Source organism: Lolium perenne, chromosome 7 (genome assembly GCF_019359855.2).
Source record: "Lolium perenne isolate Kyuss_39 chromosome 7, Kyuss_2.0, whole genome shotgun sequence".
NCBI classification, from domain to species: domain Eukaryota; kingdom Viridiplantae; phylum Streptophyta; class Magnoliopsida; order Poales; family Poaceae; genus Lolium; species Lolium perenne.
The window spans coordinates 287258012-287330100 of NC_067250.2; the positions used below are offsets into that span (position 1 = coordinate 287258012).

Sequence of the window (72089 nt, forward strand, 5' to 3'; positions counted from 1 at the left end):
AGGATTAAAATACTGTAGGCACGGGGACGGATAACAGGCGTTGCATGGATGAGAGAAACTCATGTAACAATCAAGCAGGGCATTTGCAGATAATAATAAAACGGTGTCTAAGTACAAAGCAATCAATAGGCATGTGTTCCAATTATAGTCGTACGTGCTCACAATGAGAAACTTGCACAACATCTTTTGTCCTACCAGCCGGTGGCAGCCGGGCCTCAAGGGAATCTACTGGATATTAAGGTACTCCTTTTAATAGAGTACCGGAGCAAAGCATTAACACTCCGTGAACACATGTGATCCTCACATCACTACCATCCCCTCCGGTTGTCCCGATTTCTGTCACTTCGGGGCCATTGGTTCCGGACAGCGACATGTGTATACAACTTGCAGGTAAGACCATAAACAATGAATATCATGATGAAATAATAACATGTTCAGATCTGAGATCATGGCACTCAGGCCCTAGTGACAAGCATTAACCATAACAAGTTGCAACAATATCATCAAAGTACCAATTACGGACACTAGGCACTATGCCCTAACAATCTTATACTATTACATGACCAATCTCATCCAATCCCTACCATCCCCTTCAGCCTACAACGGGGGAATTACTCACGCATGGATGGGGGAAACATGGCTGGTTGATGGAGAGGCGTCGGTGATGATGATGGCGATGATCTCCTCCAATTCCCCGTCCCGGCGAGGTGCCAGAATGGAGTTTCTGGTCCCGAGACGGAGTTTCGCGACGGTGGCGGCGTACTGGATGGTTTCTGGCGACTTCGACTCTCCCCTGTGCGTTTTTAGGTCGAAGGCAATAAGTAGTCCGAAGGAGGGCGTCGGGGGCCAGCAGAGGCCGCCACACACTAGGGCCGCGCGCCCCCCTCCTGGGCCGCGCCGGCCTAGCGTGTGGGGCCCTCGGGCCCCCACCTGGCTTGCCCTTCTGGCTCCGCCAATATTCTGGGAAAATAGGACCTTCCGCATAAATTCCGAGGATTTTCCTGAAAGTTGGATTTCTGCACAAAAACGAGACACCAGAGCAGTTCTGCTGAAAACAGCGTTAGTCCGTGTTAGTTGTATCCAAAATACACAAATTAGAGGCAAACCAATAGCAAAAGTGTTCGGGAAAGTAGATATGTTTTGGACGTATCAACTCCCCCCAAGCTTAGCTTATTGCTTGTCCTCAAGCAATTCAGTTAACAACTGAGTGCGATAAAAGAACTTTCGCGAACACATTTGTTCATATGATGTAAATATTCTCATGATATGGCAAGTACTTAAGCAATTCATAATAAGATACATGCAAATAAAATCATCTAATAGCTATATCAATCATGGAAAAGGTACCAACAAATTAATAATAAGCATCATGAATCATGTCTATCAGCAGGATTGCAATGTTCATAAAAGGATATGATAAAGTGGTATCTCGCTTGCCCGTATTTGTACAGCAAAACATAAATGCTTGGGCACCTTTGAGGTTCATGAGAAGACTGGAAGTAAAGATTATCAAAGATAAAAGCATCAAAGTTATACCACAATTAATCACATTTTGGGACAAGCATATTATACTAAGAATGACAGTTGTGCTCTCAAGAAAGTGCTCAAAGAAAGGATGGAGACTCAATGTAAAAGTAAAAGATTGACCCTTCGCAGAGGGAAGCAGGGATTAACATGTGCTAGAGCTTTTCATTTTTCTAAAGACAGAAGTAAAATGGTTTTGAGAGGTGTTTGTTGTTGTCAACGAATGGTAATGGGTACTCTAACTACCTCATCAACCAGACTTTCAAGAGCGGCTCCCATGAAATTTTATTTTTGGGTGGCACTCCTTCCAACCTTGCTTTCACAAACCATGGCTAACCGAATCCTCGGGTGCCTGCCAACAATCTCATACCATGAAGGAGTGCCTTTTTATTTTAGCTTTATTTAGATGACACTCCTCCCCACCATTGCTTTCTCAAGCCATGGCTAACCGAATCCTCGGGTGCTGACCAACAATCACATACCATGGAGGAGTGTCTATTTGTAAATTTATGAAAGTTAATTAATTGGGGCTGGGAACCCCGTTGCCAGCTCTTTTTGCAAAATTATTAGATAAGCGGATGTGCCACTAGTCCATTGATGAAAATCCGTCCGGAGTAAATGACAAGATTGAAAGATAAACACCACATACTTCCTCATGAGCTATAAAACATTAACACAAATTGAGAAGCATTTTGAAGGTTTTAAAGGTAGCACATGAGAATTTACTTGGAATGGTTTGAAATGCCATGCATAGGTATTTATGGTGGACACTCTGGAATAACTTGGTTTTCATATGTTTGGAAGCACGAGCAGCGTTCCCGCTCAGTAAAAGTGAAGGTTAGCAATAGACTAGGAAGCGACAATCAAGAGAGCAGTAACTGTCATAATCATGCTTGCGGCAAAAATAAATTAACGGAGGCATAAAAGTGATACAAGAACTCTGAGGTAAAGCAAATCATCGAGGCTTAATCGACATTTTGTTCAGTCATATGCATGCGTGAGCATGTCCCAAGTTGATTCAAGAGAATTATTCAGAGGAGGATACCACAATATCATACCTATTTATGAATAAAACAATGCAAGCAAACATCCATGACATGCTACTCATATTAATAAATTGGAGCTAAACATGAGAGATCATGAACTACTAGACTTTCTTAAATGACATATACCTCACATGAACCAACTAAGCATGCTCACATGGATGAGTATATGTACAAAAATGAAAACAAATAGAGTTCATACCAGCCTCTCACCACAATCAGATTGTCGTAGATCGTCATTATTGCTTTTTCACTTGTGTAGCTTGAATAATATGGAATGAAAACCCAGCTCCAACCACCGAAGACCATTGAACTCCATAATGAACTTTACAAAACCAAAGAAGAACAGCAAATATTTTTGGTGTTTTCGAATTGGGAACAAGAACAAAAGGAAAGAAGCAAACAAAGCAAAATCTTTTTGGATTTTCTTATGGCAAACCAACGATAGCAAATAAAGCAAGATAAAAGCAAGAAACTAAAATAAACAAGTGGTGAAGATAAACAACAGAAATATTTTTGGTCTTTTGGTGTTTTAGGAAAGAAACAAAGTACAAATAAGAAAATGAAAACTAAAAGAAACACAGAAAAGCAAGATGGCAGTAATCTGCCAAAACTTGACAGTAGTACAGAAATCGATTTTTACAAAAATCTTCCGTTGCTCAGTTCGAAAAGTGTTCAACTAATGAAATTTAGATAACAACCTGGGGAACATGCACAAGAATTGGCAGCTCAAAATAACGTTCTGGCTGTGCGCACGAATTTTTTTAGTAACAGTCCAGAATCTGTTTTCAGGCAGCACTTCCCCAAATATCATCTTCCTCTCATTAGAAAACCACTCAAAGAAACTAAACAAGTATATACAAGTATCCAGCAACCATAATATGCAAAGAATGAGTGATGCCGGTATACCTCCCCCCAAGTGTCGAGGGTGCTCCTCGGCAATGCCCTCCGATAGGGGCTTAGGGTTGATGGAATCCTGCAAGCTGACACGAGACATCGGTACACAGACAAGCGGGGAGAGCGATTTACCCAGGTTCGGGGCCCTCGATGAGGTAAAACCCTTACGTCCTGCCTGTTTGTTCTTGATTATGATGAAAACAGGTTACAATGGGGTGCCGAATAGTTCGGCTGTGATCTCGTCGAGATGCTAGTTGCTAGGTAACCTAGTTCTAAGCTTCTGCTGGCTAGTATTGCTAAGATTGATTGTGTCCCCTCGATAGCCCCTCTCCTGGCCTTTATATAGGCGGCCAGGTCTCGAGAGGCCTAATCGAGTACGACTAGGTTTACAGTAGATCTGTTTCTAAACTTTCCTTGTTCGGCTCCTTTCGTGCCTTGTTCTTGAAGAAGCCTTCCGCTGCACCGTCCTAGTGGCCCATCTTGCCATCGGGTACCTTCATGGGCCTCCAGTTGGGCCGTGTAGGGTAGAGCAACATTGGTTAAGCGAAGGGTTATGCCCACGTCAGTAGCCCCCGAGTGTCTAGCCGAACATAGTTCGGGTAGAAACTAAAGCATGTCTCCTTCCGAGGTCCTTCTCCTTGATCATTCTTGTATTTCTTCTGTCTTCTTATTTTTTATCGGGTGCGCGTCAGCGCTCCCGATGGGAGTAGCCCCCGAGAGTAGGTACGGATGCTTGTAATCCGTGCGTAGACTCAAGTTGTACCACTCGAACATTTTCTTCTGCCGAAGCTTTTTCATGCAAGTTTTTGTAGTCCATCCGATACATTTTCTTTAAGCAAGGGAGAACGAATAACGTGCCCAACTTCTGTTGGTTAACTGCCGATGGCAAAACAACGTTACCCTACACAGAATCAAGTCCCCGGGCATGATCCTGGAGTGCGAAAAAAGTTTTATCGGGTGCGCGTTCAGCGCTCCCGATGGGAGTAGCCCCCGAGTCTGGGCACGGGTGCTTACGTCCGGGTACAGACTCGAGTCATGTTTTTCCTTCGAACCTTCATTCTATCGGGTGCGCGTCAGCGCTCCCGATGGGAGTAGCCCCCGAGCCTAGGCGCGGATGCTCGCAACCCGTGCGTAGGCTCAAGTTGATCACCCGATACTTTCTTATCTCTTTGTGCCCATGACGTCATTGATGACGTTTTTCTGTTCCCTTGATTCTGACTGATATACACGATCTGCCAGCCCTGTTTTCGAGCAATTCCTGCTCCTCTTTACATGGTTACCGAGGCACCTCCTCGATTTCCGCAAACATTAACTGGAGAACAGGCCCATTAAGAATACGAAGCCTTTCTTAAATTCCCCAAGAGATAAACATCCCTATCATTCTCCTCCATTCATCTCTTTGTCGTTCTTGTTCACAACCGCTCGCGCCGCCACCACTGTCTTCCGATTTCTCCCAGATTTCGCGATGGTGAAGAAGAAGATCTCCAGCGCCGCCGCCAGCTCGACGAGCGGAGGCGTCGCCGCCAAACCTTCTTCGATCCTTTCGAAGGAAGGCGCCCCGAGCGCTCCTCCCCCAGCTCCGGCGCCGCCGGCGCCACCGAGCTCAGCAGCGAGGCCCGGTGATTGGATAGCCTCGACCGTCACCAAGTGTGATGAAAAAAGATCCCGAAGTCTGGGATTGATCTCCCCCGATGAGGGGAATGTGATCTTTCCAGGTGCGATTTCTAGACCTAACCCTCCTGCCGGTTTTACCGTGATGTTCTTGTCGTTCTTGTACCGAGGCCTTTCACTTCCTGTTCACGAATTCCTCCTCCATCTCCTGCGAACCTATGAAATCCAACTATGGCAACTCACTCCCAACTCAATCCTTCACGTTGCTGTGTTCATCACCCTCTGCGAAGCATATCTGGGCGTTGAGCCTCATTTTGGGTTATGGAAAAAGATCTTCTATGTGAAGAGATACAGCAGTAGCAATGGATCTTTTGTCACCGGAGGAGTAGGATTTGTAGCTCGTTCGGATGCCAATTACTTCAATTTCCCAATGAGAGAGTCCGTGCAAGGGTGGAGATTGAAGTGGTTCTATATCAAGGATTCCTCGTCACCCGAATCTCAGCTTCCCCGCTTTGTCGATGTCCTTGAGGCCAAGCCTAAGAATTCCTGGAAGAATGTTCTCTCTCCCAACGAAAAAGTAGCAGCCGACGAATTATTCGCCAGATTCCTTCGGATCAAGGAGGCTGACGGGCAAACCATGGTTGGCACCGAGGTAGCGGTAGTGTTTCTGAAACGTCGGGTCCAACCAGTCATGGCTAGGGTTCGCCCAATGTGGTTGTTCTCAGGTCTAAAGGATGAGACCAGAATCAATGCTGCCGAACTGTCAGAAAAAGAGCTGCTCGATGAAGTCCGTCGCCTCACTTTCTTTAGTCAAGAAGACTCGATCCCACTGATATCCCCGTATGCTCCTTTCGATGCCGATCATCCACCACCAAAGGTAATTTCCCTCCTTGAATTCCTGTTATACTGCTGTCGACATTTATCACTATTATCCTCATTTGTCTTTTCTTCGACAGACCCTTGTAGCCTTCGAGGACTTACACGATTTACCAAATGACACTTCCGAAGGAAGAGGCTCTTCAGAACCCGTTGACCTTCGTACTTTCGAGCATACAGACCCATCACGCGATCACGATGATCCGATAAATTCCGAAACTGCTCACACCAATCTCCCCCCGTCAGCCGATGACACTTGTGACACAGAGGGATCAGTGCGTGATGGTGGCGCTGATCATGATACCTTTATTAATGCAGCTGCGGAAGAGACCAGGGCTCCACCTACGAAGAGGTCAATCGGCGGTTTTGCCGATGAAGATGATCTCCTTGACATGTAAGCGTCTTTCTTCTTTTTACTATTTTCAGCTCCTTGGACTTGTCGCATTTTTCTCATAACTTAGTCGATCAAACTTTTCTTTGCAGTGATGATGATTTTATTGAGCCTCCACCCAAGAGGGTCAGACCTGATGCTGTCTCGCCAACCGCCGCAGCTTCCGAAGCTTCGGCTCCCAAGACGGCACCTACGGCGCAAGCGTCGACTGCCTCCTCCCTTTCCAAAGGAAAAGATGCTCCTGCTGCTGCCGCAGCTCCTCCTTCTGTAAGTCTTCGTTGAGTCTAGCAAGAACCTTTTTGAAATGTGTCTTTGCTTAATGATTTTCATAAAACATTCCCTTTCTTCAATTATCTACGAGGTGTAATGTCCTCTTTAGAGGCTTTCGCCTCTCAATTCACCTCCCTGGAGGCAGACAAAATTCGGCTGCAAGAGGAGGCTAAGTCTTCCTCTTCAAAGCTAGATGGCGCCATCAAAAAGGCCGCCATAGCCCGCCAGGAGGTCGACTCCCTGAAAGAAGAGCTGAACAAGCTGAAGGAAAGGCTGAAGGAGGAGGAAGCTCGAGCGGCAGAAAAGGATGAACTCCTTCGTCAGTCTGCCTTAGCCCTACTTGGTAAGTTCCTACATCTCTTCTAGATTACCATTTTCTATGGATCTTGTTTCTTTGTCAACGATTTCCTTTAATCTCTTTGCAGAGGCCGCCAGCATCCCTGCTACTGCCTTGGACAAAGTTCCAGGCAACTCCCCGGCAAATGGTGTGTCAATGGTTCTTGCCACCCACCAGCTTTCCCGGGAGCTGTTAGACAAGGGAAAGGGTGCTCTGGCGCGGATGCATTCGATGATATTCCCCAAGGCCAAACAGGAGAAGACTCTGGGACAGCTGATTGACGCCTTCGCGGTCGACACCAAGGAGGTCATCGAGGTATTCAAGCGCACCTCACGTACCTATGGTGCCCTTCTTGCCTTCCAACTTATGATGGGTTACGACTTTAAGGCTGACATCGAAGAAATGACTAAGGAGCTGCCGAAAGAGAAAGATGGGCGTCTTGTTAACTTAAGCGCTTTTACAGCGTCCGCCCGTACTTGTGCTCGCCAGCTCCTTGATTTAGTTTCGTCGGGAAAGGCATCGGCTGGCCCCAGCCTGTCGACTCAGACTCAGGCTCCTTGATTATTGTAACAATTTTATCCTTGGGCTAGTATGAAACATTATTCTGTTGCGAGAACTCAAGTTTGTAATGAACACTTGTGCTGGCAATGTTGCCAACATACTTTTGTCATAATATCTTCATTTGTACTTCTTCTGATAGAAATTTCTTGTACCTCTCCCGATGGGAGTTATGTTGGATGCTTAATTTGTCCATGACCGTCATCCTTTTGACACTGTTGCCTGCAGGTTTTCCCGGTGTCCTCGTTTGTTGATGACTCTTCGGGCGTTCTTCCCGAAGGTGATCGGGTCCAACGAATGAAGGATCGGATCACACAGATGGAGAAGGACCTGCGCAGCACTTACGCCTTGGCGGCAATTGTCAACAAGAAGGGCGAGATTGCAGCCGACGTAGAGCGGTATGCACTTACTGAGCTGCATAAGGCTGCCGAGAGCTTGAACTGTGAATCCTTTGATCTCTACGCCCTTTGATTGATAGAATCTTAACTGATCCTTTGCTTACTTCTGTGCCAGTCATAGCTCTGAACCGTGCAGAGGAGAACAGACGGATTCACGAACGTGTGAATGCATTGACCCAGCTATCCTCATCCGAAGAAATTTTCTGGCGGGAGCACTCGAAGGCTTCGGCTGTCGCGCGTTTTCAGGATCGGGTTCAGCAGGTTCATACCTTTTTTGACAAGTGCTATAAGGCTATGAGGGTGGTTTGGAAGACAATGTTTCCCTTGAACGCAGTTCCTCCAACTCTCCTTGCTTTGATGTCTGAATTTGGTAACGCCAAGAAGGTCTGAGAGTTGGTACGCGCGCAAGTTTTTGCAGGAGCCAGGTTTACGCTTGCCCTTGTACTTGCCCGTTATCCTTCGGCAGGTTTGCTGTCGATTGCCAACGCTACTGGGGACCTGGAGGCGCTGTACCCGAAGGTATTGTTGCCTGCCAACATAATTGTCGACAGACTCGAGGAAGACTCAAGGGTACCTGAAGAAAGAGGGACTCCACAAGGGTGATTTCAGGGATTTAATGTCCGTTTTGTAAATAGAGAATTTGGCTATTTTATCCAGGTGTCTGGATTATGTGATGATGCCTTCTCGTTTGGTAGATACATGCATATGTACTTTTACCATGTTATTGCCGTTGGCAAGTTTTGAGCGAATCTTAGTTGCTCGTTTTAGATGTATGTATATTGGTTGGCTGGCAAATCATGTGAGTGATCAGCTCGTGTTGCAGGTCTTGCTAAACCTGTTGTATGCGCAACTTTGCTTTCAACCGTTTAAATTTCGACAGGCACTCCCGAATATTTCGGGTGTAGTGATTCTGCCGATGATCCCGTTGTTCTTTGATATTTCCATAAGTAAAATATCGAACGTGGGTTGTTGTTTATGTGTATTTCCACACTCTTGCTATTTTCGGCACTCGTAAAGGCATCTATAGCAGAGGGGAAGGTCAACGTCGTTTTAGCACTCGTAGAGGCTTTTTGGAGCACGATCTTCTGCCACGTACTATTTTTACATAGTGATGAGGCTTTGGAAGTTTTGTAATTGCTGCAATGCTTAGCAAAGAATCAAAGCTTGAGTTTTTATTAATAAAGGTAAGCACGATGCTAGAGGGCGAAAATTGGAAGGCCCTGTTTATAACGAAGGAAAAAAAGAAAATAAAGGCTGGTAAACTGCTTAGTCAAGGAAGGGGTTCTTCTCTTCTTCTGGCTTCTTCTCTGCGTTAGTGATTGCTGCAGCGTTGCTGGTTTCATCAAGTGTTTGAGCGGTGGTCGCCATTGTCTTGCTTTCTCCTAAGCCTTCTGTGCCATCAACTGCCGAGCCTTTTGCTGCCGAGGCTTCTGCTGCCGAAGCTTTAAGGGCGAGAGCTGCTGGCTTCTTCTTGGTTTCCCTGCCATCTTTTTCTTCCTTGATCTCTTGTAAGGACAGCTTGGACGGAGGGCCGACGATTTCTCGCTATGGCCCGAACTTTGCAGCTATCCTTTGAAAGTCGCGATCACAATTATCCGAGCGTGAAAAACTTCCATAGACTGTGATGTTTGTCCCATTGTTCCCAGGCATTTTCAGCTTGAGGTATGCGTAATGTGGCACAGCCATGAACTTGGCATATGCTGGTCTCCCGAGTATAGCGTGATACTATGATTCCCAGTTCACCACATCAAACTCGATTTTTTCCTTCCTGAAATTATCGGCTCTACCGAAGATAACATTCAGGTAGACTTTGCCAAGAGAGTGGCCCGGTGCAGTTGGAAGGATCCCGTGGAAGCAAGTGTCTCTGCTTCTTCCAAAGATGCTCATAGTGATCCCCATACTGCTGATTGTGTCGACAAATATCAGGTTTAGCCCGCTTCCGCCATCCATGAAGACTTTGCTCATCTTGAACCCCCCAATTTGTGCTTCGACTACCAAGGCGGCGTGTCCTGGTTTTGGTATGGTCATCGGGTGATCTGCTCGACTAAACGTAATGTTCTGAGAAGACCAGTCGACGTATTCAGGGATGTTTGCCATGATGCTTTCTGCCAAGTTGATCTCTCGGGTGAGCTTCTTCATCTCCCTTTTCAAAACACCTGTCCTGTGGATCATGCTCATCTGCCCACGTGGTGGTGGGAACGCCTCGTTGGGTTGATGGGGTTGAGCTTGCTGGACTTGATGCTGCGGTGGAGGTGGGGGTGGTGGTGGTAGCTGTTGCTGGCCTGACTGCTGGATGAGTTTGTGCATGTCAAGGAACTGTCGGCAGTCCCTGAGCAGGTGACTTGACTTTGTTTTGCCGTCCTTGGAATCGATATACGAATGTAGGTAACAGGGGGCGTTGACCTGTTCAGCGTAGGGTAGTTCGGGAGTCCTCTGCTGTCGTGGTTTATAATTACCACGGTTTCCAGAGTTATTCCGGTTACCATCGTGCCTGTCGTCTCGCTCGTCCTGCCGATCGGAATACCCTGCGGCTACCAGATTGTTGTCATCATAGTTGCGGTTTTTTCTTCTTTTGTGACGATCCCTTCGGCCACCCGAATCGTGCTTCGGCTGGTCATCGTCTTCGTCATCACTACGCTACCGTGGCCTTCGTACGTTATCCTCACCATCAGCCCAGCTGTTGGCGATTTCCATTAGCTTGGTTATGGTTTTTGGCTTTTTGCGCCCGAGTTCTTCTATGTAACTCTCCCGCTGAACGCCGTCGCTGAAAGCGTCGATTGCTCTGTCTACAGATACATCTTCGGCAGCGTTCAGGAGCTTTGTGAATCTCCCGATGTATGAACGCATCGATTCCTTCTGCTTCTGCCGACAATTTCGTAGCTCTTCAATCCCGACGGGCCTCTTATATGTTGCTTGGAAGTTGGCAACGAAGGCGTCTACTAGGTCGTCCCATGATTTGAGAGAACCTTTCGGCAGCCCCCGTAGCCAGGCCCGTGCTGAATCCTTCAAGTAAAGCTGTAAGCATTGCATTGCCGCTATCTGGTTTTCTTTGTGCAGGATCACTGTCTGCAGGTAGTCATCTATCCAAGATCTTGGCTCTTGCTGTCCATCGTACTTGGCAGCGTCGGTAGGGGTAGGCTTAAATTTTTTGGGCGGCATTGCCTCGCGTATCTTGTAACTTAGACAATCGGCTCCCCTAAGTTCGCCGTCGTACTCCTGGTCTTCATCCGAAGAATCGCTGTCGTCATCTTTCCTAGTGGCGCGCCGTCGTCTTGCTTTGTCGATCCTGCTCTGGGTGATCTCGTCCCGAGCGTCTCTCGCATGATGTTTTGACCCACTACCTTGGACCATAGTCCTTTCCTTTTGCGGGACTAGGTTGTTCCCCAATATAGCGAGACTTTCGAGGGCACCTCGGTGAGCCTGAGTCATAGATCCTTCAGGGCGCTGGTTGATGAGGTAAGCGGCGAGGTTGGCCGTTGCTCCTGCAACGGTTTTCGGTCGTGGCATGCCCGCAGTATCCGTAGTCATAAAGGATTTAGTTAGATTCGATGTTATCTCTCTGGCATCATCTTCCGAAAGCCTAGATATCCTTGACCGGTGCTTGCCTGCTCCCTGAGTGTTTCGGGAGGCACTCCCTTGTGAGCCCCTTCATCGTTCGCTGGATCGATCCGCTGCCGATAAGCGTCTCTCGAGGGAAGCTTGCTCTTTTGACAGGTGCTCCCGGTTCTTTTCTAGTATGGAGCGGTAAGCATTGAGGGTTCCAACCGAAGTCCCCGCAGGGAGCGGCGTGTTGTTGAGTACTGCTGCCCTTGCTGCTGCCCACTCCTCATCCGCGATGGTGTAATCGCTGTCACGGTTGCTGGCGCTGTTCTCAAAACTCGCCCTTCTACTGGAGCGAGGGGTATGATCCGCGTCACCTCTATGCCTTGAGTTTCCTGTGTTATTGGCGACATAAACCTGATGGTGTGCCGGTCTTCGGGTGATTCCCTGGATGGTGCTGTCGATACTGTCCTCTCCCGATGAATACTGGGCGTTGCAGATGAACGGCGTGTCGCTCGATCCCAGCCCGTGCCTGGTGTCGCAGTTCAGGCAGTAGTATGAGGTTAATTCTGAAGATATGGGATCGTCAGACCCTACCGACATGGATGGCACCGAGCGGGGAGTCGAAGGCGCGGGTGAGCACGTCAATCCTGTCAGTCCAGCCGACAGATCGGGTGATGATGGTGCGCTAGAACTCGTCGATCCAGAGGCGGGGGATTCCAGCAATCGTAGGATTCCTTCTGCATTGACGTTGTAGTGGATGCTGCCGAAGGTCATCTCCATGTTCCCTTGTAGATCTGAAAAGTTCGAGCGGGAGGAATCGCTGTGTGGAGTAAACTTGTAGGAGCCGAATCGAATCGGGCTTCCCAGGATGGGCGACGATGGTGCCGATGAAGTTGCTGGTGAAGTTGCTGATGAAGTTGCTGGCGACGTTGCCGGCGAATTTGCCGGTGAAGCTGCCGATGCCATGATCGGGTCCACTGATGCCTTGCCTTGTGCCAACAGGGTTCCCACAGACGGCGCCAATTGTCGAGGGTGCTCCTCGGCAATGCCCTCCGATAGGGGCTTAGGGTTGATGGAATCCTGCAAGCTGACACGAGACATCGGTACACAGACAAGCGGGGAGAGCGATTTACCCAGGTTCGGGGCCCTCGATGAGGTAAAACCCTTACGTCCTGCCTGTCTGTTCTTGATTATGATGAAAACAGGTTACAATGGGGTGCCGAATAGTTCGGCTGTGATCTCATCGAGATGCTAGTTGCTAGGTAACCTAGTTCTAAGCTTCTGCTGGCTAGTATTGCTAAGATTGATTGTGTCCCCTCGATAGCCCCTCTCCTGGCCTTTATATAGGCGGCCAGGTCTCGAAAGGCCTAATCGAGTACAACTAGGTTTACAGTAGATCTGTTTCTAAACTTTCCTTGTTCGGCTCCTTTCGTGCATTGTTCTTGAAGAAGCCTTCCGTTGCACCGTCCTAGTGGCCCATCTTGCCATCGGGTACCTTCATGGGCCTCCAGTTGGGCCGTGTAGGGTAGAGCAACATTGGTTAAGCGAAGGGTTATGCCCACGTCACCAAGCTTAGGCTTTTGGCCTAAGTGGAGATCAACCCCAACGAGTGTCTGGGTTCCATGCCGGTGGATCACACATGGCGTAGTCATAATAAGGTCCTTGTGCAGAAGAATAACGTGGAGGCTCCGTATGACCGTAATGTTGATGCGAAGAACTTGCTGCATCGGATGATGAATCGAGGTGTTCCTCGGCCTCCTCCGTGTTGTCTCTTGCACGATGGCCATCTCCCTCCAAGTATGCATTCAGTTCACCTTCTGTGACTGACCAATTCTTCCTGGAATCATAGTTAAACAGAATAGGTGCAGGCAATCCTACTAGTTTTTCAGTTTTCTTAGTTGTTCTCCAAGTTTTCTTATAAAATGTTATCTTGTAAAACAGGTTACTCAAGTTAGACGAATCAGAAACAAATTCATGTTTAATCATGGAGACTATATCAAGTTTTTCTACGGAAAGCTGAATATCAAGATGGTGAGGTTCTACACCATGCATAGCTAATAAACGAGAGGCGATGAGACCTCCACAAATTCCGCCCTTCTCACGGTTAGTGGCAAGTCTAGAAGCTATCAAAGCACCCAAATTATAGGTCTTATTACCTTGCAATGCAGCAGCTAGAAAAGCTAAATCCTGGATAGATAATTTACTTCCATTCTTTCTAGCTAGAACGCACTTGGTGATGAAATAAGCAAAGTAGCGAATAGCTGGGAGTTGAATGCTACTGATTTTACCACCATCCTCTGAGAAGCTTCTTCCATGACAAATCATCTTGAAGAGGTCCAAGAACTCTTGCGGCGATCCCCTTATCTTCTCGCATGATCCCCATTGCGGCACTCTAATTGCTGCACAAAAATCATTGAATGACAAGTTGACAGTTTTATTATAAATTTTGTACCGAACCATGAGGTTAGATCGCGACCAATTGAATTCAAAATCCTGCACTACAGACATAGTCAATTTTGCATATTGGCATGGTTCACCAACAACAAAATCATCCAACCCTGCATGAGAGATTAGACTTTGAACATCTTGCAAGATTCCTGCACTCCTCATAAAATCCACGCACGGGTAGTAAGCGGGATATACTCCTTCTTCGCGGTGAACTCTCATAACCTGTTGCACCTCCAATTCTTGTTGGTTGAGTTGGTGCCTACTCCTTTCCATTTCCTGAAATTTTTCAACAAACAATATAAAATTTGATTTGGTGACATATAATTGAGGGAAACTTCCATAGGAACTTGCTAGAGTACTAATCATGCATCAAAACTAGTTTCTACCCCTTAGAACAAGCATGCAAGCTCACTAAACATGTTACCTACAGCAGCAAAATATTCAAGATATACTCCACCAAACAAAATTCTACTTGGATAATTGAAGGAGTCACATACCGGAGAGCAAATATGCCAAATTCCAGACAGAAATCTGGGCTGAGCAAAGAGATCGAGAAATCTGGAGCTCTTGAGCAAAAACACGAGTGAGAGGAACCTGGTGCGAGTTTTTTTCGGGAGAGAGAAAAGAGTGGGAGGAAGAGATGATGAAGTGGGGCAAAGGGGGACCCACACACCAGGGTGGCGCGCCCCCCTTGCTGGCCGCGCCGGCCTGTGGGGTGCCACCCTGGGGTGCCCCACTGGTCATCCCCAGGTGCTCCCTGGTGCATTTTCGAAAAATAGGACCAATGGTATAATTTTTGTGAATTTTTGAAAACTTTGAAAAATGCACATTTCTGGGTATTAAGTTTATTATTACTGGCCAGGAATTTTTTTGAAATCTCTAATTGACTAAGGAACTTTACAAAACAAAAGTGTTACAGCAAGTAGAACAAGTGGAGGAAGAAAGAGATGTTGTTTAGTTCTTCTATGCATATAAAATGAATTTGTTAACAAGGTTGATCAAGTCTTGCCACCAAATAAATTTTACATAACATAAGAAGAATTAAACCTCAAATCAATCATGTTACCTTGAATTGTATTGACATTGATCCAATCATAATATTTTGATATCCTTGTTCAGGCTCATATATAGGACAATCAATGGTTCCCACTTTGATAGTTCTCACATTAGAAATTGTATTAACCCCACATGCTTTCTCAATCCTCTTGGGAAAATAAACGGTATGCTCCTTGTCATCAACATTGAAAGTAACTTTTCCTTTATTGCAATCAATAACAGCCCCTGCGGTGTTAAGAAAAGGTCTCCCAAGAATAATAGACATATTATCATCTTCAGGCATTTCCAACACAACAAAATCAGTTAATATCAAGCAGTTATTAGTAACTTGAACAGGAACATCCTCACATATACCAACAGGAATAGCAGTAGATTTATCATCCATTTGCAAAGATATATCAGTCGGTATCAACTTATCTAAATAAAGTCTCTTATAAAGAGAGAAAGGCATAACACTAACACCCGCTCCCAAATCACATAGAGCAGTTCTAACATAATTATTCTTAATAGAACAAGGAATAGTCGGTATACCTGGGTCGCCAAGCTTCTTTGGAACCTTACCATTAAAAGAGTAATTAGCAAGCATAGTGGAAATCTCCTCATTAGGAATTTTCCTTTTGTTAGACACAATATCTTTCATATACTTTGAATAAGGAGGCAATTTAATAGCATCAGTCAAAGGTATTTGCAGGAATAAAGGTTTCATCCAATCACAGAATTTGTTATAGTGTTCTTCTTCCTTTGATTTTAGTTTCTTAGCAGGAAAAGGCATTTGCTTTTGAACCCAAGGTTCTCTTTCATTACCGTGTTTCTTAGCAATAAAATCTTCTTTAGTATACTTTTTATTTTTAGCATGCTTTTCAGGTTCATCTTCAACTTCTTCTTTATCAGAAACATCATTCTTATCATTACCATTATTATTATCATGTTCATTACCACTTTCAGTTTCAGCATCAGAAATTGAAATACTATTAGGATCATTAACAGGCTCAGAGGATTCTACAACAGTTTTATGTTTCTTTTTCTTTTTCTTAGATGGAGCACTAGTTTCAGTTCGTTGAGAATCTTGTTCAACTCTTTTGGGATGCCCTTCAGGATATAGAGGATCCTGGGTAGAGACACCACCTCTAGTTGTTACTTCATAAGCATGTTTCTCTTTAGAATTATTTTTTAATAAGTCATTTTGCACTTTAGTAAGCTGATCAATTTGAGTTTGAACCATTTGAAAATGTTTAACAAGCATCTTAACATCATTGGAGGTTCTCTCCACAATACCATACAATTCACCAATAGCTCGAGAATTTTCCATTAAATGATTCTCTACTCTCATATTGAAATTACTTTGCTTAACAATATAATTATCAAACTCATCTAAGCATTGCGCAGGAGGTTTTGAATACGGAATATATTCCCTAGTAAAGCGCTGAAGGGAGTTTACCTCAATCATGGATGAAGGGGGAATTATCTCACATATATCTTCTATAGGAGGTAGATTCTTCACATCTTCAGATTTAATACCTTTCTCCTTGAGAGACTTCTTGGCTTCCCTCACATCTTCATCATTCAATTTAATTAAACCCCTCTTCTTCAATATTGGCGTTGGAATTGGTTCAGGCGTAGTCCAATCATCATGATTCCGGCCTATTTTAGCCAATAATTCTTCAGCTTCGTCTGGAGTTCTTTTCCTGAAAACACAACCAGCACAACTATCCAAATATGCGCTAGACTCAATGGTTAGTCCACTATAAAATATATCAAGTAGATCATTCTTTTCTAAATCATGTCCAGGTCGAGCTCTGATAAGAGAACAAAATCTTGCCCAAGCCTCAAGCAATTTCTCTTCATCTCCCTGGTCAAATCTATAAATTTTCTGTAAAGCAACATGTTGAGCACTAGCAGGAAAGTATTTTCGAAAGAAAACATCACGCAAATCAGTTGGACTTCTAATAGAACCAGGAGGCAAATTATTATACCAAGTTTTAGCATCATCCTTTAATGAGAAAGGAAAAAATTTAGCGACAAAATAAGTACGCATCTTGACATCATCAGAAAACAAACTACTCATAGAAGAAAGTTCAATCATGTGTTCTACAACACTTTCTTTTTCAGTACCACAAAAGGGTGCTTTCTCTACAATAGCTATATGAGATAGATCAAGAGAAAAATCATAATCTTTATCCTTAATGCATATAGGAGATGTGGCAAATTTAGGATCAGGAGATAACTTATGTCTAACAGTATATTGTGTGAGAAACTTTTTAATTTTGCTTGCATCAGCAGTAGCATTGCATCTAGTAATAAAATCATCATTAAGCTCCACATAATCTTCATCAGGATCATCACTAGAATAATCAAGTTCAGGTGAATTAACAGGTGTAGTAGCATTAGGAGTTTCAGTATTTTCAATTTGTCTAGACCTAGCAATTGCAGCATCTAGAAAGGATCCCAATGAACCACTATCATCAAGCACAGCAGAAACATTATCAATATTATGAGAGTTTTCAGATTCAGCAGAAGTACCAGCAAGTGAAGCTTGTGGTGGTGAAACAAGTCGACTTATCACAGATGGTGAATCAAGAGTAGCAGAGGTACTCAGAGTTGTACCTTTTCTTGTAGTGGATGGTAATATGGCGACTTTAGGATCGCGAGGTTTACCCATGATGGAGAATTTGCAGTGAACAATATCAATCCAAGTGAACTTCCAAATAAAGCTATTGTCCCCGGCAACGGCGCCAGAAAACAGTCTTGATAACCCACAAGTATAGGGGATCGCAGCAGTCTTCGTGGGTAGTAAAACCCAATTTATTGATTCGACACAAGGGGTGACAAAGAATACTTGAAAGCCTTAACAACGGAGTTGTCAATTCAGCTACACCTGGAAACAGACTTGCTCGCAAGAGTTTATCAGTAGTAACAGTTTTATAGCAGTATCAGTAGTGAAATAACATCAGCAGAGTAACAGAGACAGCAGTAGTGATTATAGTAAACAGCAGGATTAAAATACTGTAGGCACGGGGACGGATAACGGGCGTTGCATGGATGAGAGAAACTCATGTAACAATCAAACAGGGCATTTGCAGATAATAATAAAACGGTGTCTAAGTACAAAGCAATAAATAGACATGTGTTCCAATTATAGTCGTACGTGCTCGCAATGAGAAACTTGCACAACATCTTTTGTCCTACCAGCCGGTGGCAGCCGAGCCTCAAGGGAATCTACTGGATATTAAGGTACTCCTTTTAATAGAGTACCGGAGCAAAGCATTAACACTCCGTGAACACATGTGATCCTCACATCACTACCATCCCCTCTGGTTGTCCCGATTTCTGTCACTTCGGGGCCATTGGTTCCGGACAACGACATGTGTATACAACTTGCAGGTAAGACCATAAACAATGAATATCATGATGAAATAATAACATGTTCAGATCTGAGATCATGGCACTCGGGCCCTAGTGACAAGCATTAAGCATAACAAGTTGCAACAATATCATCAAAGTACCAATTACGGACACTAGGCACTATGCCCTAACAATCTTATACTATTACATGACCAATCTCATCCAATCCCTACCATCCCCTTCAGCCTACAGCGGGGGAATTACTCACGCATGGATGGGGGAAACATGGCTGGTTGATGGAGAGGCGTCGGTGATGATGATGGCGATGATCTCCTCCAATTCCCCGTCCCGGCGAGGTGCCAGAACGGAGTTTCTGGTCCCGAGACGGAGTTTCGCGATGGTGGCGGCGTACTGGATGGTTTCTGGCGACTTCGACTCTCCCCTGTGCGTTTTTAGGTCGAAGGCAATAAGTAGTCCGAAGGAGGGCGTCGGGGGCCAGCCGAGGCCGCCACACACTAGGGCCGCGCGCCCCCCTCCTGGGCCGCGCCGGCCTAGCGTGTGGGGCCCTCGGGCCCCCACCTGGCTTGCCCTTCTGGCTCCGCCAATATTCTGGGAAAATAGGACCTTCCGCATAAATTCCGAGGATTTTCCTGAAAGTTGGATTTCTGCACAAAAACGAGACACCAGAGCAGTTCTGCTGAAAACAGCGTTAGTCCGTGTTAGTTGTATCCAAAATACACAAATTAGAGGCAAAACAATAGCAAAAGTGTTCGGGAAAGTAGATACGTTTTGGACGTATCAGTGCACACGCCCTATGGCATCTTCGGAAGTTCCGCCTCGGAAAAATTTCCCTGCAAGCCCGTGAAAGACTCCATCTCCTCTAACAATGTTGGGGAAAGGGTTGGGAAATCTCCCATGGCGGAACTTGTCGAAGATGCCCTTGGTGCACACGCCCTATGGCATCCTCGGAAGTTCCGCCTCGGAAAAATTTCCCTGCAAGCCCGTGAAAGACTCCATCTCCTCTAACAATGTTTGAGAAAGGGTTGGGAAATCTCCCGTGGCGTAACTTCTCGAATATGCCCTTGGTGCACATGCCCTATATATGGCATATTCGGAAGTTCCGCCTCGGAAATTATTTCCTGCAAGCCCGTGAAAGCTACTTAACTAGTAAAACAAGCCAACCATCTCCATTGTTAATATCTTACATACAGTAACATCATTACACAAAAGTGATTTCCATATTGAGATACACAAGTTATGATCCCTATATCTAGCTAGTCTTCTGAGTTTTCTTCGTCTGTTTCCCTTTCTTCTGACTGCGACGCAACCATGGACAATCTTCATTATTTAAGATGATGCTTGGGTCAATTTTTACCTTGAAGGGTGGAATATCATCAAACTTATTATAATCTTCTGACATGTCTGTCTTGTCCTCTACTCCCACGATGTTTCTTTTTCCTGAAAGAACTATGTGCCGCTTTGGCTCATCGTATGATGTGTCCTCTTGCCTTTCTTTTCTTTTTTTTTGGTTTGCTAGACATGTCCTTCACATAAAAAACCTGAGCCACCTCACTGGCTAGGACGAATGGTTCGGTGTCGTACCCTAGATCTTGAGATCCACTGTAGTCATTCCGTACTGCGGGTCTACCTGTACCCCGTCTTTCAGGTTGAACCATTTGCACCGGAACAAAGGGACCTTGAAATTAGGTCCATAGTCAAGTTCCCATATCTCCTCTATGTACCCATAATATGTGACCTTGATCCCATTGTCATCTTCTGCATCAAAGCGGACACCACTGTTTTGGTTGGTGCTCTTTTTGTCTTGGGCGAACGTGTAAAATGTGTTCCCATTAATCTCGTACCCTTGAAAAGTCGATATAGTCGAAGATGGTTGCTTGGCCAACAAGTACAGCTGCTCGTCATTAGTGACATTCATGAGACGTGTTTGCAACCAACCGCCGAAAGTCTTCATGTGTTCTCCAACAATCCAATCTTCACGTTGCTCCGGGTATTTAGAGCGTAAGATATCCTTGTGTTCCTCTTTGTACGGAGCCACCAAGATGGAATTATGTAGAACTGTGTAGTGTGCTTGAGTGAAAGAATGTCCGTCCATACACGTTGCTGATTTCTTTCCTAGCGTACCTTTTCCACGCAGTCTCCCCTCATAGCGCGATTCAGGAACACCGATCGGCTTAAGGTAAGGAATAAATTCAACACAAAACTCAATGACCTCCTTTGTTCCATAGCCCTTGGAGATGCTTCCTTCTGGCCTAGCACGGTTATGAACGTACTTCTTTAAGACTCCCATGAATCTCTCAAAGGGGAACATGTTGTGTAGAAATACAGGACCGAGAATGCCAATCTCTTCGACCAGGTGAACTAGGAGATGTGTCATAATATTGAAGAAGGATGGTGGGAACACCAACTCGAAGCTGACTAGACATTGGACCACATCCTTCTGTAAATTTTGTAGAGTAAGTGGATCGATCACCTTCTGAGAAATTGCATTGAGGAACACACATAGCTTCACAATGGGTACTCGAACATTTTCCGGCAGAAGCCCCCTCAATGCAACTGGAAGTAATTGTGTCATAATCACGTGGCAGTCATGAGACTTTAGGTTTTGAAACTTTTTCTCTGACATGTTGATTATTCCCTTTATATTCGACAAGAAGCCAGACGGGACCTTGATGCTACTTAGGACTTCAAAAAAGATCTCCTTCTCCTCTTTGGTAAGAGCGTAGCTGGCAGGACCTTGATACTTCTCTGGATTCAGGTTGTTTCCTTCGTAGATACTTTGCTGGTCCTGCTGTGCATCCGGTGTATCTTTTGTCTTTCCATACACGCCCAAGAAGTTTAGCAGGTTCACGCAAAGATTTTTCGTCACGTGCATCACGTCGATTGCAGAGTGAACCTCTAAGAATTTCCAGTATGGTAGCTCCCAAAATATCGACTTCTTCTTCCACATGGGTACGTGTCCGTCAACATCATGCGGAACAGATTGTCCGCCAGGACCCTTTCCAAAGATCACTTTTAAATCCTTGACCATATCATATATAACTTCTCCAGTAGGGCGGGTAGGCTTCGTTCGGTTATCTGCCTCACCTCCGAAATGCTTTCCTCCCTTTCTTACGTGATGTTGTTTTGGAAGAAATCGACGATGCCCCAGGTACACATTCTTGTTTCCCAAATAATTACTGTCAGTCTCACCTAAACAGTGTGTGCATGCATTGTATCCCTTGTTTGACTGCCCTGAAATGTTACCAAGAGCAGGCCAATCATTGATGGTTACAAATAACAACGCTCGTAGGTTAAATTCCTTTTGTTCGTGCTCATCCCACACAGGTACACATTCGTCATGCCACAACTCTAAAAGTTCTTCAACCAATGGCCTCAGGTACACATCAATGTCGTTGCCGGGTTGCTTCGGGCCCTGGATGAGCACTGGCATCATAATGAACTTCCGCTTCATGCACAACCAATGAGGAAGGTTATAGATACATAGAGTCACTGGCCAGGTGCAATGACTGGAGCTCTGCTCCCCGAAAGTATTAAAGCCATCTGTACTTAGACCAAATCTTAAGTTCCTTGCGTCATCTGAAAATGACTTGAACTCTCTGTCGATTTTTCTCCACTGCGACCCGTCAGCGGGGTGTCTCAGCATCAAATGTTTCTTACGGTCCTCTTTGTGCCATCGCAACAACTTGGCATGCTCTTTGTTCTGGAACAAACGTTTCAACCGTGGTATTATAGGAGTATACCACATCACCTTCGCAGGAACCCTCTTCCTGGGGGTGGACTCGCCCTCAACATCGCCAGGGTCATCTCGCCTGATCTTATACCTCAATGCACTACATACAGGGCATGCATTCAAATTCTCGTACTCCCCGCGGTAGAGGATGCAGTCATTGATGCATGCATGTATCTTCTGCACCTCTAATCCTAGAGGGCAGACAACCTTCTTTGCTTCGTACGTACTAGAGGGCAATACGTTCTCCCCTAGAAGCATCTTCTTTATTATTTTCAGCAACTTTTCAAATCCCTTGTCAGAAGTACCATTCTCTGCCTTCCACTGCAGCAATTCCAGCGTGGTACCCAGCTTTTTCTGACCATTCTCGCAATTTGGGTACAACAGTTTGTTGTGATCCTCTAACATTTTCTCCAACTTCAACCTCTCCTTTTCATTTCCGCAGTTCATCTTCGCATCAAGAATGGCCCGACCCAAATCGTCATCCGGGTCATCAAAACTCGGCTCATCGAAAATGGGCTCTTCTTCAGCTTCGTCTTCCCCCATTCTACTATCACCGTCTTCAGTGAATAAGGGATAGTTGTCACTATCCTCTTCTTCTTCGTTGTCTTCCAATATAACCCCTCTTTCTCCGTGCTTGGTCCAACAATTATAGCTGGGCATGAAACCGTTCTCCAGCAGGTGGACGTGAAGGGTCTTTGAGGTAGAGTAATCCTTCATATTCTTACAGGAACTACATGGACAATACATGAAACCATTCGACCGCCTGTTTGCCTCAGCCACGTTGAGAAAATAATGCATGCCATGAATGAACTCGGGATGGCACCGGTCACCGTACATCCATTGTCGACTCATCTGCATTTTATATGTATATAAAAAATCATTAAGTACACAACATCGTGGATATATGAGTGACCAACTTAATTAATATTCAAGTTCATCACATAAAACTAAAAAAAAATTATAAAAAAGAAGAGGCTCACCGAGGTGGTACTGTGCCGGCTAGGGGACGACGCTGGCGATCGACGGCGGTGAGGACGGGATGATACTAATTAAAACCTACAAAACATACCATAATTTCAGCTCAAATTGCATATAAAAAAATAAAATCCCTAACTTAGGCATTTCATCGAACACCTTGCTAGCACTAGAAAAATAGTACGAGTTAAAACTACCAAAGAAATGAGCTAAATTAGGAACGCCGGAAGGAAGGATGATATTGCTAACCCTTGGATAGATGTATGCCGTTAATCTTGTTAAAATGGTGGAGAAAAATGAAGATTATTGGAGTGTGAGAGGTGCAAAATATTTGGAAATGTGAGAGGAGGAGAAGGAGAATGAGATATGCAGGGGGTCGGGCGCGCGGCGGCGCGCTGATATAGGGCACAGACCCTTTAGTAGCGGTTCCTAAAGGTGCAGCCCTGGCCCCACCTCCGCCTGGAACTGGGCTCAAACCCTTTCATACCGGTTCGTAACACGAACCGGTATAAAAGGGCCTTAACGAACCGGTATAGATGTCCCACGCATGGAACCGGTACTAATGCCCCCTTTAGTACCGGTTCGTAAGGGAACCGGTACTAAAGTCTTAGATGGATGCCCATTTTTCTACTAGTGGTACCCCTTGGTCGCAAATTTGATCAGATTAGCATTAGTTATATATTATAAAAATTATATCATTAGAAAGTTTAAATGTTCCATTTTCTAATGATATAATTTCGCATTATATAATTTAAATTATATAGATCAAATTGGTGACCTAGAGATACGGGGAAGACTAGTAAACTGAGATGGAGGGAGTAGTAGTTTTCTGAAAATTTGTAAGGCTAGCCATAGTGCTAGTATCATAAGGAGTATCATGCATGCCACCTTGGTAAAAATCAAATGTGGCGCTATAATTAACGAGAAGGGATATGCTAGTGGTATCAGAATGTGATATTGTATCTTAGCACGTGAAACTAGAAAATTTAATGTTAAATACATCCTATACACACAATTGCATTGAGATTCTACTAATAATTAAATATCATGAGATTATGATACTACTAGATGATACTAACCACTATAAGGGTAGCATCGTAAACTTGTATGATATGGATGATACCACTATATGATACTTTGCACTATGACCAACCTAAGGAAAACTGTTCATGTTCCATTATTACTCGATTCCAGACATGATTATACATTCTTTTTTGAGGGAAAACCACACGAAGCTTTACTAAACTTCAATCGTCATCATTGCAGCGTATGGATCACGCGGCAAATGCATCCATAAATAGCGGCATGGTTCCAGATTTGAGGCATATTTGGCCAGGTTATGAGCATCTGCATTGCTGTCCCCCCTCTCATGTTTAGAAGAAACAACATCAAAAGAAGGCACCATGGCTTGGATCTCCCGAGTCACTGAACTGCAGTGACTCTTAGTACTGTACCTTTCTTGATTGCTTCAATCACACCACAAGCTTACTTCTATTCTTCGTGCACCAATGTCTAGGGCAAGCAATAGAGCTTCCGTACATGCCAACTCCTCCAAGGTTGGCGGATCATTTACACCATGATGATGGCCAAGTCCTAATCCAGCAGGTAAGAGCGAATGGAAAGGGAAGATGCAATGCAACGTGTGCGCTCTTGTTGGAAAAGGCCAACAAGAAGCTCGATCTCACGAAAACTAAGATTGAAGCCGCCAAGTTGAAGCCCATGCCACTGTTTGATCAAGTCGATAAACGAAGCTTCGCAACTTCCGGTGACCAAGATGGTGGGCGAGTCGAAGATTTTGACGGCTAACGGTTTGAACCTGTGTGCTGAGGCCAAGGCTTTGTATGCGATGAAGCGCCGTTGCATCATGGAAGAGATGAAGATGGCTATGGCGGTGGCAAACAGTTCTACACTGATCATGGTGGACCCAAGGCCTTCTGTCGCAGAGGGTCAAAGTGGCCTCCATTTGATCTCTATCAATGCAGTGTGATCGCCGGCCTTGGATGGCCTTTCTTGGGTGTGCCAAAACTCACCTGCTTTTGAACCATTTGATAGCCAGCCCATGGGCTTTTTTCCATGTTGTGGGCCAGACTTGGTCACACGGCCTGTTGGTTTGGCTGGTGGGGAGCTGGTTGCAGTGGGCCTGGAGGGGGAAGCCCAGCAGCCTCCGGGGCCTGGTGGAGTTTTGGAGGTAGGCGTGACCGAGCTGGTGCGGCCCAGCACCGGGGTGCGACGGCCTGCCTTTCGCTGGTTGTGGCTTCCTAAGGGATGCGCTAACCCGGCCCTAGGGTTTCCGGCCAGATTCGGAGAGGTGAGGAAAAGGTTGGGCGACCCGTACGCGCCGCCACATCGCCTGCTGTGGAAGATCCCGGAGGCGCCGCCACTCCTCAGATCCTTTGCTGAGGCGGTGTCCATGGAGCGGGGTGGGGACGACGGGCGCAAGCGCCGCTTCGACAGCAGCAACGGGAGGAGGCTGGTAGGAGGTGGAAGAGGTGCGGGCGGGCGTCAAGATGGCGGAGCCGGTCGCCAGATGGGTGGCGAGGGAGGGCGCTTCGACGGCGGTGGCAACCGTTTCGACGGGGGCAGCCGCGGAGAGAGCTTCCGATCCCAGGAGGAGGGTGGCGGGCGCCAAGAGGAGCGCTACAGGTACATGGAGGCGGGCGGGAGCCGCCAGGCAGGCGGTTCTCGGGGTCAAGGTGAAGACTTGCGGTACCACAACCGCGGTGGGGAGCAGTGGGGTCAGCCACCGCCGTGGTGGTCGGAGCAGGACCGACGGGAGGAGGAGGAGTCTAGGCTCTGGGAACAACAGCAGGGTGGTGCCTCTGCTTGGGGGCAGGGTGACCGTCCGGGTCTCTCGGGTCCGGGAGACCGAGGGATAAGCCAGGGGAGGCATCAGTCGGCGGCGCGGGCGAAGAACAAGAAGGTCGCTGGGCCGGATCAAGCGCAGCAGAAAGGGAAGAGCAAGACCAGCGCTACCAAGACCGGGGCACAGATAGGGGGTGAGTGCTTCAATTGTGGCCGGCAAGGTCACTTTCAGTCGGAGTGCTTGTTCCAGCCACTGTGTGTGATTTGTAGTAGCGAGGGGCATGCTTCGTCTGACTGCCTGGCCAAGAGGAACATTCTGCGCCTCCAATCGATGGGGCACGCCATTACGGGCGGGGGCTTCTTCAACATCGACGTCGAGCCGCTGGGTAGGAAGGGCGACACTGGGGAGGTGTTCGCGGCGGCGATCAAGTTCGCTTCTACTCCGCTGTCGGGGGAACAGCTGACTGAGGAGCTCAAGCTCATGGTGGACGAGAACTGGGATTGGCAAGTCAGTAGGGTGTCGGAGTCCGAGTTCACGGTGGTCTTTCCGTCTAGGGAGACGAGGCGCATGTGCACGGTGAGCGGCAAGCTCTACCTGCCGGTCAGTCAATTGGAGACCACCATCAGGGAAGCTTTCCTGGCGCCGAGGCCGAGCTTGGTGCTGCCCTCGGCCTGGGTCAAGCTGACGGGAGTTCCGGAGGATCTGCTGACAAAGGAGCGGGTCCAGGCAGCTTTTGTGATGTTGGGCAGGATCATTGACGTGGACGAGCTGTCTCTCCTGAAGTGGGACAGAGAGCCGATTCGGGCTCGAGTGCAATGCCGCTACCCGGAGCGCATCAAGGGGTCGATACAGGTCTTCGTCAATGGGGAGGGCTATACGGTGGGTCTTCAGGTGGAGCCGCAGCCTAGAGGGAGCGGAGGGGGTGCGGGAGGAGGGCCTCCGCCGCCGCCGCCACCTCGCAATGAGGATGAGGACGAGGAGTCGGACGACGCTTCGTCCGAAGGAGAGTGGAAGCATGGGAGGCGCAAGAAGGACAAGAACGAGCAGACCAAGGACATGGCCAAGGAGCCGGAGCATGGGAAGGGTCAACGGAGTACCAAGGAGGTGGGAGAGGGTTCCCAGCGTGACTCGCCGGCTTTCCTTGGACCGGTGGAGCAAGAGGGACCTGAGGGGAGCACCCTATTCCAGTATGGCTCCAACTTGGGGAAAGAGCTGGGAGAGCTTACTGGGGGCGGGCGTTCTGAGGTGCCAAGCTCGGACATATCCATGTTGGAGCTCACGTCCATGGGGGAGGACTCTCTTCAGGGAGGCACGGGATCGGTGCTCTCGACCGAGGTGGTGTCTACGGGGCAGGATACAGGGGTGGTGGACAGCCCATCCGCGCTTGGTCCACCGCTCAAACTGGCAAGACTGGAGCAAGGGGAGAAGGAGGTGTGGACATCGGAGGTGGCGCAGGGTGGAGCGGGCAAGGTGGCGGTGACTGCGGAGGAGGTCCCGGCCACGCCGTCGCTGCAGCAGCAGGCGCTGGCGGACCTGCAGGTGGCCACGGGTCCACGCTCAAGGGCCATCCCCTACACTCGCCGGGCCAGCAACACCTCCACCCCGGTGTCGGCGAGCCGGAAGAGCGCGAGGAACCAGGGCCAAGCTGGGACGTCGGCGTTGATCAAGGCGCAGAGGCTGGCGGCGGAGAGGAACCTCGAAGAGAAGTGCAAGGAGAAAGGTACGTTCTCGGAACCCATTAGCTTGCTCCCGGACTCCCATCTGGCATCGGTTATTTTGGATAGCGGCATGGTGTTTCGACCTAAGGATGGGGAGACGGCGGCGGCGCTCTCGGTGGTGAGGGCAAAGGAGTTGGTACAGGCGAGTCTCGCAGCGACAGCTCTACGGTTGGCCAGGGAGGCTGCCGCGAGGGAGGCGGCGTTGCCTGCTGACGGGTCCGGGGAGATCCCCGCGGCGAGGGAGCTGCGGTGCACTCCAGCCGGAACAGGGGGTTCCGAGCTGGCGGCGGACACGGGGCCGGCACACCGACTGGTCGTCGATGAGGATGACGATTTGGGGGTTACCCACGGCAAGGGATTGCAGCCGGGGTCGGAAGGGGATAACCTCTCGGTGGAGGCAGGTGGGCGGACGGAGGAGGCCGAGCCGGCTAAACCGAGGAGAAGGAGGGGGAGGAAGTCTATGCTTACGGTAAGGAAAGGGAGCCACAAGCGCAAGGGTGTGCAATGAGGTTCCTAATTCAAAACATTAGAGGGTTTGGGGCGCCAGGGCGCGTGACCCAGCTCAAGGACCTGTTCAGGTTAGAGAGAGTCGATATCATCGGGCTCCAGGAGACTATTAAGACGGAGTTCTCGACGGTGGAGCTCCGCAGACTTGAGCACGGGGGCCAATTTGCTTGGAGTTGGCTCCCAGCCGTGGGGCACTCTGGAGGGATGCTCCTTGGTTTTAGGGATGAGTGCTTTGAGGTTGGCAGCTGGAAGAAGGGTACCTTCTTTCTGAGCGCGGAGGTGCTGCAAAGAAACAATAACCGCAAGTGGTGCTTCATGTTGATTTATGGGCCGGCGAACCACGCTAGGACTGGCGAATTCCTGGGGGAATTAGAGGGGGAAGTGTCGGCTTGTCCATTACCTTTGGTGGTGGCGGGCGATTTCAACCTCATACGCCGGGCCGAGGACAAAAGGAATGGGATCGTCAACTGGCCTAGGGTTAGACGTTTCAATGATGTGCTGGCTGGGTTAGCGCTTAGGGAGATTAGGCGGGCAGGGGCCCGTTTCACTTGGACAAACAACCAGGCAGTACCAATTAGGTCTGTCCTGGATAGGGTGTTTGTATCTACGAGTTGGGAGAGCCTCTTCCCCCTTTGTACGCTGACGGCGATCACCAGGATTGGCTCTGACCATTGTCCACTGATTCTGGATAATGGTGAGAAAGGGATTAAGATCCCTGCGCGCTTCTTCTTCCAGACTTGGTGGTTTGGGGTGCCGGGCTTTGGGGAGCTCGTGAAGGAGAAGCTCTTACAAGTTGGGGTGGACTCGGGCCCACATCGTTGCTGTATTGATGTGTGGCAAGGAAAGTCCAGAGGGCTGCGACAATTCCTGAAGGGTTGGGGGGCTAACCTTGGCAAGCAAAAGCGGGCGGTCAGAGAGGGCATTATGATTCAGATCGCCCAACTAGATAGCGCTGCGGATGCAGATGGGCTGGATGAGGAAGGGTGGGCCCTTCGCTACCACCTAGAGGAACAAATTATTCAGATAGATGCTCTAGAAGAGGAATATTGGAAGCAACGCAGCAGGGTTCAGTGGACTCTCAAAGGGGATGCGTGCACGGCCTTCTTCCATGCGTTTGCCAATGGTAGGCGGAGGAAGTGCCTAATTCCGAGGTTGTTGACCGAGACTGGGGAAGTCACGGAGCAGAGGGAGTTGGTTGACCACATCTACGGTTTCTACAAAGGTTTGATGGGGGCAGAAGGGGAAGAAAGGGTCTTTTCGCTGGCCCCGGACTTATGGCCGGACACTCTTCGGGTCTCCGAGGTGGAGAACGAGGAATTGGCCCTCACTTTTACTGCGCAGGAGCTGGACCAGGTCCTGGCGGAAATGAAGCCCGACTCGGCGCCTGGGCCGGATGGTCTACCGGTGGCGTTCTTCAAAAGGTTCTGGGGGGACCTCAGGGGTCTCATTTTACAGATCCTTAATGATTTCGCCCTAGGGAGGGTGGACATTGCTAGGCTTAACTACGGCATCATATCGCTTATCCCCAAGCTTAAAGGGGCGGACACGATTAAGATGTTTAGACCTATTACCTTGATCAATGTTATCTTTAAATTCGTGGCGAAAGCATATGCGACTAGATTGGCCCCGATAGCACATAGGACGATTGACCGAAGCCAGTCCGCATTCATCAAAGGTAGATGCTTGCATGAGGGTGTGCTCGCTCTGCACGAGATTGCTCATGAGCTCAGAGTGAAGAAAATTAAGGGCCTTCTACTCAAATTGGATTTCGAGAAGGCTTACGACAGGGTGAACTGGGAGTTCTTGCGGGAGGTCCTACTGAGGAAGGGTTTCTCGGTGGGAGTGGTAAACCGTTTGATGCAGCTAGTGTCTGGGGGACAAACGGCAATTAACATTAACGGTGAGATCGGACCGTTCTTCAGGAATAGGCGGGGAGTGAGACAGGGAGACCCGCTTTCCCCTATCCTGTTTGATTTCTTGGTGGATGCACTTGCAGCGATTTTGACAAAGGCCAACGGGGCCGGTCACATCCAGGGGGTGGTGGAACATCTCATACCAGGGGGAGTCACACATCTACAGTATGCGGATGATACCATGATCCTCCTGGAACCGTCTACTTTGGGAGTAGCTAATCTTAAAGTCCTCCTCCTTTGCTTTGAGAATATGTCAGGTCTTAAGATAAACCTCTCTAAGAGCGAAGTGGTGGTGATGGGGGCCAACAGGGACGAACAGCACAGGGTAGCGGAGAGCCTCAATTGCTCTCTGGGAACGCTCCTCATGAAGTACTTGGGACTGCCAGTCGCGGATAAAACACTTTCAGTGGCTGACTGGCACTTCCTGACTGAAAAGGTGGGTCACCGGGTTGACCCTTGGCAGGGTCTCTTTCTAGCGTCTGCGGGTAGACTAGAATTGACCAACTCATGCCTCTCGAGTCTACCAATGTTTGCGATGGGCTTATACCTCCTACATGATTCGACGCATGGGGCTATGAACAAATCCAGGGCCCAATTCTTCTGGGAAGGGGTCGGCCCCAAGAGGAAGTATCATATGGTGGATTGGGACACGGTTTGTAAACCTAAGGCGTATGGGGGTCTGGGGATCCTCAACACAAAACGCATGAACATTGCCTTGATGGTCAAGTGGATTTGGAAACTGTACCAGGGGGCTGAGGGTCTATGGGCAGATCTTCTTAGGGCCAAGTACCTGGGCGACAACAACATCTTCTCCCCTAGGGTACCCACGCAGGGTTCACAGTTCTGGAGTTCCATTCAGAAGCTGAAGTGGTACTTCAAACTAGGGGCTAGGCACCAGGTCCACGACGGAAGCAAAGACTTACTTCGGTCGGATCGTGGTCAGGGGCGGGGCCGCTCAGGGGGAGATTCCCACGCCCCTTTGATTGCTGCGACAACCCGTATGTTACGGTAGCAGCGGTTAGAAGTGCCGACGGGTGGCATATTAGGTTCAGAAGGGCCTTTGGTTTGGCGGAGACGGTGGAATGGGAAAACCTGTGTCGGATTTTTGACCTGCACCCGTTTAGCCAGGGGAGAGATAAGATCTCCTAGGGCCTGGAGGAGTCGGGGGATTTCTCGGTGAACTCCTTGTATTGCAGAATGTCCATGGGAGCGGCGGTGACCCACTTCAAGGATGTCTGGAAAACTAGGGTTCCACCCAAGATCAAGATCTTTCTTTGGCAACTGCTTCGGGGTAGACTGCCAGCAGGGGACCAGCTGGTCAAGCGACATGGCCCATCAGATGGGAGATGTGCGCTCTGTGGGGAACCAGAGGACTGTAACCACATCTTCTTCGGCTGCAATCTGGCCAGGTTCATGTGGGCTGGGGTTAGGGAACTCCTGGGATGTGATTGGAACCCGGCGGGGGCCGGTCAATTCCTGGGTCTCGTCCAAGGACTATCGGGAGGGCTGCGTAGGCTAGTGTGGTTTACATTTGCGGCACAAAGCTGGGCGCTTTGGAATATTAGAAATAAACTTGCTATAGAAGGAAGGTTGATCAATAACCCGGCTGATGCTATTCTACATATGTCCCTCAACATGCAGAGATGGAGGGTTCTGGTCAGACCGAGGGATAGGCGGCTCCTGGATGAGGCAATGCTGGAGGTGCGAAGACTCCGGACGAGGGCGAGAGGCAACAGCTGAGCTCGTCGATCATGTGTGTGTGTGGTTTATCATGTATGTTTAGCTTCTAGCCGGTGTGGGCACTTGTATGACTGTTAGGTCCTGATTTGGGTTGTGATGTTGGGTGGGTGGGCTCAGAGCCCGTGATCAAACGCTGTTGTCGGATGCTTGCTTTATCTATAAAGCTGGGCCTTTAGGCCTTATGTTTAAAAAAAATATATAAACATTTTGAATTTTCTAATTTGAACAACCTATTATTCCTCCACGCGTCCCGATCTACCTGCGCCGGCCGCCGGAAGGGGAGTCGCGATTCGCGACGCCGCCAGCAGGGGAGCATCTAGGTTTGTGAGGCTGCACGATTTAGGTCGCGGGAAGGAGAAGACATGCGGCCACCACGTCGCCGCCCAAGCCCACACGCACCGCCGCAGCCCAGCCACCACCGCAGCGCCACCCAAACCACCACGCCCGCCGCAGCTTAGCCGACGAACAGGAGGACCAGGTGACCCACCGCGGCGGCGAAAAGAAAAGAGAAGGAAGAGAAAGACGGCACGAAGCGATGGTCAAAACCAAGCTGGAACCGACCCCAACAGGGCTCTTCTCGCTTACACGTAGCGCATAATCGCCCGCAGATGCCGAAACACGACACGCATGCGTGCTGTGTGGGACCCGCGAAAATGACAGGCAGAGCGCCCAGGGACGCCCCCAACCCTGGGAGCTTAGTGCTCTTGAAAGATATGCTTCCTCTCTCAAAAAATTATGTTTCGAAATATCAAAAAAAATTCTACATGTACATCTCCATACTACATGTAAATCTTATTTTTAGAGATATTAGACCAGCCCATAGGACCATCCAAAACCAGAATGGTAACCTATGTGTTAGTTCTAATGTGTTTATATGACAATTGCCCCATCAACATAGGTAAAAAGATGGTAGCCTTTAGTCATGCATCTACTAGTCTTGATGACAATTTCAACATAACTAAAACCAGCATTGTATGGAGTGTCACCATATGTTCTAGTGCTGACTACGCCACATGCGAGGATTCACTCGCATCACTAAAACATGATAAAGAAAGTTTCTAAAACTTTTTTGTGATTTAGTGTGTATCACAGTCTTTAAAACCACATGAGAGAATATTTCCTGAGTTGTTTGAACAACGAACTAAGCTAATACGAGTACAATTGACTTCGAAATCTGACGCCCTTCAAGAAACATGAAGCTGGTTTTTAGGAACCAACCTAGTTGCTCTTTTATGTACTAAATTGTTAACACAATTAACCACATAACAATACTTTTAAAATTACTAGACAATATTATTTATTATACTTTTTTCTTGTACCAAAGGAAATGTTGATGCTTTAACCAACCAAACCATATATTTGCTGATACACAAACCATTCATTAACTCGGATTCCTCTAGAGCTAAATAAATAAGATATCATATCGTAGTGTATTAGCTTGTGCAACCTACATGAATTGTAGTTTATACACATATTTTCGTTGATTGAGCCGTTCATGAATATCTTTGCAAACAATTGTAATAAACCATGGTCTAGCAATATCTTGATACATGCTTCTGGGATGTTGATTGATATCTTACCCCAAAGTAAACATAAAATTGGGATTTCACGAAATTAATAGTAAAGTACCGTCCAGAACACTCAACCGTAAACCAAGTAAATTTAGACAAAACCCTAGGGGTCTTTGTTGTTTTTTTTATCTCAATTGTATTGGCAGAAGCACGTTTTCTAGTCCAAGCTGTTATGCCTTCTTGTTCTCCTCCATTGGTGACTTAGAAGGTGATCTTGGGTTTGACCCGAGCTACTCATTTCTCCGCCCCCATCTCCCCGGTCTCCGGCCACAACAAGCCATAAGTTCCTGCCTCCTCTGCTTTCCACTCCAGTGGCAGGAGGAGTTGGGACCCTAGACTTATACTCGGCGCTGTATATGGCCCTTAGAGTAGGGTTCAGCCAACCAGCAACAAGCTACGGTGGTGATGGAGGTGTTGTGCCGAGCAAAATAAAGTTTTCATTACTCTTGGTCCACCTCCCCAGAGACGTTGAGGAGGGCGAGGAATTTTCCGGTGATGGCTCTTTTGAAGTCGTGGTTCGAGTTATGACTTTGTGGTTTTACCAGTTGTCTACTTGTCTTGGTTCATTGTTGTCTTTCCCGGTTGGTGTGGTTTGGCTAGTGTTGGATTTGTTGCAGCGTCTTCTGGCTTCTACTGAAGACTTATTGATGGTCGCTTCAACCACATTTTCCTGTCTTTGCCATGGTTTGAAGGTCTAGAGGCAGCATTGAGCTTTGCTCACGGCGCACCACCAACAACACCAAGACAACATCATTTTTTTTAGAAAGTTGTTCGTGAAAAATCGACTTGTCGTGTGGCCTGTGTAAAAAAATAAAAAATAATGTTAAAAATAAGGTTTTTCACAAAATAAATTTTCTTCTTTTTTTACATAGACCACAAAAAATATCGGGTTTTTCGCGAAACTTGACGAACATACATATATTATGAAGATGAGCACTTCGAAATATGTTTTTTTTTTTGTAGAGGGAGCATATGCACCTGAAAGTCGAATTAAATATCTGATATGGTGACATAAATCAAACGAATTTTGAATTTCAATCTTACACAAATTCTATGAAAATCGATGAATTAAAGGATCCCGTAGTCACCACCCTGAGCCTTAGAAGTTAGACCAAGTACGCCGTACCAGGCCACGGTCCAATTACCTTCGAACCTCTCGGATGCGAGTGTTGCATTTTTATTATGCACAATAATTTCATCAACGATGGTCCATGTACATGCACACAAAACCCCCGTATCTCTCGACGTGCTCATGCTTATTATTATTACATCACAATACATGATCCGATGTACCGGTCGATCCCAAATATAAATAATGATACGCCCTGGGTAGCTAGCTAGAGCAGGTCGGCCATGAGCTTGAACTCCTCGACGGTGATGGTGCCATCTCCATCGCCGTCCATGCACGCGACGATCTCCGCGCAATCCTCGGCACTGGCGGTGCCCATGAGGCCCAGCACCCTGGCAAGCTCATCGGCGCCCAGCACGCCATCGGGCCCGCCCGCAAAGGACTCCAGCGCCGGCACGGCGGCCTGCAGCAGCGCACCGAGCGCGCCCAGCCCGAGCTCGCCGGCGTTCATCACGTCCAGGAACTCCTCCACGCTAAGCAGACCGTCACGGTCGCCGTCGGCGCGCGCCAGCATGTCCCGCGCCTCCGCCTCCGACTTGTTGAGGCCCAGGGAGGACAGGAGGCCCCGGAGCTCGGGGGCGGTGACTAGGCCATCGTTGTCGGAGTCGAACGCGCCTGGAACGCCTCCACGAGCCTGCTGATGTAGCTCAGCGCCTCGAAGTCCACCGTCAGCGGCTGCTGCTGGTTCGACGGCCGGCGGGCCGGCGTTGCCATTGCGTGAACAGGCACGAATTATACCGGGAGAGACCTTGCTGGGTTGTGATTTGTGATTGCTAGCTCTTGGTTTTGGAGCTCGGTTAGCATATATACACACGGTCTTAAAAAGGCGAGTCAGAGTGCAGAATCTGAACCTTGGACGCTTTGTGTCGACATGGAATAATAATTGAGGATCTTGTTCGTGCCATTGGCAATGCCAAGATAAGCCATTTGGATTCTGGTGTGATAGCGTGGACGATGATGGCTTGATTCTCCAAGTAGGACTGACAAAAAAACATTTGCTTGCGCTGAGAAACAATCCTTCTGTTTTTTAAGAGCATAGTTCTTGTTTAATTTTTCGAGTGACCACGAACTTGTTACAAAAATCCTTCAAAATTTTCTAATTTAATGTTTTGATTTGAAGAAAACATCATATTCTTACGGATGCCTTCATGGAGAAGGAAATCCATGAGACAATTTGTCAATTAAAGTTAAATAAGGCTCCGGAATCGGATGGGTTCCCAGCTGAATTTTATCAAAAGTTTTGGGAATTAATTAAGGAGGATTTGATGGCAATGTTCAATCAATTGCATGGTGGTGACTTGCAGTTGTTCTAGTTGAACTTTGGTGTCATCACACACTTACCCAAAAAAGAAAATGTGGTACATATACAACAATATAGGCCTAAATGCCTTCTAAATGTGAGCTTTAAAATTTTCATAAAGATAGCCACAAAATGATGGGGATATGCCCTAAGGGGGTGTGTCGCCAGTCCCACTCGCCATGGAGATGAAGGCCCAAGAAGGCTGACTGGGTGACTGGGCCCTGCACCGACCGGGTGACTGGGCCCTGTAGCGACTGGGCCGCAATCCCTGGATGAAGATCCGCGCGACTGGAGAAGGAGATTGCTTGCGAGAGGGGTGGCAAATCCCGGATTAGTAGCAACAGATATGATTCGTAGTTATCTTCATGTAACCCTAGATCGGGGGTGCCTATATAAACCCCCAAGCTAAACCCTAGAGGACACATCATCTGAGATCCAATCTCCCCCTGTAAGCTCTTGGCGTAGCCGCCGACTGAGCCCCCCCCCCCCCCCCCCATTGTAATTCTCCACTGAGCAATAGATCTAGCAGGACGTAGGCCTTTTACTCTCCGGGGGGGCTGAACCTGGGTAAACCCTTGCGTCCTGTGCACCTCGATCCGCAGATGGCAATGTCTCCTTGCCCCCGTATCAACGAAGTGTTGCCCCCCGTAGCACCTGCCGTGGTCATATCCACGATAGTGGCGCCCACCGTGGGGCATGGGACATCAAGCCTCCGAGCTGCGGCGAGGCCTTACTCGCCGATACGCCGGCTGATCGCCTCCGGCAGGATGATCGCCATGGGCAACTTCTTCCACATCCAGCCGAGCTCCTACCAGCCGGCCTCCGCGCCCCTCACGCACGCTTGGATGGTGCCGGTCGGCACGATCAACCTCTTCGCCGGGCTCGCCAGCATCAGCGATCCCACTGAGCCTCGCCCTGGCTAGCTGCACGACCCCTTCGCGCCGGGACAACTCCTCACCGCCACTCTCCGTCTTACCGGCGAAGTGTATGTCGAGGGCGAGTCAGCCCTGGAGGACGACGCCGACTCGGCGGCCACGGCGTCAGTCACCGGATCCACCGCCACGGCGTCGATCGCCGGCTCCATCACCGTAGCGTCGCTCGGGGACTCCATCACCCCGGTCTCCCACCCGAGCATCTTCGAGGACGACTCCGTCCTCCCCCTCTTCGGCAGCGACTCCGAGTCGGACTCCGTCGACGCCCCGCACTACCAGTACCCAACCGCCGTCTTCATGGCGGGAGGCGAGGAAGTGCCTCCAAACGACGCCTTCTCCACGCCCCTCCTAGCAACCGCCAACGCGACCGAGATCGAGGCGCATCGGGCGGCCCTTGAAGAGCAGAGGAAGAAGGAGCTCGCCGAGCGGCAGAAATTCTACCTCGAGCAAGATGAAGTGAGAGCCGTGTCTCACTACCGCCAACAGTGCAATCGCCTGCGCATGGAGCGCGCTCGCGCGCAGGACTTCCCCAGCGCCCGCCTCAACTTCGACGATCCGGATGGAGAAGTCCGGGCCGCCCGAGTCTAGAACCCCGACATCCCCGAATCGAGTTGGGCCGCCGCCGGCAGAGCGGCGCATGGCGCACCACTGCCACCACCACCACTGCCACCCGAAGCTCCCCGCGTGGAGGCCGACAACGTCGCGGCCGCTCAGGCCGTTCTCGCCAAACTTCCTGAAACGGGAGACGGCGCCATCCTCGTCCACCATGCTAAGGCCCTAGTCGCCAAGGCCCTGGAGCAACAACACGCCGCCGCCGATTCACAAGGGCGACTCTACTCACGCTCATCCGCCAGCCGCGCCGCTTCATCAGCAGCGATGAATCGCGCGGTCGCCAACGTCAACAACTGCCCGCCACCAGCGCCACGCGCCACCCACTCGACCAACCACCGAGTCGAGCCGCGCCCCGTACGGGCAATGGTCGCCGCCAACGGGCAGCCAATCGACGCGCGCACCCACATCGTCAACGACCAAGATGTAGGGATTCGTTGCATAGAAAACAAAAAATTTCCTACCGCGAGAACGCAATCCAAGCCAAGATGCAATCTAGAAGACGGGAGCAACGAGGAGATGATCGAGACTCACCCTTGAAGATTTCCAAAGCCTACAAGATGAGGCTCTTGTTGCTGCGGTAGACGATCACTTGCCGCTTGCAAAAGCGCGTAGAAGATCTTGATCTCGGTGCCACGATCGGGCAGCACCTCCGTACTCGGTCACACGTTCGGTGTTGATGAAGACGACGTCCTTCTCCCCGTTCCAGCGGGCAGAAGTAGTAGCTCCTCCTTGACTCCGGCAGCATGACGGCGTGGTGGCGGTGGCGATGGAGAACTCCGGCGGAGCTTCGCTAAGCGTGCGGGAGAGGTGGAGGAGAGAGGGGGCGGCTAGGGTTTGGGAGAGGGGGTGGCCGGCCTCTATGGGTGCGGCCAGCTTGGTGGCTTGTGGTGGCCGGCCCCCTCCCCTATGCCCCTCATTATATAGGTGGAACCCCAAGTGTTGGACTACAAATCTTCGAATAAGACCCGAACCCAAAACCTTCCATGTAGTAGGGAAACCTACCCAAGGTGGGACTCCCACCCAAGTGGGATTCCCACCCTTCCATGAAGGGGGGTGGCCGGCCCCCTTGGTGGAGTCCACCTTGGACTCTCCCCTCTAGGGTTGGCCGGCCATGGGGAGGTGGAGTCCCTCCGGGACTCCTCCTTCCTTAGTGATTTCTTCCGGACTTTTCTAGAACCTTCCATAAATGCACCGGATCATTTTCAAACTTATAAAATGACTTCCTATATATGAATCTTATTCTCCGGACCATTCCGGAACTCCTCGTGATGTCCGGGATCCCATCCGAGACTTCGAACAATACTTCGAACTCCATTCCATATTCAAGTTCTACTATTACAACATCAAACCTTAAGTGTGTCACCCTACGGTTCGCGAACTATGTAGACATGGTTGAGATCTCTCTCCGACCAATAACCAATAGCGGGATCTGGAGATCCATAATGGCTCCCACATATTCAACGATGACTTAGTGATCGAATGAACCATTCACATACGATACCAATTCCCTTTGTCACGCGATATTTTACTTGTCCGAGGTTTGATCATCGGTATCACTCTATACATTGTTCAACCTCGTCTCCTGACAAGTACTCTTTACTCGTACCGTGGTATGTGGTCTCTTATGAACTTATTCATATGCTTGCAAGACATTAGACGACATTCCACCGAGAGGGCCCAGAGTATATCTATCCGTCATCGGAATGGACAAATCCCATTGTTGATCCATATGCCTCAACTCATACTTTCCGGATACTTAATCCCACCTTTATAACCACCCATTTACGCAGTGGTGTTTGATGTAATCAAAGTACCTTTCCAGTATAAGTGATTTATATGATCTCATGGTCATAAGGACTAGGTAACTATGTATCGAAAGCTTATAGCAAATAACTTAATGACGTGATCTTATGCTACGCTTAATTGGGTGTGTCCATTACATCATTCACATAATGATATAACCTTGTTATTAATAACATCCAATGTTCATGATTATGAAACTAATCATCTATTAATCAACAAGCTAGTTAAGAGGCTTACTGGGGACTCATTGTTTGTTTACATAACACACATGTATCAATGTTTCGGTTAATACAATTATAGCATGGTATATAAACATTTATCATAAACATAAAGATATATAATAACCACTTTTATTATTGCCTCTTGGGCATATCTCCAACAGTCTCCCACTTGCACTAGAGTCAATAATCTAGATTACATTGTAAGGTACCTAACACCCATGGCATTCTGGTGTTGGTCATGCTTTGCCCTAGGGAGAGCTTTAGTCAACGGATCTGCTACATTCAGATCAGTGTGTACTTTGCAAATCTTTACTTCTCCATCTTCGATGTACTCACGAATCGAATGATAACGCAGCTTGATATGCTTCAGCCTCTTGTGTGACCTTGGTTCTTGTGCATTGGCGATGGCACCCATGTTGTCACAGTAGATGACTAGTGGGTCCAATGCACTAGGAACCACATCGAGCTCTACAATGAACCTCTTCATCCATACCGCTTCTGATGAAGCCTCTGAAGCCGCTATGTACTCCGATTCTGTTGAAGACTTCGCCACCGTGCACTACTTCGAGCTTGCCCAGCTTACTGCAGCACCATTCAATATAAACACGTACCCAGACTGTGACTTAGAGTCATCAGGATCAGTGTTCCAACTTGCATCGGTGTAACTTGTTACAACGAGCTCTTGGTCACCTCCATAACAAAGAAACATATCCTTAGTTCTTTTCAAGTACTTCAGGATATTCTTGACCGCTGTCCAGTGTTCCATTCCTGGATCACTTTGATATCTGCTAGTCAAACTAACAGCATGTGCTATATCCGGTCTTGTACATAGCATGGCATACATGATAGAGCCTACTGCCGAGGCATAGGGGATCTGACTCATCCTTTCTCTTTCTTCTGCCGTAGCCGGACCTTGAGTCTTACTCAAGACCTTGCCTGGTAACATAGGTAAGAATCCTTTCTTACTTTCGTCCATTCTAAACTTCTTTAGAATCTTGTCTAGGTATGTACTCTGTGATAGCCCTATTAGACATCTTGATCTATCTCTATAAATCTTGATGCCTAATATATACGATGCTTCACCAAGGTCTTTCATTGAAAAACTATTATTCAAATAACCTTTTACACTGCTTAATAGTTCTATATCATTCCCAATCAATAATATGTCATCTACATATAATATCGTGAACGCTCTGAGCTCCCACTCACTTTCTTGTAAATACAGGCCTCTCCATGACACTGTATAAACCCGAAGTCTTTGATCACCTTATCAAAGCGTCGGTTCCAACTTCTCGATGCTTGCTTTAGTCCATAAATTGAACGCTGAAGTTTTCATACTTTGTCAGCATTTTTAGGATCGACAAAACCTTTGGGTTGTACCATATACAACTCTTCCTCAATGTCTCCATTAAGGAACGCCGTTTTGACATCCATCTGCCAAATCTCATAATCGAAAAATGCAGCTATTGCTAACAAAATCCTCACAGATTTTAGCTTCGCTACAGGTGAGAAAGTCTCATCGTAGTCAACACCATAATTTGTCGGAAACCCTTTGCGACAAGTCGAGCTTTATAGACAGTAATATTACCATCAGCATCTGTTTTTCTCTTGAAGATCCATTTATTCTCGACAGCCTTGCGGCTATCAGGTAAGTCTACCAAAGTCCACACTTTGTTATCATATATGGATCCCATTTCGGATTTCATGGCTTCTTGCCATTTGTTGGAATCTGGGCTCATCATCGCTTCTTCATACGTCGCAGGGTCTTCATCATTGTTATCCACAATCATGACATTTAGACAAGGATCATACCAATCAGGAGTGGCACGTTTCCTTGTCGATCTGCGAGGTTCAGTAGCTATCTCGTTTGAAGTTTCATGATTATTATCATTAGCTTCCTCTGTTGCCAGTGTAGGCGGCACAGGAACATCTTCCGGTACTGCGCTACTCTGATCAACGAGTAAAGATTCATCAATCTCATCGAGTTCTACTTTTCTTCCAGTCACTTCTTTAGTGAGAAATTCTTTCTCAAGAAAGGTTCCGTTTTTAGCAACAAAGATCTTGCCTTCGGATCTGTGATAGAAAGTGTACCCTATAGTTTCCTTAGGGTATCCTATGAAGACACATTTCTCCGCTTTGGGTTCTAGCTTGTCCGGTTGTAACTTTTTTACATAGGCTTCGCAACCCCAAACTTTAAGGAACGATAGCTTAGGTTTCTTATTAAACCATAATTCATACGGTGTCGTTTCAACGGATTTTGATGGTGCTCTATTTAAAGTGAATGCGGCTGTCTCTAATGCATAACTCCAAAATGATAACGGCAAATCAGTAAGAGACATCATAGAACGAACCATATCTAAGAGAGTTCGATTACGACGTTCGGACACACCGTTTCGTTGTGGTGTTCCCGGCGGTGTCAATTGTGAAAGTATTCCGCATTTCTTTAAATGCATGCCAAACTCATAACTCAGATATTCACCTCCGCGATCAGATCGTAGAAATTTAATCTTCTTGTTACGTTGATTTTCTACTTCACTTTGGAATTCCTTAAACTTCTCGAAAGTTTCGGATTTATGTTTCATTAAATAGATATACCCATATCTACTCAAATCATCTGTGAAGGTTAGAACATAACGATAACCACCGCGCGAGGCTACACTCATTGGTCCGCACACATCGGTATGTATGATTTCCAATAAGTCTGTAGCTCGCTCCATAATACCAGAGAATGGAGTCTTAGTCATTTTTCCCATTAGACATGCTTCGCATCTATCAAGTGACTCAAAGTCAAGTGATTCAAGTAATCCATCGGTATGGAGTTTCTTCATGCGTTTCAATCCAATATGACCAAGACGACTGTGCCACATATAAGTAGAATTATCATTCAATTTAATTCGCTTAGCATCAATGTTATGAATATGTGTATCACTACTATCGAGATCTAACAGAAATAAACCATTCTTTTCAGGTGCTCGACCATAAAAGATATTATTCATAAAAATAGAACAACTATTATTCTCAGACTTGAATGAATAACCGTCTTGCATTAAACAAGATCCAGATATAATGTTCATGCTCAACGCGGGTACAAAATAACAATTATTGAGGTTTAAAAACTAATCCCGAAGGTAGATGTAGAGGAAGTGTGCCGACAGCGATCACATCGACTTTGGATCCATTTCCAACGCGCATCGTCACTTCATCCTTCAATAGTCTTCGTTTATTCTTTAGTTCCTGTTTCGAGTTACAAATATGAGCAACCGAACCAGTATCAAATACCAAGGTAGTAGTACGAGAACCAGTGAGATAAACATCTATAACATGTATATCAGATATACCTTCTTTCTTCTTCTTGACAAGGCCGCTCTTCAGATCCGCCAAATACTTGGAGCAATTACGCTTCCAGTGTCCCTCCTCCTTGCAGTAATAGCACTCAGCATCAGGCTTAGGGCCAGTCTTAGGTTTCACAGGAGGCGTGGCAGCTTTCTTGCCACCCTTCTTGTTTCTGCCTTTAGACTTGCCCTGTTTCTTGAAACTGGTGGTCTTGTTGACCATCAACACTTGGTGCTCTTTCTTAATCTCAATCTCAGCAGATTTTAGCATGGCGAAGAGTTCAGGTAACTCTTTGTTCATGTTCTGCATATTGTAATTCATCACAAAGTTCTTTTAACTAGGTGGCAGTGATTGAAGGACACGATTAATCCCCAGTCTGTTAGGAATCACTATTCCCAAGTCACTGAGTTTCTTCGCATGCCTGGTCATGGCGAGCATGTGCTCACTAATGGAGCTGCCTTCTTCCATCATGCAACTGAAGAAGTGTTTCGATGCTTCATAGCATTCCACGGCCGCATGAGTTTCAAAGATAATTTTCAACTCATTGACTAACTCATGTGGATCGTGGTGCTCAAAACATTTTTGAAGATCGGCTTCCAGACTGCATAGGATGGCACACTGAACTTGAGAGTACCGAGTTTTCCTAGTGGCGTAAACATTCTTTACTTCATCGGTTTCAGTTTCTGTAGGAGGGTCACCTAGCGGTGCATCAAGCACATATTGCAGGTTTCCGCCATTGAGGAAGATCCTCACATGACGAAACCAGTCGGTGAAGTTGCTACCGTTGCTCTTAAGCTTTTCTTTCTCTAGGAACTGGTTAAAATTGATTGGGGACGCCATATCTACAACATATATTTGCAATAGTTTAGACTAAGTTTATGACAAATTGAGTTCAAATTTTAATTTAACAAAATTAAAAACTAGGTGAACTCCCACTCAAAACAATATCCCTCGAATTATCTTAGTGATCACACGAACCAAATCCACCACACCAAGTCCGATCATCACGAGACAAGATGTAACTTCAATGGCGAACACTCAAAGTGTTCATCATATCAATCATATGATTCATGCTCTACCTTTCGGTATCACGTGTTCCGAGACCACGTCTGTACATGCTAGGCTCGTCAGGGCCACCTTAGTATCCGCATGTGCAAAACTGTCTTGCACCCGTTGTATGCACTTGTTGAGTCTATCACACCCGATCATCACGAGATGCTTCGAAACGACAAGTCTTGGCAACGGTGCTACTAAGGATGAACACTTTATTATCTTGATATTTTAGTGAGAGGGATCATCTTATAATGCTACCGTCGCGATCTAAGCAAAATAAGATGCATAAAAGGATTAACATCACATGCAGTTCATATGTGATATGATATGGCCCTTTTGTCTTTGCGCCTTAGATCTTCATCTCCAAAGCAAGGACATGATCTCCATAATCAACGGGCATGATCTCCATCATCGTCGGTGTAGCGTCAAGGTCAATGGCGCCGTCTTCATGATTGTTCTCCCATGTAGCAACTATTACAACTTCTTTGAAATACTACTCAACATGAAATTTAAAGACAACCATAAGGCTCCTGCCGGTTGCCACAATACAATAATGATCATCTCATACATAGTCATCATCACATTATGGCCATATCACATCACCAAACCCTGCAAAAATAAGTTAGACGTTCTCTAATTTGGTTTGCATATTTTACGTGGTTTAGGGTTTTCGAGAGAGATCTAATCTACCTACGAACATGAACCACAACGGTGATACTAATGTTGTCAATAGAAGAGTAAATTGAATCTTCACTATAGTAGGAGAGACAGACACCCGCAAAGCCACTTATGCAATACAAGTTGCATGTCGAGCGTGAAGCAAATCTCATGAACGCGGTCATGTAAAGTTAGCCCGAGCCGCTTCATCCCACTATGCCACAAAGATGCAAAGTACTCAAACTAAAGACAACATAAGCATCAACGCCCACAAAACCTTGTGTTCTACTCGTGCAACCATCTATGCATAGACACGGCTCTGATACCACTGTAGGGATTCGTTGCATAGAAAACAAAAAATTTCCTACCGCGAGAACGCAATCCAAGCCAAGATGCAATCTAGAAGACGGGAGCAACGAGGAGATGATCGAGACTCACCCTTGAAGATTTCCAAAGCCTACAAGATGAGGCTCTTGTTGCTGCGGTAGACGATCACTTGCCGCTTGCAAAAGCGCGTAGAAGATCTTGATCTCGGTGCCACGATCGGGCAGCACCTCCGTACTCGGTCACACGTTCGGTGTTGATGAAGACGACGTCCTTCTCCCCGTTCCAGCGGGCAGAAGTAGTAGCTCCTCCTTGACTCCGGCAGCACGACGGCGTGGTGGCGGTGGCGATGGAGAACTCCGGCGGAGCTTCGCTAAGCGTGCGGGAGAGGTGGAGGAGAGAGGGGGGCGGCTAGGGTTTGGGAGAGGGGGTGGCCGGCCTCTATGGGTGCGGCCAGCTTGGTGGCTTGTGGTGGCCGGCCCCCTCCCCTATGCCCCTCATTATATAGGTGGAACCCCAAGTGTTGGACTACAAATCTTCGAATAAGACCCGAACCCAAAACCTTCCATGTAGTAGGGAAACCTACCCAAGGTGGGACTCCCACCCAAGTGGGATTCCCTCCCTTCCATGAAGGGGGGTGGCCGGCCCCCTTGGTGGAGTCCACCTTGGACTCTCCCCTCTAGGGTTGGCCGGCCATGGGGAGGTGGAGTCCCTCCGGGACTCCTCCTTCCTTAGTGATTTCTTCCGGACTTTTCTAGAACCTTCCATAAATGCACCGGATCATTTTCAAACTTATAAAATGACTTCCTATATATGAATCTTATTCTACGGACCATTCCGGAACTCCTCGTGATGTCCGGGATCCCATCCGAGACTTCGAACAATACTTCGAACTCCATTCCATATTCAAGTTCTACTATTAGAACATCAAACCTTAAGTGTGTCACCCTACGGTTCGCGAACTATGTAGACATGGTTGAGATCTCTCTCCGACCAATAACCAATAGCGGGATCTGGAGATCCATAATGGCTCCCACATATTCAACGATGACTTAGTGATCGAATGAACCATTCACATACGATACCAATTCCCTTTGTCACGCGATATTTTACTTGTCCGAGGTTTGATCATCGGTATCACTCTATACCTTGTTCAACCTCGTCTCCTGACAAGTACTCTTTACTCGTACCGTGGTATGTGGTCTCTTATGAACTTATTCATATGCTTGCAAGACATTAGACGACATTCCACCGAGAGGGCCCAGAGTATATCTATCCGTCATCGGAATGGACAAATCCCACTGTTGATCCATATGCCTCAACTCATACTTTCGGGATACTTAATCCCACCTTTATAACCACCCATCTACGCAGTCGTGTTTGATGTAATCAAAGTACCTTTCCAGTATAAGTGATTTATATGATCTCATGGTCATAAGTACTAGGTAACTATGTATCGAAAGCTTATAGCAAATAACTTAATGACGTGATCTTATGCTACGCTTAATTGGGTGTGTCCATTACATCATTCACATAATGATATAACCTTGTTATTAATAACATCCAATGTTCATGATTATGAAACTAATCATCTATTAATCAACAAGCTAGTTAAGAGGCTTACTGGGGACTCATTGTTTGTTTACATAACACACATGTATCAATGTTTCGGTTAATACAATTATAGCATGGTATATAAACATTTATCATAAACATAAAGATATATAATAACCACTTTTATTATTGCCTCTTGGGCATATCTCCAACACAAGAATGGCGGGCGCGCAACCGCATGAACGACCGCTACGCCGACGAACTCCCATGCTAGAGCGCGTTCAATCGAGTCGGTCCAGCATGCTTTGGCCCCATGATCAGAGGCGAGCCCTACCCCGTAGGGTTCAAGGGGCCCCGCGACATCGAGAAGTACGACACCCACATCGACCCTACGGTCTGGATTGACTCGTACACCATGGCGATGGGCATCCAGGGACACTCCGAGCTGCTCGCCGCACCTTACTTGCCCCTCATGATGGATGGCGTAAATCGCCACTGGTTCAACACCCTCACCCCAAACAACATCGACTCATGGGAAGAAGCTCGCACCGCTTTCATCCAGCACTTCGCCAGTGCGTACACCCGCGCCACTGATGTCTGCGCACGCTTCTATTCCTGTAGACAGTGTTGGGCCTCCAAGAGCAGAGGTTTGTAGAACAGCAGCAAGTTTCCCTTAAGTGAATCACCCAAGGTTTATCGAACTCGGGGAGGTAGAGGTCAAAGATATTCCTCTCAAGCAACCCTGCAATTAAGATACAAGAAGTCTATTGTGTCCCCAACACACCTAATACACTTGTCAGATGTATAGGTGCACTAGTTCGGCGAAGAGATAGTGAAATACAAGTAATATGGATGATTGTAGGTAGTAATAACAATCTGAAATAAATATGGCAGCAAGCAAACATGTAGCAGAACTTGATGAAAACGGTGTTTCAATGCTTAGAAACAAGGCCTAGGGATCATACTTTCACTAGTGGACACTCTCAACATTGCAATCATAATGGAATATAAATATAAGCACTTCACTATGCTATTCTGAATTACTCTCTGCCGGGATAACGAACACTAATTCACCGTGTAGGGCTGCAAAAGCAAACCTTAAAGATGTATTCTCAAGTACTAATAAACACCCCACGCTGTCACTGTGAGCATTCATAGGAGGTACTAACACACCACAATTTCATAGAGACATCCAACTCAAATCATAACCCAGTGAACAAGTATTCTGTGAAATATAGCCTAAGAGACCCACACGGTGCACACACTGTCACCTTTACACACGTGGGACAAGGAGTCTCCGGAGATCACATAAGTAAAATCCACTTGAATAGCATAATGACATCTAGATTACAAAGCTCATCATATGGATCTCAATCATGTAAGGCAGCTCATGAGATCATTGTATTGAAGTACATGGGAGAGATTAACCACATAGCTACCGGTAGAGCCCTTAGCCTCGGGGGAGAACTACTCCCTCCTCATCATAGGAGACAGCAGCGGCGATGAAGATGGCGGTGGTGTCGATGGAGATGGCTTCCGGGGGCAATTCCCCGTCCCGGCGGCGTGCCGGAACAGAGACTTCTGTCCCCCGAACTTGACTTCGCGATGGCGGCGGCTGCGTAACTTTTCTCGTCTCGTGGCTTATCTTTTTAGGGTTTTTGCGACGGAGATACTTTATAGGCGGAAGGGCGGCCTCGGAGGAGTCAGGGGGTGATAACGCGTGAAGCACACGTCCGTTGGGAACCCCAAGAGGAACGTGTGATGCGTACAGCAGCAAGTTTTCCCTCAGTATGAAACCAAGGTTATCGAACCAGTAGGAGATGAAGGCCACGTGAAGGTTGTTGGCGGAGGAGTGTAGTGCGGCGCAACACCAGGGATTCCGGCGCCAACGTGGAACCTGCACAACACAACCAAAATACTTTGCCCCAACTTAACAGTGAGGTTGTCAATCTCACCGGCTTGCTGTAAACAAAGGATTAAACGTATGGTGTGGAGAATGATGTTTGCTTGTAGAAAACAACACAGAACAGAGTTTGCAGTTGATTGTATTTCAGATGTAAAAGAATGGACCGGGGTCCACAGTTCACTAGTGGTGACTCTCCCATAAGATAAATAGCATGTTGGGTGAACAAATTACAGTTGGGCAATTGACAAATAGAGATGCATACATATCATGATGATTACTATGAGATTTAATCAGGGCATTACGACAAAGTACATAGACCGCTATCCAGCATGCATCTATGCCTAAAAAGTCCACCTTCAGGTTAGCATCTGCACCCCTTCCAGTATTAAGTTGCAAACAACAGACAATTGCATTAAGTATGGTGCGTAATGTAATCAACACAAATATCCTTAGACAAAGCATTGATGTTTTATCCCTAGTGGCAACAGCACATCCACAACCTTAGAACTTTCTGTCACTGTCCCAGATTCAATGGAGGCATGAACCCACTATCGAGCATGAATACTCCCTCTTGGAGTCACAAGTATCAACTTGGCCAGAGCCTCTACTAACAACGGAGAGCATGTAAGAACATAAACAACACATATATGATAGATTGATAATCAACTTGACATAGTATTCAATATTCATCGGATCCCAACAAACACAACATGTAGCATTACAAATAGACGATCTTGATCATGATAGGCAGATCACAAGATCTAACATGATAGCACAATGAGGAGAAGACAACCATCTAGCTACTGCTATGGACCCATAGTCCAAGGATGAACTACTCACGCATCAGTCCGGAGGCGGGCGTGGTGATGTAGAGGCCTCCGGTGATGATTCCCCTCTCCGGCAGGGTGCCGGAGGCGATCTCCTGAATCCCCCGAGATGGGATTGGTGGCGGCGGCGTCTCTGGAACTTTTTCCGTATCGTGGCTCTCGGTAATAGTGTTTTCGCGACGGAGGGATTTTATAGGCGAAGGGGCAGAGTCGGGGGGCGCTCGAGGGGCCCACACCATAGGGCGGCGCGGGCCCCTCCTTGGCCGCGCCGCCTTGTGGTGTGGCCACCTCGTGGCCCCACTTCGTATCCCCTTCGGTCTTCTGGAAGCTCCGTGGAAAAATAAGACCCTGGGCGTTAATTTCGTCCAATTCCGAGAATATTTCCTGTGTAGGATTCCTGAAACCAAAAATAGCACAAAACAGGAACTGACGCTTCGGCATCTCGTTAATAGGTTAGTGCCGGAAAATGCGTATAAATGATGTAAAGTGTGTATAAAACATGTGAGTATTGTCATAAAACTAGCATGGAACATAAGAAATTATGGATACGTTTGAGACATATCAGGGGGTTCCCTCCCCACATCTGGGCGCGGCCAGGGGGCCACCCGCACCGCCTTATGGTGTGGGCCCCCTGTTGCCCGTCTTCGACTCTTCTTCGATGTTCTGGAAGCTCCGTGGAAAAATAAGACCCTGGGCGTTCGTTTCGTCCAATTCCGAGAATATTTCCTGTGTAGGATTTCTGAAACCAAAAACAGCACAAAACAGGAACTGGCACTTCGGCATCTTGTTAATAGGTTAGTTCCGGAAAACGCATAAAAATATCATAAAGTATGAACAAAACATGTAGGTATTGTCATAAAACTAGCATGGAACATCAGAAATTATAGATACGTTAGAGACGTATCAAGCATCCCCAAGCTTAGTTCCTACTCGCCCTCGAGTAGGTAAACGATAAAAAGAATAATTTCTGAAGTGACATGCTACCAACATAATCTTAATCATACTATTGTAAAGCATATGAGATGAATGAAGTGACTCAAGGCAATGATCTATAGTTTGCTAACAAATAGATAACATATAGCAAAACTTTTCATGAATAGTACTTTCAAGACAAGCATCAAAAAGTCTTGCATAAGAGTTAACTCATAAAGCAATAGGTTCTTAATAGAAGGTTTTGAAGCAACACAAAGGATGATTAAGTTTCAGCAATTGCTTTCAACTTGTAACATGTATATCTCATGGATAATTGTCAACATAAAGCAATATAACAAGTGCAATAGGTAAACATGTAAAAATCAATGTACACAGTTGACACAAGTGTTTGCTTCTAAGATAGAAAGAAGTAGGTAAACTGACTCAACATAAAGTAAAAGAAAGGCCCTTCGCAGGGGGGAAGTAGGGATTAAATCATGTGCTAGAGCTTTTCAAGTTTTGAAATCATATAGAGAGCATAAAAGTAAAGTTTTGAGAGGTGTTTGTTGTTGTCAACGAATGGTAGCGGGTACTCTAACTACCTTATCAACCAGACTTTCAAGGGCGGCTCCCATGAAGGATGTTATCTCTACCAGCAAGGTAGATCATCCCTCTTCTCTTTTGTTTACACATGTATTTTAGTTTCATTATTGATGACACTCCTCCCAACCTTTTGCTTACACAAGCCATGGCTAACCGTATCCTCGGGTGCCTTCCAACATTCACATACCATGGAGGAGTGCCTATTTGCAAAATTAAGTTGCTTACTGATAGATCAGGGCAAAACATGTGAAGAGAATTATTAATGAAAGTTAATTAATTGGGGCTGGGCACCCCGTTGCCAGCTCTTTTTGCAAAATTATTGGATAAGCGGATGTGCCACTAGTCCATTGGTGAAAGTCTGTCAGAAGTAAATGACAAGGTTGAAAGATAAACACCACATACTTCCTCATGAGCTATAAAACATTGACACAAATAAGAGATAATAGCTTTTGAATTGTTTAAAGGTAGCACATGAAGTATTTAGTTGGAATGGCAGGAAATACCACATAGTAGGTAGATATGGTGGACACAAATGGCATAGGTTTTGGCTCAAGGTTTTGGATGCACGAGAAGCATTCCCTCTCAGTACAAGGCTTTGGCTAGCAAGGTTGTTTGAAGCAAACACAAGTATGAACCGGTACAGCAAAACTTACATAAGAACATATTGCAAGCATTATAAGACTCTACACTGTCTTCCTTGTTGCTTAAACACTTTTACCAGAAAATATCTAGACCTTAGAGAGACCAATCATGCAAATCAAATTTCAACAAGCTCTACAGTAGTTCTCCACTAATAGGTTTTAACTACATGATGCAAGAGCTTAAACATGATCCATGAGAGCTCAAAACAATTACCAAGTATCAAATTATTCAAGACCATATACCATTTACCACATGAAGCATTTTCTGTTTCCAACCAAATAACAATGAACGAAGCAGTTTCAACCTTCGCCATGAACATTAAAAATAAAGCTAAGAACACAAGTGTTCAAATGAAAAAGCGGAGCGTGTCTCTCTCCCACACAAGGTATGATCCAATTTATTCAGAGAACTAAGATAACAACATGAAAATAAAAGCACACAGACGCTCCAAGTAAAGTACATAAGATGTGACGGAATAAAAATATAGTTTCACTAGAGGTGACCTGATAAGTTGTCGATGAAGAAGGGGATGCCTTGGGCATCCCCAAGCTTAGATGCTTGAGTCTTCTTGAAATATGCAGGGATGAACCACGGGGGCAACCCCAAGCTTAGACTTTTCACTCTTCTTGATCATAGTATATCATCCTCCTCTCTTGACCCTTGAAAACTTCCTCCACACCAAACTTAAAGCAAACTCATTAGAGGGTTAGTGCATAATAAAAATTCACATGTTCAGAGAGGACACAATCATTCTTAACACTTCTGGACATTGCCCAAAGCTACTGAAAGTTAATGGAACAAAGAAATCCATTCAACATAGCAAAAGAGGCAGTGCGAAATAAAAGGCAGAATCTGTCAAAACAGAACAGTCCGTAAGGATGAATTTTTTAGAGGCACTTAACAGGCTCAGATGAAAAATCTCAAAACTAATGAAAGTTGCGTACATATCTGAGGATCACGCACGTAAATTGGCAGATTTTTTTGATTCTTCTACAGAGAGATCTACGCAAATTCGTGACAGGTAGAAAATCTGTTTCTGCGCAGAAATCCAAATCTAGTATCAACCTTCTATTAGAGACTTTACTTGGCACAACAATGCAATAAAATAAAGATAAGGAGAGGTTGCTACAGTTGAAGTAAAAGAGAGCATCAAGAAGCAAATTCAAAACACATTTAAGCCTAACACACTTCCTATGAAAAGGAATCTTGTAAATAAACAAGTTATGTAAGCATAATGCAACAAGCATAGGAAGGCAACACAAGCGCAACTTCAAGATTCTCAACATAAAGAGGGGAAACTTAATATTATTAAGATGCATATAACCATGTTTCCCTCTCTCATAATAACTTTCAGTAGCATCATGAACAAACTCAACAATATAACTATCACATGAAACATTCTTATCATGAGCTACATGCATAAAATTATTACTCTCCACATAAGCATAATCATTACTATTAATTGTAGTGGGAGCAAATTCAATAAGATAGCCTTCATTATTATTCTCATCACCTTAATCATCATATATAGGAGGCATATTGTAATCATAATTAATTTTCTACTCAATAGTAGGTGGACTGAAAATATGATAGTCATCATTGTAATCATCATATATAGGAGGTAAAGTATCATCAAAGTAAATTTTCTCCTCCATGCTTGGGGGACTAAAAATATCATGCTCCTCAAAACCAGCTTCCCCAAGCTTAGAATTTTCCATAGCATTAGCAACAATGGTGTTCAAAGCATTCATAGGTTTTTTAATTTTCTCTTCAAACACCTCATGTCCTAACTCAAGATAAATACTATAAAGATCTCTAATATTTTTGTTGTTTTCCATTAAGCCTAACTAGTGAAAATAAAAACAAGAGATAAAAAGATAAAATTGCAGAATCTAAAGGAGATAGCTTCGAGCACTCACAAACCGGCAACAGTGCTAGGAAATAGCTTAGTAGTCGGAGGATGTGAATACCTTTTACCTTACCTCCCCGGCAACGACGCCAGAAAATAGCTTGATGTCTACGCACGCTTCTATTCCTGTAGACAGTGTTGGGCTTCCAAGAGCAGAGGTTTGTAGAACAGCAGCAAGTTTCCCTTAAGTGAATCACCCAAGGTTTATCGAACTCAGGGAGGTAGAGGTCAAAGATATTCCTCCCAAGCAACCCTGCAATTAAGATACAAGAAGTCTCTTGTGTCCCCAACACACCTAATACACTTGTCAGATGTATAGGTGCACTAGTTCGGCGAAGAGATAGTGAAATAAAAGTAATACGGATGATTGTAGGTAGTAATAACAATCTGAAATAAATATGGCAGCAAGCAAACATGTAGCAGAACTTGATGGAAACGGTGTTTCAATGCTTAGAAACAAGGCCTAGGGATCATACTTTCACTAGTGGACACTCTCAACATTGCAATCATAATGGAATATAAATATAAGCACTTCACTATGCTATTCTGAATTACTCTCTGGCGGGATAACGAACACTAATTCACCGTGTAGGGCTGCAAAAGCAAACCTTAAAGATGTATTCCCAAGTACTAATAAACAGCCCACACTGTCACTGTGAGCATTCATAGGAGGTACTAACACACCACAATTTCATAGAGACATCCAACTCAAATCATAACCCAGTGAACAAGTATTCTGTGAAATATAGCCTAAGAGACCCACACGGTGCACACACTGTCACCTTTACACACGTGGGACAAGGAGTCTCCGGAGATCACATAAGTAAAATCCACTTGAATAGCATAACGACATCTAGATTACAAAGCTCATCATATGGACCTCAATCATGTAAGGAAGCTCATGAGATCATTGTATTGAAGTACATGGGAGAGAGATTAACCACATAGCTACCGGTAGAGGCCTTAGCCTCGGGGGAGAACTACTCCCTCCTCATCATAGGAGACAGCAGCGGCGATGAAGATGGCGGTGGTGTCGATGGAGATGGCTTCCGGGGGCAATTCCCCGTCCCGGCGGCGTGCCGGAACAGTGACTTCTGTCCCCCGAACTTGACTTCGCGATGGCGGCGGCTGCGTAACTTTTCTCGTCTCGTGGCTTATCTTTTTAGGGTTTTCGCGACGGAGAGACTTTATAGGCGGAAGGGCGGCCTCAGAGGAGCCAGGGGGGTCCCTCCCCACATCTAGGCGCGGCCAGGGGGCCACCCGCGCCGCCTTATGGTGTGGGCCCCCTGCTGCCCGTCTTCGATGTTCTGGAAGCTCCGTGGAAAATAAGACCCTGGGCGTTCGTTTCGTCCAATTGCAAGAATATTTCCTGTGTAGGATTTCTGAAACCAAAAACAGCACAAAACAGGAACTGGCACTTCGGCATCTTGTTAATAGGTTAGTTCCGGAAAACGCATAAAAACATCATAAAGTATGAACAAAACATGTAGGTATTGTCATAAAACTAGCATGGAACATCAGAAATTATAGATACGTTAGAGACGTATCAACCACCACCATAGAAGACCTGGATCGCTGCATCCAAGGCCCACGCGAGTTGACTCGCCGATGGGTGCAACGCTGGCAGGACATGTGGACGACCTCCAGCGGAGCACAGACACGGCGATCTACTGCTTCCGGCGGTGTTGCCGGTACGAGCCACTCAGCGTCAAGCTCCGCCGCGTCAGCAGAGACAACATCTCCATCGCCGAGCTCTTCGACATCGCCCTACGCTACACCGACGAAGATCATGCGGTCAACTCGGATGACGAATATGGGCAGCGGCGCAATCGCCGCCCCACTCACCCCGACACTCGTCGCGGCGACTACCGGTTTGGCGGCCGGTCAAGCAACGGCAAGCGCCGTGCAGACGGCGGACACACCAAACTCGTCGCCAACACCGACTACGAGCAGCGCGACCCAAAGTCCTTTTGCCGAGACAACCGTGCACCAAGAGAGGACCGACTGCAACCCAAACGGTTTGACGCACGCAGCCTGCTGGACGCCCCGTGCATCTACCACAGCAAGGAGGGCAAGCCCTCAACCCATATGACTGGAAACTGCTACTCCCTGAAGCAGATAGAGAAGGCCCGCCGCGCCAAGGAAGCCGACGGCGACAATCAGCACAAGGACCACACCAAAGACCAAGACCAGCACAAGGAAGACGGGTTCGGCCGCAGCGCCGGCTCGCTCCATACCTTCACCGGAGTCGACGACCGCCGGGACAGGAAGGTCCTCACAAGGGCGGTGGCCGTACACGCAGTCATCCTCGAAGTCCCCCGTTGGCTCAACTGGTCCGAACAGAGCATCACGTGGAGTCGCGAAGATAACGCCCCACGCATCGAGTACCCTGGCCGAGTGGCGCTAGTCGTCAGGCCCAAGGTGGCCGACTACTGGCTGCCGAAGACACTGATGGATGGAGGAAGCTCCATTAACATTCTGTACTACGAAACCTTCCAGCGGCTCGGCCTGCCAGACTCGCGCCTCGAGAACACCAAAGTCACGTTCCACGGCATGGTTCCGGGGTGGAAGGCCTTCCCAATCGGCAAGGTCACGCTACCGGTAACCTTCGGCACACCCGTGAACTACCGCACCGAGCGGATAACATTCGAGGTGGTCAACTTCCGCAGCCCGTACCACTGCGTCCTCGGTCACCCAGCGTTCGCCAGGTTCATGGCCGCGCCTTATTACGCCTACAACATGATGAAGATGCCCGGGCCCCGCGGCGTCATCACCATCCATGGCGACCCAGAGATGGCACTGGAGTGCGAGGACAACGGCGCCAAGCTCGCCGGCGCCGTCATCACCGAGGAACACGACAACATCGTCGAGCTCGCCAAGTACCCAGTCGACCGCAACGACCCCGCCATCCTCGAGAAGCCGACTGAGCTTGACTCGCCCGCAGCAACCTTCAAGCCTACAACTGATACTCGCCAAGTAGATCTTGTAGAGAACGACTCGAGTAGGCAAGTTACCATTGGGACGGGCCTGTCCGCCCAATAGGAAAAAGCGCTCATCAAGTTCCTCCGTGAGAATCGAGATATCTTTGCATGGAAACCGTCTGACATGCCAGGTGTCCCGAGAGAACTTGTTGAGCACAAATTACACGTCGACCCCACCGCACGCCCCGTTAGGCAAGCGATGCGACCCATGGGCGAAGAGCGTCGGCGCGCAATCGCCGAAGAGGTGAATCGGCTACTCGCCGCCGGCTTCATCATAGAGATCAAGCACCCCAAATGGCTGGCAAACCCAGTCTTGGTGCTGAAGAAAAACAAGACATGGAGCATGTGAATTGACTACACCAGTCTCAATCGCGCCTGCCCCAAGGACCCATTCGTCCTACTGCGAATCGACCAGATAATCGACGCGGTCGCGGGGTCGGAATCGCTATGCTTCCTCGACGCATACTCCGGGAACAATCAAATAAAGATGGCAAAAGAAGATCAGGAGAAAACGGCGTTCATCACGCCACTCGGTGCCTACTGCTACACATCCATGACCTGCGGCCTCAGGAATGCCGGAGCGACTTACCAGCGGTGTATGAACAGCTGCCCGGAGAGCCAAATTGGTCGCAACATCCACGTCTACATAGACGACGTGGTGGTCAAGTCGACTCGGCAGGACGACCTAGTCGCCGACCTCGCCGAGACATTCGCCAACCTGCGGCGCTACCAGATCAAGCTCAACCCCCTGAAGTGCACCTTCGGGGTCCCATCCGGACAACTCCTCGGTTACGTCGTTTCCAAACGCGGCATCGAGCCCAACCCGGAAAATACTTCGGCGGTCATGCGAACCAAGCAACCAACTTGCCTGGTCGACGCGCAGAAACTCGCCGGGCGAGTCGCGGCTCTCAGTCGCTGATGCGTGCAGTTGACACACGTCCGTTGGGAACCCCAAGAGGAAGGTGTGATGCAGACAGTAGCAAGTTTTCCCTCAGAAAGAAACCAAGGTTTATCGAACCAGGAGGAGCCAAGAAGCACGTTGAAGGTTGATGGCGGCGAAGTGTAGTGCGGCGCAACACCAGGGATTCCGGCGCCAACGTGGAACCTGCACAACACAACCAAAGTACTTTGCCCCAACGTAACAGTGAGGTTGTCAATCTCACCGGCTTGCTGTGAACAAAGGATTAACCGTATTGTGTGGAAGATGATTGTTTGCGAAGAACAGTAAAGAACAAGTATTGCAGTAGATTGTATTTCAGATGTAAAGAATAGACCGGGGTCCATAGTTCACTAGCGGTGTCTCTCCCATAAGATAAATAGCATGTTGGGTGAACAAATTACAGTTGGGCAATTGACAAATAAAGAAGGCATAACAATGCACATACATATATCATGATGAGTACAATGAGATTTAATCAGGGCATTACGACAAAGTACATAGACCGCCATCCAGCATGCATCTATGCCTAAAAAGTCCACTTTCAGGTTATCATCCGAACCCCTTCCGGTATTAAGTTGCAAGCAACAGACAATTGCATTAAGTATGGTGCGTAATGTAATCAACACAAATATCCTTAGACATAGCATCGATGTTTTATACCTAGTGGCAACAGCACATCCACAACCTTAGAACTTTCTGTCACTGTCCCAGATTTAATAGAGGCATGAACCCACTATCGAGCATAAATACTCCATCTTGGAGTTACAAGTATCAACTTGGCCAGAGCCTCTACTAGCAACGGAGAGCATGCAAGAACATAAACAACTCATATATGATAGATTGATAATCAACTTGACATAGTATTCAATATCCATCGGATCCCAACAAACACAACATGTAGGATTACAAATAGACGATCTTGATCATGATAGGCAGCTCACAACATCGAACATGATAGCACAATTAGGAGAAGACGACCATCTAGCTACTGCTATGGACCCATGGTCCAGGGGTGAACTACTCACACATCGATCCGGAGGCGATCATGGCGATGAAGAGTCCTCCGGGAGATGATTCCCCTCTCCGGCAGGGTGCCGGAGGCGATCTCCTGAATCCCCTGAGATGGGATTGGCGGCGGCTGCGTCTCTGGAAGGTTTTCCGTATCGTGGCTCTCGGTACTGGGGGTTTCGCGACGAAGACTATATGTAGGCGGAAGGGTAGGTCAGGGGGAGTCACGAGGGACCCACACAACAGGGCCGCGCGGCCAAGGCCCAGGCCGCGCTGCCCTGGCGTGTCATCGCCTCGTGGCCCCACTTCGTTTCCTCTTCGGACTTCTGGAAGCTTCGTGGAAAAATAGGCCCCTGGGCGTTGATTTCGTCCAATTCCGAGAATATTTCCTTACTAGGATTTCTGAAACCAAAAACAGCAGAAAACAACAACTGGCTCTTCGGCATCTCGTCAATAGGTTAGTGCCGGAAAATGCATAATAATGACATGTAATGTGTATAAAACATGTGAGTATGATCATAAAAGTAGCATGGAACATAAGAAATTATAGATACGTTTGGGACGTATCAAGCATCCCCAAGCTTAGTTCCTACTCGCCCTCGAGTAGGTAAACGATAACAAGGATAATTTCTGAAGTGACATGCTATCATAATCTTGATCAATACTATTGTAAAGCACATGAGATGAATGCAGCGATTCGAAGCAATGATGAAGATAACGAGTAAACAAATGAATCATATAGCAAAGACTTTTCATGAATAATACTTTCAAGACAAGCATCAATAAGACTTGCATAACAGTTAACTCGTAAGCAATAAATTCAAGGTAAAGGCATTGAAGCAACACAAAGGAAGATATAAGTTTCTGCGGTTGCTTTCAACTTCAACATGTATATCTCATGGATAATTGTCAACACAAAGTAATATAACAAGTGCAATAGGTAAAAATGTAAGAATCAATGCACACATTTTACACAAGTGTTTGCTTCTAAGATAGAAAGAATAGGTAAACTGACTCAACAATAAAGTAGAAGAATGGCCCTTCGCAGAGGGAAGCATGGATTACTATTTTTGTGCTAGAGCTTTTATTTTGAAAACATAGAAACAATTTTGTCAACGGTAGTAATAAATCATATGAGTTATGTATAAGATATCTTATAAGTTGCAAGTCTCATGCATAGTATACCAATAGTGCCCGCACCTTGTACTAATTAGCTTGGATTAACACGGATTATCATTGCATAACATATGTTTCAACCAAGTGTCACAAAGGGGTACCTCTATGCCGCCTGTACAAGGATCTAAGGAGAAGGTTCGCATTGGATTTCTCGCTTTTGATCATTCTCAACTTAGACACCCATACCGGGACAACATAGACAACAGATAATGGACTCCTCTTTTAATGCTTAAGCATTCAACAACAGTTAATATTCTCATTAGAGATTGAGGTTTTGTGTCCAAACTGAAACTTCCACCATGATTCATGGCTTTAGTTAGCGGCCCAATGTTCTTCTCTAACAATATGCATACTCAAACCATTTGATCATGAAAATCGCCCTTACTTCAGACAAGAAGAACATGCATAGCAACTCACATGATATTCAACAAAGGTAAAAGTTGATGGCGTCCCCAGAAACATGGTTACCGCACAACAAGCAACTTATTAAGAAATAAGACACATAAGTACATATTCTTCACCACAATAGTTTTTAAGGCTATTTGTCCCATGAGCTATATATTGCAAAGGCAAAGAATTGAATTTTAAAGGTAGCACTCAAGTAATGTACTTTGGAATGGCGGAGAAATACCATGTGGTAGGTAGGTATGGTGGACACAAATGGCATGGTTTTTGGCTCAAGGATTTGGATGCACGAGAAGAATCCCTCTCAATACAAGGCTAGGCTAGCAAGGTTGTTTGAAGCAAACTCAAGTACGAAATGGTGCAACAAGACTCACATATAAACATATTGTAAGCATTATAAGACTTTACATCGTCTCCTTGTTGTTCAAACACCTTAACCAGAAAATATCTAGACTTAGAGAGACCAATCATGCAAACCAAATTTGAACAAGCTCTATGTAGTTATTCATTAATAGGTGCAAGATACATGATGCAAGAGCTTAAACATGATCTATATGAGCACAACAATTGCCAAGTATCACATTATTCAAGACATTATACCATTTACCACATGCGGCATTTTCCGTTTCCAACCATATATCAATGAATGAGGTAGTTCAACTTTCGCAATGAACATTAAGAATAAAGCTAAGAACATATGTGTTCATACGAAACAGCGGAGCGTAATATCTCCAATATAAAGAATTGTGGGATCCAACTTTATTCAAACAAAACAAAAAACAAAGCAAACAGACGCTCCAAGCAAAGCACATAAGATGTGATTGAATAAAAATATAGTTTCACCAGAGGAACCTGATAATGTTGTCGATGAAGAAGGGGATGCCTTGGGCATCCCCAAGCTTAGATGCTTGAGTCTTCTTAGAATATGCAGGGATGAACCACGGGGGCATCCCCAAGCTTAGACTTTTCACTCTTCTTGATCATATTGTATCATCCTCCTCTCTTGATCCTTGAAAACTTCCTCCACACCAAAATCAAAACAAACTCATTAGAGGGTTAGTGCATAATTGAAAATTCATATATTCAGAGGTGACATAATCATTCTTAACACTTCTGGACATTGCACAAAGCTACTGAAAGTTAATGGAACAAAGAAATCCATCAAACATAGCAAAACAGGCAATGCGAAATAAAAGGCAGAATCTGTCAAAACAGAACAGTCCGTAAAGACGAATTTTACAGGGGCACTTAACTTGCTCAGATGAAAATGCTCAAATTGAATGAAAGTTGCGTACATATCTGGGGATCACGCACGTAAATTTTCAGATTTTTCAGAGTTACCTACAGAGAATTCTGCCCAGATTCGTGACAGCAAGAAATCTGTTTCTGCGCAGTAATCCAAATCTAGTATTGACTTTACTATCAAAGACTTTACTTGGCACAACAATGCAATAAAATAAAGATAAGGAGAGGTTGCTACAGTAGTAACAACTTCCAAGACTCAAATATAAAACAAAATTACTGTAGTAAAAACATACATGGGTTATCTCCCAAGAAGTGCTTTCTTTATAGCCATTAAGATGGGCTCAGTAATTTTAACGATGCTCTCGCAAGAAATAAGAGTTGAAGCAAAAGAGAGCATCAAAAGCAAATAAGAAACACTTTTAAGTCTAACCCACTTCCTATGAAAAGGAATCTTGTAAATAAACAAGTCATGTAAGCATAATGTAATAAGCATAGGAAACAAGACAAGCGCAACTTCAAGATTTTAAGCAAAGAGAGAGGTGTTTTAGTAACATGAAAATCCCTACAACCATATTGTCCTCTCTCATAAAGATTTTCAGTAGCATCATGAACAAACTCAACAATATAACTATCACATGAAACATTCTTATCATGAGCTACATGCATAAAATTATTACTCTCCACATAAGCATAGTCATTACTATTAATTGTAGTGGGAGCAAATTCAATAAGATAGCTATCATTATTATTCTCATCACCATAATCATCATATATAGGAGGCAAAGTATCATCAAAGTAAATTTTATCCTCCATGCTTGGGGGACTAAAAATATCATGCTCCTCAAAACCAGCTTCCCCAAGCTTAGAATTTTCCATAGCATTAGCAACAATGGTGTTCAAAGCATTCATACTAATAACATTGCCATTATCATGCATATAAATTCCATAGGTTTTTTAATTTTCTCTTCAAACACCTCATGTCCTAACTCAAGATAAATACTATAAAGATCTCTAATATTTTTGTTGTTTTCCATTAAGCCTAACTAGTGAAGTCACACAACTTAGTGTTCTCAGGAGTATTCATTTTAACAGTAGTAAATAAAGCAAACTAAATAAAGTAAATGCAAGTAACTAATTTTTTTGTATTTTTGATATAGAGAACGCAAACAAGATAGTAAATAAAGTAAAGCTAGCAACTAATTTTTTTTGTATTTTTGATATAGAGAACAAACAAAGCAGTAAATAAAATAAAGCAAGACAAAAAAACAAAGTAAAGAGATTGGAAGTGGAGACTCCCCTTGCAGCGTGTCTTGATCTCCCCGGCAACGGCGCCAGAAAAAGAGCTTGATGCGTGCAGTTGACACACGTCTGTTGGGAACCCCAAGAGGAAGGTGTGATGCAGACAGTAGCAAGTTTTCCCTCAGAAAGAAACCAAGGTTTATCGAACCAGGAGGAGCCAAGAAGCACGTTGAAGGTTGATGGCGGCGAAGTGTAGTGCGGCGCAACATCAGGGATTCCGGCGCCAACGTGGAACCTGCACAACACAACCAAAGTACTTTGCCCCAACGTAACAGTGAGGCTGTCAATCTCACCGGCTTGCTGTGAACAAAGGATTAACCGTATTGTGTGGAAGATGATTGTTTGCGCAGAACAGTAAAGAACAAGTATTGCAGTAGATTGTATTTCAGATGTAAAGAATAGACCGGGGTCCACAGTTCACTAGCGGTGTCTCTCCCATAAGATAAATAGCATGTTGGGTGAACAAATTACAGTTGGGCAATTGACAAATAAAGAAGGCATAACAATGCACATACATATATCATGATGAGTACAATGAGATTTAATCAGGGCATTACGACAAAGTACATAGACCGCCATCCAGCATGCATCTATGCCTAAAAAGTCCACTTTCAGGTTATCATCCGAACCCCTTCCGGTATTAAGTTGCAAGCAACAGACAATTGCATTAAGTATGGTGCGTAATGTAATCAACACAAATATCCTTAGACATAGCATCGATGTTTTATCCCTAGTGGCAACAGCACATCCACAACCTTAGAACTTTCTGCCACTGTCCCAGATTTAATGGAGGCATGAACCCACTATCGAGCATAAATACTCCCTCTTGGAGTTACAAGTATCAACTTGGCCAGAGCCTCTACTAGCAACGGAGAGCATGCAAGAACATAAACAACTCATATATGATAGATTGATAATCAACTTGACATAGTATTCAATATCCATCGGATCCCAACAAACACAACATGTAGGATTACAAATAGACGATCTTGATCATGATAGGCAGCTCACAAGATCGAACATGATAGCACAATTAGGAGAAGACGACCATCTAGCTACTGCTATGGACCCATGGTCCAGGGGTGAACTACTCACACATCGATCCGGAGGCGATCATGGCGATGAAGAGTCCTCCGGGAGATGATTCCCCTCTCCGACAGGGTGCCGGAGGCGATCTCCTGAATCCCCCGAGATGGGATTGGCGGTGGCTGCGTCTCTGGAAGGTTTTCCGTATCGTGGCTCTCGGTACTGGGGGTTTCGCGACGAAGACTATATGTAGGCGGAAGGGTAGGTCAGGGGGTGTCACGAGGGACCCACACAACAGGGCCGCGCGGCCAAGGCCCAGGCCGCGCCGCCCTGGCGTGTCGTCGCCTTGTGGCCCCACTTCGTTTCCTCTTCGGACTTCTGGAAGCTTCGTGGAAAAATAGGCCCCTGGGCGTTGATTTCGTCCAATTCCGAGAATATTTCCTTACTAGGATTTCTGAAACCAAAAACAGCAGAAAACAACAACTGGCTCTTCGGCATCTCGTCAATAGGTTAGTGCCGGAAAATGCATAATAATGACATGTAATGTGTATAAAACATGTGAGTATCATCATAACAGTAGCATGGAACATAAGAAATTATAGATACGTTTGGGACGTATCAGTCGCTTCATCCCCCGACTCGGTGACAAGACCACGCCACTCTATCGTCTCCTGGAGAAATCGGAATCGTTCGAGTGGACGAACGAAGCGCAGAAGGCCCTGGAAGAGCTCCAACACGCCGTGAGAAACGCTCTTGTCCTCGCGGCCCCGCTCCCACAAGAAACCATGCTGTTGTATGTTGCCGCGTCCAATCGCGCGATAAGTGCGGTCATGGTCGTCGAGCGCCAGGAGGAAGGAAAAGACCAGCTAATACAAAGCCCAGTCTACTACATCAGCGAGGCCTTAATCGAGTCAAAGCAGCGGTACCCGCACTACCAAAAGCTGGTATACGCAGTACTTAGGGCCCAGCGGCGACTGGCCCCTTACTTCCACGAGCATCCCATCAAGGTGGTTGCCTCAACGCCACTCGCCGACATCATCCGCAACCGCGATGTAACCGGCCGGATCGCCAATTGGGCAGGCGAACTCGGCGTTCACAACATCACGTACGAGTCACGCCATGCTATCAAATCCCAAGCGCTCGCCGACTTCCTCGCCGATTGGGAAGAGGCCCAGCAGCCGAGCTCCCCGGCGGACCTCAAGCATTGGACACTACACTTCGACGGCTCCAAGAACCTCGAGGGAGCAGGAGAAGGGGTCGTCCTCACTTCGCCTAAAGGCGACATCGTGAGATACATCCTGCAACTCCGATTCGAGCCCTGCACCAACAACATGGACGAGTACGAGGCACTCCTCCACGGCATGCGCATCGCAAAGGAGATGGGCGCAACACGACTGCGTTGCCTCGGCGACTCCGACCTCGTCGCCAGCCAGACGTCCGGCACCTGCGACGCCACCGACGCCAACATGATCGCCTACAAGCGAGCGGTCGACCAGGTCGGCGCCAGCTTCGCCGGCCACGTCGTCGAGTGGGTCGACATGCGCAAGAACGAACAAAGCAAACGCACTGGCCATGCTCGGGTCCAAGCGACTCCCACCCCCTCCAGGCGTCTTCCTCGACATCCTCAGTCACTCATCGGTGCGCGTGCCACGGGAGATCGACATCGCCGAACCACCCGCACCCGACTCCGCCCTAGTCGCACTCGCCTCCGACACTGGGGACTGGACAGAAACGTACTTAGGCTACCTCGAGCGCCAGGTACTGCCGATGGACGAAACGGAGGCACGCGCGCTCGTGCGCCGTTGCAAGTCCTTCACCATCATCAACATTGAGCTCTACAAGCGCATCATCTCCGGAGTATTACAGCGGTGCGTCACCACCGACGAAGGCCGCAAGATTCTGCGCGACATCCACGCAGGCGACTGCGGCCACCATGCAGGTGCACGCTCGATCGTCGCCAAAGCCTTCCGGCACGGCTTTTATTGGCCAACAGCCCACGAAGATGCAGTCGACCTCGTCCGCGTGTGTGCTGGATGCCAGAAGTACGCGAGTCAATCGCACATGTCGGGCTCGGCGCTAAAAACCATACCCCTCACTTGGCCATTCGCCGTCTGGGGCATGGACATGGTGGAGAAATTCAAGACAGCCCCCGGCGGGTACACTCACCTCCTAGTCGCTGTGGACAAATTCACTAAATGGGTGGAGGCAAAACCCATCAAGAAGTGCGACGGCAAAACAGCCACCAAGTTCCTACGGGAGTTGATCTACCGCTACGGCTACCCTAATAGCATCATCACGGACAACGGCACTAACTACGCCAAAGGGGAAATGGCCGACTTCTGCGAAGACAAATGCATCCGACTCGACCTCGCGTCAGTCGCACACCCCGAGTCGAATGGGCAAGCGGAAAGGGCGAACCAGAATATCCTCCACGGAATCAAACCGCGACTGGAGGTACCCCTGGAGCGTGCGGCCGGATGCTGGGCAGAAGAACTCCCATCCGTACTCTGGGGCATTCGCACAACACCGAACAGGTCAACTCGCTTCACGCCCTTCTTCCTGGTGTACGGCGCCGAAGCTTTCATGCCCACCGACATCGCCTACGATTCACCACGGGGCGCCAACTACGCTGAAGAAGCAAACGAACGCGCTCGGCAAGACGATGTCGACCTCCTCGACGAGGCACGAGACCTCGCACTCTCCAGAACGGCCATTTACCAGCAAGGCCTTCGCCGCTACCACAGTCGCCGCGTCCACGGTCGATCCTTCCAAGAAGGCGACCTCGTCCTTCGGTTAATCCAGGACGAGAAAGGCATGCACAAGCTTCCCCCCCTTGGGAAGGACCGTTCGCCGTCAGCCGCGCACTCGGCAATGACGCCTACTACCTCACCGACGTTCGCAAAGATGACAAATGTGAGCCACTCACCAGGGAAGTCGAGCGCCCCTGGAACATCAACCTCCTCCGTCAGTTCTACACCTAGAGAAGGCATGTAAGCAACACCTGAATATCAATAAAAATTGCATGTTGCCTCAATCGCATTCGCCGACCGTCTCGCCATCACTCGCCACACGAACATATCTCCCATCTCACCACCATGAGCCCAGTCGCCAAACCGCGCGACTCGGGGACTGGGAGACCTTCGGTTGCTGCTGCTGGCAGAGCAATCCAAGTTCAACCAAGTAGCTCGGCTAACAAGGGCACGACAGGCAAACCGGTCGCAAGACCAGGTCCGGCCAGCCCCGCGTCCCTTACGCCGTCAAGCGAAAATGGCGACTGGATCCTCCAGCAGGGTCGCTCGCCCGACCAGCCCTCAGGGTCCAGCAACCGTACAGTGCTACGCTATACAGCACACAAACGCCCTCCTCTACCTTAGGCAGGTGACTTGAAAGGCTAAGTACTTCGACCAGGGACTCCGCAAAACGGACCCGCGGCTCGCAAAGGAACAACGCCACACCAAGAACCCCTTTGGAGTCGCCAAGCGACTGGCTCACCGAGCCACGACGAGAGGCACGCTACACAAACAGCGCAAGGCAAACGACCCACTCCTCCACCCGTGAGGCTGCTATTCGCACTAAATGACTACGTACTGCGACTGGGGACGCCCAGCTCGACAAGGAAAACAGTCAAGTCGATAGCCTTCATCGGGGTCGCATAGCGACTGGCCCCTCTGGCCATGGAGAGCAGGCTCACAACAAGACACTCGCAACAGAGAATTCACCAACCACAATTCGCCAAAAGCACTTTACTCATATACAACTAACACCCACGAGTCACATGCTCGCGGGGACAAAATATTTATCCTTACAGGCCAAGGGGTCACCCCTCATACAAGAAGAACTACTTGGCAGACCTCGGCCCCTCCTCTATCACCGGCTTGGCACCACCCTCTCCATGTAGAAACTTTGGAGTGTACCTGACGACCGGGTAGGTGGACAGGGAATTGGTAGCCGCGGCATGGAACAAGCGCTCGGCGGGGAAGTCCTTCGGACCCGCCTTCTTCTCCGCATCCTCGGGAGCCGACTGGCTGACAATATGTGTCTCCAAGTCAGCAGTCGCCAGCACTCGATCGGCGTAAGGGCGAACCGCCTCCATCAAGCGCAACACCTCGGCGATGTCGAACTCGCCAGTCTCAGACGGAAAGCCGGCCGTCACTTCCTCCACGTCGAAGCCCTCCGAGTAGTGGGCAAGCACCATGCTCAAAGCCATGGTGACACCCACACGACAGGAGGAGCGGCGGAGCCAGTCGACCACCGCCGGGATATCGGAGACGGCTTTAAAGACCGACGACGCGTCACGGGGAATCACCTCCTGGTAGGTATTGAAAGTGAGGTAGATCTTAACTAAACTCTAGAAGTATCCGCAGCTGGTAGGTAGATGTTGACTAGAACCATAACATAGCCATAGCTGGTATCCAATAAGCAACATCTGGTGCTAGATAGCTTGCAGCTAGCATCAAATAGTCCGCAGCTTGATCATTCTTTCACTCTAAAAGAAAGAGGGATTCCGCAGCCGGTATTCCGCAGATAGTATTCCGTAAATGGTAAACATTTAGTCGGAGGATTCACATCGGATATTCACAACTGTGTGGATACACCGCAAAGAATTCTTCGTGAGACCTAGAAACACACCACCGATAAGCCAGACCAAGACTAATTTTCTAACCTTGGAGTTTAATGATTCGAAGAAAAGGAGTTTAAAGATCATTAGTAAACTCCAAGGGGGAGAGGAAGGCTGAAGGAGAAGTATTAAGACATATTTGGAGAATGATAGACAAAGTAGAAGGTCTGAACTGAGAGAAAGTCCGGTCTTATTTTTATAAGATTGTTGGGAAGTACCCATACAAAAGTACTCTCAGGAGGATGTCAGACCAGAAGCCGAGGTTCATATCACGAGGAAGTAAGAGTTAAATTCTAACTTGAGTGGGTAATTAATTACTCAGAAGCAGAAGAGCTCAAGTAAGTCTAAGATAATGAAGTTGGATGAAGAAGATATTGGAGGACAATCAAAGCCTAAGAAGACTAAAGACCGAAGGAGTTTGACCATACCAAAGTATCAGACCAATAGAAAGATTCCTTTCATGGAACCTAAAGAAATCAAAAGGAGGACAACTAGTATAAACTAGAAGCCATGACTGGATGGACTAAATTAGTCTGATCCATTCGTAGGAATAAACCACCATGAACATGCCTATTGTATATACCTTAATTAGTACCATTACTATAGTTATGGTAGTAAGGGAAAACAATACCTTAGCTTAAACAATTATTTTAGAATTAAGCTTTGGATCACCGTAGCTGGCGGAACCAAGTTTTGGGTACCCAGATAGGAAAACTATCACCACAACCATTAGCAAGGTCCATTAGAACAAGAAGATGCCTTAGTCCAAGGATCTTTGGATAGCAAGACTTTAAGCTTAGAATATTGGAAGGAAACATAGAATTGAAGAAAGTATCAGTGCCAGATATCAGAAGACTCCATGAAGGAGCCGGACGAGAGATATATTGAATTATATCTAATGAGATCACCATGGAGTTTAAAGGATTGTGATCTGTTCAAGTCAGTTCCACATACCGAAACATGAGAGCGTTCGAACTTCGGGACGAAGTTCAGTTTAAGGGGGAGAGGCTGTAATATCCCAGGTTTAGAGGCTATAAAATGAGAGAACACCAAAGTGTGCATTGCATTCATGCATAGAAAATCCGGGGAATTTTCGCGCTTTCAAATAAAACTTACCACAGTAACTGAAGTTTCACTTGACTTGCTGGAATTGAAGTAGATCATCAAGTCAAGCGCTATGAACTTCACTGTGATCTTTGCTAAAACCCTGTTTTGGGTAGAAATGATTTGATCTATGGGCTAGATCAAATGAAAGTAGATTTACAACAACACATTCTTTAAATAATCAAACCCTAACTTAATAATACTTAGAAGTTAGCAACTACCTTTGTGTGTAATTTAATTCACTTCTAAATAAGGTAAACCACAGGGTTTAAAGTGCATAAAAGGCACACATTCTTATTTAAATCATAACTTATTAAATATATGGAATATCATAAAACTAAATCCATTTACATTACGAATTATAGTTCAAACTACTTGAATAAAACTAATTATGAGTATTTTGCAACTCATATGATCATGCCCTGGTGAATTCAAACACCAACTATCCAAAATTGAGAAATAACCCTCAACCTTGACTTTTTGACCAATATTATAACATAAATCCAATCATATATGATGTGGTGCACTATCCACAAGATATTTAGTACCAAATGCCACTTGGCTATCCAAAGATAAATCATATGAGAGGATAATGATCATGCCACATAGGATGAAAATATCTACATGACTTGAATCCCAAGCTTTTCAACCTCATGCTCAAAGGATTGCCATGGATGAGGGCATGACAACCAAGCACCTTACTCATCAAACCAAAACAAGAGTCACCCACCTATGTGTCATGATACTAGAGCTTGCCTAAGCCTATAAAAGGAGCCACACCCTTCATCCATTTGGTCATCTTGTACCATGCTACAAGGAAACCAAAACCTTGAGACCTTCCATGTGCATTAGCTTGGATCAAGATGAAGAAGCTAGGAGGTGGAGGCATACCACAAGATGCAGGTTTATTTGATTTTTAGAAGAACAAGCTACATAAGATACCAGGGTATAATCCTTAGGCAAACCATATATTCAGAGGATCATATCATCATTTCTTGAGTAGGACTTAGGCTATTCCAAGACATTTAGAAGTGAGAGAGATTATAGATGCTAACCATAGCTATGCCTATCTTAGAGAATATTAGAGTAGTATTAAATCTTACTTGTTCAAACCAACTTTTAATCATGGAGGTGAGAGCCATATTCTATTAGTGAAACATAATTAAAACCTAGACCACATCTGAATTCCAATCCAAGGATCACTTGGGATAATAAATAGAACCCTGCCATACCTCATGCCTATTTGTATTTCAATAAGGCTTATGCAAAACCCTAAACCCTTTCACATGGAATTCACTCCACATAAACTAATATGTCCTAATCTATGTATCATAGATCACAAGTATAAACCAAGCTAGTCATACTTAAACTTAAATGATAATTAACTGAGTAGAGTGAAACCAATGTCCCATTTCTAGTTTACTTCCAAGCAACTTATTTAGCAAACCAAATGGAGTAGTGTTCTATAAGATAGAATCACCTTAGTAAGTGAACTGAATATGATGAACATAGGATCTACCCTAAGTAATTCAAGTTAGAATTTGCTAAGCAAGATATTTAAACATAGAGTTATCCAACCATATGCTTAAACCCTTAGAAATAATTCTCCACATAAAATGATGAATCCAATTCCATCCTCATTACATTTATTTTAAACTCTAGCCATAATTGAAATAGATATGAACCATCAATATTGCTAAGCACATTAGTTAAACCTAATAATAGGTTCACCATGCACATGTTATAACTTTTCAAATCATTTAAACAGAATTGGTTCCTAAATTAAAAAAGGAATTGAGATAAACATCTAAACCATTTCCATTTTAATTAAACCTCATAAAGTGTCTCTATAATCAAAATTCAATATTTGTTTAAACAACAAAACCATGCAGTAAGCATGATTATCAAATTATCTTGATACTCAAATATTTTAGAACCTGCAAAACAAAACAGAATTCAAATTTGAATTCAAATAAGTAAATAAAAACAGAAAAGAGGAAATAGAGAAAGAGAGGGAAGCTTACCAGGTGGACCAGAGCAGCCTAGAACCAGCCCATCAGCGCCACCACATTGACCAAGCCTCAGCCCAGCCCAAGACACCGTACCACTTCGTCCAAAAATATCTGAGGGAGGGGGAGCTCGTCCTCATCCTCTTCCTCTCACAGGCGCTCGACAGCACAACGAGCTGAGCCACGTCTCGGCCGTTTTCGTGGACCTTTCGACCACCTCGCCGACCGTGGGGAGCCCTATAAGTACCCCCGACGAACCCTAGTTTCCCATTTCTTCTTTTCCCCTCCAATTTCTTCTCCGACCGAAACCCTAACTGAGCCGGCCAACTCGTCTCGCCGTCGATGGAGTCGCTCCCGAGCCATGTCGTGGTCACCATCGTCCTCCCCGGCCTCGACTTGCTCAGCCCACGCCAGGAATCGAGCCGAAGATCTCTGGAGCGTCTTCACCGAGTCATCTTCTCCACCGCCGGTCACCGTCGTTACCGTCGATTGCGACCACCTCAAGCCACGTCGTCAAGCCCTCGGTGCTCCTGGTGAGCTACTCGTTCCGCTGGTGCCCTCGGCCCACTCAGTTACGTCCCAGATCATCGTCGCACCATGAGCCCGTGAGCGCCGCCGCTTCGCCTCACCGTCGATCATGCTCCGGCGACCATTAGGTAGTGGCGATAGCATCATTAGCTTCCTTATCGCGTGCTGAGGAGAACGGTAGTCCCCAATCGTCCGGGGAAGGCCCGAATCGACGACGCCGTCATCGACTTCCCGCCGGCAGAGAGCTCCAGTGCCACGTTTTGATTTTGACCCGGTCAGCGGCCAACATGGCAGCTGACGTGGTCATTGGCCCACTAGTCAGCGTGTGTGGGTAGGTTTAACCTGGGTAGCTTTAGTGTTTTCTACTTAATTCAAAAACCAGTAAATAGCTGAAACTTTACAGAAATAAATAAAATTCATTTTAGCTCAGAAACATATAAATAATATATAAAAATGCTCACAAAAATAAATTCTATTAAAATAAAATATAAAATAAAAATGTGTGTCAAAATAAAAATTCACTTATTTTTAACTTTATTAGTTATGCCTTTTCATTTGTTTTAAATCCAATTTGAATTCAATAATTATTTTAGTTTCAAAAATAAATCATAACCCACCAGTAAGTAAATAAAATGTTAAGATTGAATTTCTTTATCATATTTCATTAACTAAGATATTAGTACTAATTAATAAAACTCTAATATGAAAATTACCATTTACCATTTCCTTAAATAATATGAAGCAAGAAAATAAAAACTAAT

The 72089-nt window shown here is 46.6% G+C and overlaps 1 protein-coding gene and 1 pseudogene across 1 annotated transcript; one reads left to right on the plus strand and one right to left on the minus strand.

Annotated features, from left to right (window-relative positions):
* Positions 1-34413: 34413 nt before the first annotated feature.
* Positions 34414-35198, minus strand: LOC127312316 (probable calcium-binding protein CML29; annotated as a pseudogene).
* A 28701-nt stretch (positions 35199-63899) lies between these two features.
* Positions 63900-66063, plus strand: LOC127315176 (uncharacterized). The gene is made up of 4 exons (XM_051345690.1): positions 63900-64013; positions 64182-64632; positions 64676-65008; positions 65063-66063. The coding sequence occupies exons 1-4, from the start codon at positions 63900-63902 to the stop codon at positions 66061-66063; spliced, it is 1899 nt and encodes a 632-aa protein (XP_051201650.1).
* Positions 66064-72089: the final 6026 nt, after the last annotated feature.

Excerpts from the sequence above, each read along its gene's own strand:
- LOC127315176 (XM_051345690.1), top strand. The coding sequence starts at position 63,900 with ATGGTCGTCGAGCGCCAGGAGGAAGGAAAAGACCAGCTAATACAAAGC. Across the intron at positions 64,014-64,181 it reads ACCCGCACTACCAAAAGCTG|TCACGCCATGCTATCAAATC; the intron begins GTATACGCAGTA and ends ATCACGTACGAG. Across the intron at positions 64,633-64,675 it reads CAAGAACGAACAAAGCAAAC|GCGTCTTCCTCGACATCCTC; the intron begins GCACTGGCCATG and ends CACCCCCTCCAG.